General features: G+C 43.6%; 1 protein-coding gene and 1 long non-coding RNA gene across 3 annotated transcripts in view; one reads left to right on the top strand and one right to left on the bottom strand.

Annotated features, from left to right (window-relative positions):
- Positions 1 to 23,954: 23,954 nt before the first annotated feature.
- LOC131698884 (C-type lectin domain family 4 member G-like) lies at positions 23,955 to 50,983 on the top strand. Its single transcript, XM_058993548.1, has 7 exons — positions 23,955 to 24,069; positions 24,370 to 24,486; positions 30,103 to 30,354; positions 39,559 to 39,711; positions 42,445 to 42,597; positions 47,437 to 47,549; positions 48,276 to 50,983. Exons 1-6 carry the CDS (start codon positions 23,967 to 23,969, stop codon positions 47,487 to 47,489), a joined length of 831 nt encoding a protein of 276 aa, XP_058849531.1. The 5' UTR covers positions 23,955 to 23,966; the 3' UTR covers positions 47,490 to 47,549; positions 48,276 to 50,983.
- Positions 50,984 to 70,072: 19,089 nt separating this feature from the next.
- LOC131698793 (uncharacterized) overlaps positions 70,073 to 72,089 on the bottom strand; it is a 4,250-nt gene continuing 2,233 nt past the window's right edge. The window contains exons 3-4 of one of the 2 annotated variants that reach the window (XR_009307818.1): positions 71,063 to 71,113; positions 70,073 to 70,333 (exon numbers count right to left, since the gene is read on the bottom strand). This is a non-coding gene — a long non-coding RNA (uncharacterized LOC131698793). Of the gene's footprint in view, positions 70,345 to 71,062; positions 71,114 to 72,089 lie in introns of both variants that reach the window. The other variant, XR_009307819.1, reaches the window with a different exon arrangement.

A 72,089-nucleotide genomic window follows, 5' to 3' on the forward strand; every position in this document is an offset into this window, starting at 1 on the left:
TCCGCAGCCAGGTAGTTGAACACCATGGATGCGATGTCTGGGAGGGATGCTGGGTGGTGTTGCTGTTCCCAGGCCTCCCAGCGCTCCCCATCTCTTGCCCACAGGAGGTTGATCACTGCAGGGAGGGCTTCCTCATAATCCCTCCCCGGCTCCACCAGCCAGTCCCAGACTCCCTCAGAGGAGAGTGCATTCGTCCTCTTTGGAGGATGCAGGTCCTCCCTCACTGGACGCTCTGGCTCCTCTTTCTCCTGCCATGGAGGGGGTTGGTCGGGTGCTATGTGACCCACCTCCCCAACAGCGAAGCACCACTCCTCACCTTTCAAGCAGGTGGGGCAGACGTCCAGCATGGTTGAGCTACAGTGGGACCTGCGACCGGCCCCACGCTGCTGTAGCTGCTGCTTCCTCCGTCCGCTTCTTCCCATATTTTTTTTTTTTTTTTCCCAAAAAACACACAAAAACACTTTGGAGAAAAAAAAAACGAACAAAAAAACGAGCTTTTCTTTCCTGGTCCGGCTATTGGAGGCGTTTGTTTTGTCCCACGCAGGACACCATATGTGACAGTCTGGCTCGCAGTGGTGTGGTGGATGACGTCACGGACCAGGAAGTAACTGACTCCAAACAGTGGATGGGCGGGTGAAACTGAGTGCAAAAGCACTCAGCGTATTTAATAACAAACAAACTAAATATTTAAACAAAATACAAACAAAAGGGCACGAGGGCCAAACGAATAAATAAACAAACAAGTAAGTGCCGTGCTGGATTATCCAGCACGTATTAGCAATTGTTTTTTAAATATTATTCCTTCTCTCCGCTCCCCGTACTCTCTACTCCAACACCCCAACATCAAGTGCAGAGAGCTGCAGGTTTATATACTCTGGCCGAGGGATTAACTAGTTGGTAATTATCTTATTATCCCCCGGCCAGAGTCTGCACGCGTTTGGTAAGGATGCATGACTGTCAGCTATTTAAATAATCAGTAGCTGATCAGCCATGCATCCTCACGGGGTTTTTAAATAATAATATAAGATGCGGCGCTTTTACCCGCGCCGCAAACAAAAATACAAATAATAATAAATAGGGGCGGGACACTCCGCCACAATAAGTAATACAAATAATGATAATTAAAAAAACAACAAAGAAATAAAAAAAGTTTAAATAAAAGGATGCCAAATCTCTTTAAACTAGAAAGCATGTAAAATAGTAAAAAAAGGCTGTAAAACAGACCTACACTATTCAAACACCACGCTCTCAGCTCGCAAGCCCCTCCCACAATCCCACAATCCTGACAGAGAGAGATTATATTCACCTATCTACTGTATCTGTGTCTCTCTCCATGGATCCAGACGGGTCAGGTTTGACTGGTTTGAAGAGCACAGCATCGACTGGGGGTGGGGTACTCAATGGGGTATCAGTCTTGGCTGTCAGTCCAGTCACCTCTGCCCCACCCCTAGTTCTGCATTCATGGAACATGGGGAATATGCAAGGAAGCAAGCAAGGGCTCTGAGTAATGAAGTTAAACAGGGGGACTGTAACAGGGCCAGATCTGTGCTGGCTGTCTGACGCATACATGATCCTGCAGGAGGAGCTTGGGAGCCCCGTGGGACCTGCCTGTCAATCATGGCAGTGACACAGAGAGGTTGGGTGAGGGTGTGTTGTCTTTCCCTCTCTCCGAGTGGTTGAGAGGCGGGCCTTGGGGGCTCGCTCCACTTATAAGAACTACGCTCTGTTATTCATGCTAGCTGGCGATTGCAGGGTAAACCCAGTGACGCTGGGTTCGGAAGCGAGGTAAATAAACCAAGGCAAGAACGCCAGCAGCTACAGCAAGATAACTGGACGCCAGCATGGCTGAGGAAGACAGAGCGTAGGTTGGAGACCCGAGCTGATCGGTTTAGCGGTGGTGGGGGACGCTGCATGAGCAGTGTCTTTTGTTTGTAGTTTTTATTACTGTGTTTTATTTTCCCTTTTTCTTTCACCTTTTGTTTTCATTATTATTTCTCAGCACCTGCGCGTGCTGCCTGATACAAGTGCAACCGCTTTACCATCGTTGGTATTGGGGATAGAAGAACCAGTGCCACCTGGTGGTTAATAATGGAAAGAAAAAAATAATAAAACTGGGCACCAGAGAGGTGTTTCAATTAAAACCTTCTGTCTCCCATGTCAGTGAATTCCCACACCCTCCCACAGGGACAAATAAAGCCCCCCCCCCCACCATTTACTCATCTGTCCCAATACTATTTGGAGTGGAGATGTAGTATCCTTGTGATAAAATCATGCTAATGCTAATGCTGAGAATCTAGCCCTGTGTTGTAGGTGCAGCCCCCTTCTTCAGATCTCCAGGCATTTCTGCTTAACATGTACTGCTTCTTTCTCTCATTGTGCAAGCGGGGTTGTAAACCCTGTCCTGAGAAGTGGATGCAGTTCAATGGAAAGTGCTACTACTTCTCACCTGATAAAATGAACTGGAACTCCAGCCGGACTAGCTGTGTGTCAATGGGAGCAGACCTGGTGATTATAGAGAGTGAGCCAGAGCAGGTATAGTATTGCAAACATTCAGGTTTAAAAATAATTTTGCAGAAAACAAACTGTCAGGAAAAATTGCTTGTCATGTATTTCTTAATTTCCTTTCCTTTAAATACAGTAAGGGTCTCTCTTTCTTTAAAAAGACACCCCTCTTTGCCTCATGATGTTACAGCTCCATTGTAACTAATAGTAAATTGTTGATAAAGGGAGTTTGTTTTCTGTGTAGAGATTCTTATTGGATAAAGCTAAAGTCCAGACTGCATGGAATTCCCACTGGATCGGCCTGACGGATGCTGCTACTGAAAGAGCCTGGATCTGGGTGGACGGCACTCCTCTCAATGACAAGGCAAAGTAAGAGCTTCAATCTCATTCTGAAAATCACTGCTGAGGATTAAAAGGATACAGCAGCAAACAACCTAGTCATTTTCTACTGACATTGTGTGATACTGACTGGCATTGCTCCTCATCTCTTTCACTAAGTGCTGATTAAGTGTTGCAGTGAAACAGTGAGCATGTCCAGTTTAGTGCTGTGATACTGACTGGCATTGCTCCTCATCTCTTTCAGATATTGGCACGGTAATGAGCCTGATGACTGGAAGAGAGGTGGGGACTCGTCCGGGGAGGATTGTGCACGTCTTGCATACTTGACAAGCCCGGCAAATTTTCTCAAAGCCTGGTTTGATGCACCGTGCACACGACAGCAACATAGAAGGATTTGTGAAACCACGGCATTGATAAATATATAAAACCAGTGTGGGTCTGTTTCACTTTCTCTCTCTATTTAGATAGCAAGCAAGCTACAAAATGAATCCCACAAGTTACTTACATTTCACTTTATTAAACTATAGTATCTAAGTGTTTTTATGAAATATATAAAAAGTACAGTAAAAAAATCAAACCAGATCTTTTATAAAGAGTTTGTGATTCAAATGCCATTGTGATTATTGTTTTTATATTTCCCCTGACGTTTGCAATCATTTATAAAAACAGATCTAGAAAACAATGATAATAACTCAGTATTGGAGGAACAGAACAATTACAAACATCCCTTAGAAAAGCTTCCCATAGTAAAAGCACAGCAAAGTGTAATGAAGCACAGTGAAAGCATGGGAAAGCATAGGCAAGCATTGTAAAGCACAGAGAGGTATGCTAAAGCATATTAAACATGGCAAGCCAGGGTAAGCTCTGGTAAATGCATAATATAACCATGGGAAAAGTGCAATAATACCATATAATAGTAAGGTATGAATAGTAAGGTATGAACAGTGTATGACTCACCCTGCACACCACACGGTCCAGCCTTTATTATTATTTATTTCTTAGCAGACACCCTTATCCAGGGAAACTTACAATTGTTACAAAATATCACATTATACAGATAGTAATATATATTTTTTTTTACATACAATTATCCATTTATACAGTTTGTTTTTTTTACTGAACCAATCTAGGTAAAGTACCTTGCTCAAGGGTACAGCAGCAGTGTCATCCCACCAGGGATTGAACCCACAACCCTCTGGTCCAGAGCCCTCACCACTACTCCACACTGCTACCCTTTACCAGGCAAGCCACTCAGGGACCCTTAAAGTGAATATTGATAGGTATGAAAGTTTACAAATGCTTTGCTTGCCACTGTTTTGAACACACTTCAACTTTTTTTTTGGATGTATTGTTAAGTTTATTTTTGTATGTTTGAATATTAAAATAATCATATCTCTCCCGAGCATTCAACCATACCAGTATTCTTACTGCAAGCTTTAATTATCTTTAAAAAAAACTGTTGCCTTTTTCTCTGACGTAATTTCCTGCTGTACCAATAAATCGTCCCCTGACGAACCTGCGTTTATCTACAAATCATTCATAATATAATAAATGCCATGACTCGAAGGCGATTCACACCCCCTGACTCGGTGGCAGTAGCACATGGAGTGAGGATTGTATCTGCTTGCCTACACACTTCTTTGTCAGCCAGCGCTCGTCTATTGTTTTGAGCCGCGGCTACTCCAGCGCAGGACCTCTTGAGAAGCTGGGCGGCTGTGCAGACTTTTAAACCAGTGGATGCGTGACCTGGGGACGTCTGAGTTCACGCAGACGATGAATTTGGACAGGTTTTCCGCAGACTTAGCAAAGTGTGCGTATCGTGAACGCAGCCTGTGTTTATCTCAGAGAAGAGCGCGTTCTGTGCAGAGTAGAATCATGTGACGAGCCCTGCAAGAACAAAACCAGTTTGACAAGAAATACAAGCACTGATAAATCACAATGAAGAATATATATATATATATATATATATATATATATATATATATATATATATATATATATATATATATATATATATATTGGAGAGTATTACCCCTTATTAATTAATTGCTACATCATGTTTAATCTGAATCTGATATTCAAGAGGGACTGCACACTGACTGGACTGGGAATGATCTAGTGGTGACTGGCTCCCTCTTGTGGCTGGTAGTGGCATGGCTGTAGTAACTGAGGCACCAGTTCCTGCTGTAGAGTTCATCATCTCTAACCTGTGTTTCAGGGGGTCTGTGCTACAATGGAGCAATTTGACTGAAGGTGATTGAAGTTGTATATTGTTTATTAATCATGGTGGATTTTATTTCTTTTTTTTAATTCTAAGATATTTTTAAGGTTGATTTTTTTCCAATGCTTGTTTATTAGTAGTTCCTTGATAATTTGCTATTTCCTGTATTAAAGTAGATTCTGTGATTCCTGTGTGTGTATATAATGTAGTTTAAGGATATTCAGATATGGGACTCCCCATTTAAATGCATTTTATATTTGTATTGATATAGAAATAAATAACTTAATTCCTGTTGAACATTCTCATAGTTTTGAAAACTTTCATTTTATCAAGTTATAAGCAAAAAAGGCAATTAAGAATTGAAAACCAGAAAATGAATTCTACCCAGCATGATGTCAAATGATCTAACTAGTGACTGATAAAGCAATTGATTTGACACAGTATTCATAAGGGCTCACCAGTAAGTGTTAGGTTGCAGCTGTTAAAAAGGGTCTCCTTCTCTTCATTTGTAATCTCTTGTATGAGGGAGCTGGATAGGGAACAACAAATGAGAAATTTAAAGAGGCGTCCTTTTTACATGAAACAAACACAATAACTGTACATCAAGGGATTCATTTTATTTTTACTAGGAACTTGTGCTTTATCGGCTCTGCAAACATGCAGCCATAACTTTAATTAATGTAACCTGGAAATATTACAAATCTAGCAGTATATAGTTGTGATTTGTATTATTATTATACACAGCGATTGCACAATGTGGTCCATTTCAATTGCTTTTCCAATACACTGAACACAATCAAACACAGACTTAATGTTCAAGAATGGAGGAGAGGCCGCTGTCAGTCAAGCTATCGCGGACACCATGTTGGGTTAAGAACGTAATCATAGTGTTGTTGTGTAATATAATTGAATGGCTATCTGTGCACCAGCTGGCAGAAACAACCTGTAACCTGCATAGTTTGAATATAAATATATATACAGCATTACTATGATATGAAAAATACTGAGTTGTGGCCCACACCTGTGTTCTGGATGAAGGGAATCCCTCTTAAGGTTACCCTTTGTGAGCAGCATGAAATGCATCAAGAAAATAGCTATCAATCCAGTTCTATTGTTGCTGGTGAAATAATGACTCTGAATAAAGGAACTAGGAGCAGGGCTCTGGTAAACTGGATGTGACAAATGTAGGGGTGAGTCATCAATGACAGGGTCTAAACCCTGCCCTGCTTGTAGCCATATTATTAAGCATTGTCGAATGCTATTTCAATATGATGGTCCTGAAGGTGTGTCATTCTCGTATCTCAATATTGATCCAGATAATGTAAGACGAGTCGAATGTGTGGGGTGTGGAACTGATCATACTGTAAGACAGGCACATTGGGTAAGCTGGAATGCAAAGAAGGTATCCCTGCTAGACGTGTCCAGATATCTTGCAGGTATCAAGTAAAGGCTATCGTCCCTCATACCTGTGATGTGAAAAGATGGCTATCTCGTCCTGTCGTGGCCTTCACAGAACCACTCAGAGCTGAACCAGAGAGAGAAGCTGAATCCAGCTGGAAGCAGGGCTGACTTGCATGACATAAATGGGAGAATCTAAAATTATTGAAGTACCCTACTTATAAATGGATTATGCTATATTCTTTATGTTAGTTTACAATAATATGACATACCCTGTTATTAATCATCTGTATTATTGTTTAAAATATTCTTTGTAACCAGTAACAATATTATTAGTGGAAGTGGATGGAGTCTGTGTAGAGGGTTCATTACTGGAACATCATGCTAGCATGCTGAAAGTCTGGAGCCTCTCTCTTATCAAGAGGTAGGCTCTCTAAAATAAACATGGAGCCTCCTTGGCATTCCGATCCAGTGAAGCAAAGGAGAGCAAACTCAATCTGAAAATAGCAAAAAAGTCTAGGGACAGCTGGAATTGAATTAGAAGAAACAGTGGTGTGTGATTTTTACTGTAAAGAAAGAACAATAAGAAGAAACAAGGACCAGGGGTCACAAATGGAGAGGGCGATGCAACACCAGTCCAAACAGCTGCAGAGTGAGTGTGAACAGGATGGCTTCAGTGATGACGTCAGACCAGAAACACAGACTCAGGAAGTAGCGGATGAGAGCTGAAACGCTACGGCGTTCAGCTTCTTTTATTATATAATAAACAAAAACAAAAGGTTTAAACAAAACAAACAAAAGGGCACGTTGGCCAAACAAATAAACAAATAAGTCTCATGCTGGTGAAAACCAGCACGCTTAGCAGTTGTTTTACTTTTAAATCTCTCTCTCTCTCTCTCTCTCTCTCTCTCTCTCTCTCTCTCTCTCTCTCTTCTCTCGCGAGTGTGTGGAGTGAGTGGGCGGAGTTTCGGAAGGTGTGTGAGAGCGGTCGAGGTTTGATTCTCTTCTCTTTTCTATTCTTTACTGTTTTTTTTCTTCGGTTTTAAACAGTTTTACAAAGTTTACTTTTCATTTTAAAAGTGTAGTTAAGGGAGGTGTTTTATTTGGTGTCGGCTTTTGTGGCCGAAATGGCGGCTCCGGGGGGGGCTACTCCCCCGAACTACGCTTTTGAAAAATTAAGTAGGAGACATGGAGTTAAAATTTCCCCGGAGCAGTTCTGCCCCTTGGAGAGGTGTGTGTTGGCAGTCGGGGAGATAGCTGGATGCGAGAATATCAAATCGGCTTCACGCATGAATGGAGCTATTGTCATGTTTCTAAAAACAACGGAGTTAGTACAGAAAGTAGTTGAGAATGGGGTTGTGTTAAACGACACGTTCACGCCAGTGCTGCCGCTATCAGCCCCGTCTCGGAAGATCACCATTTCAAATGTGCCGCCGTTTGTCCGAAACGAGATTCTGGAGAGGGAACTGGCGAGATACGGGCAGGTAATGTCCGGGATTAAGAGGATTCCTCTGGGGTGCAAAGCTCCACAACTGAAGCACATCGTCTCTTTCCGAAGGCAAGTATACATGATTTTAAATAATATTAATGATGACTTAAACATCTCTTTAAAGTTTAAAATTGATAATCATGATTACGTGTTTTTTGTAACTTCGGAGTCGATGAAGTGCTTCAGGTGTGGGAGCGAGGGGCACATTGTTAGAAACTGTCCGGAGCAGGAGGAGGAGGAGGAGGAGGAGCGGGGTGCAGCCGGGGAGGGTGGTGAGACAGGGTCGGGGCCGCGGCCGAGACCGAGAGCGTGGACTCGGCCGCAGCCTCAGCCGAGGAGGGGAATAGCCCAGGTGGACACTGAGGTAGCGGGAGGCAGTGGCAGTAACAAATTGGGAAGGGCTGCTAGCGTCTCCAATGGGGAAACAGAACTGATCCGGGGAAAAGATGCCCAAGGACAGCGTTGAGGCAGAGGGAGGGGAGGAGGCTGGAAGCAGCACTGAAGGGGCTGCAGCGCGGGCTGCAGCCGAGGAAACAGAGACGGGTTTGATGGAAATTGGAGAAATCGGGGAGGAGATAGCACAGGCGGAAGCTGAAAAAGAAAAGGATGGAGATTTTAAAATCCCAGTAAAAAAGAGGACAAGGAAAAGAAGCGGAGGAGTAATAGCTAAAAAACGTAATACAGAGGCAGAGGAAGGAGGTATTGTAGGTGTTGGAACGGGGGTAAAGGAGAGAGAGGCTGAAGGGAAAGGTGTAGAGGAAAGGAGACCCGCAACTCGCTGGAGTGTTTTAGCTGCGAGCAGTGTCACCTCGGAGTCCTCGGAGTCGGAGAGCGAGCGGGAGGGCGGCCTCACTGACTCGTCTCTGGCAGCCGAGTCCTCGGCTAGTCAGAGCGGATCGGGGCCGGCCGGGGGGTATGAGCTGGAAAAGGTTAGGGAGTTTTTACAGAAAACAAAAGGAAAGAAAAATGTAGTGGTCGAGGAATATTTTCCAAACATAAGTCTGTTTAAGGCAACTATAAGGGTTTTTTTAAAAAAGAATACATCAAGCGAAGGTCTGAGCGATCAGGAAAAGTGGAGGTTAAAAAATGTTTTAGCAAAATTAAAATGTAATGAAGGGTAGATTATCTCTCGCTTTTATCTGTCTCTCCGCTGCTTCTTTCTGCTTGTTTTCTTTCTTTTTTTATCTAATGGGTGAAATTAAAATCGGGAGCTTAAATATTAACGGGTGTCGAGATGCTCTGAAGAGAGCCGCTGTTTTTGAGCTGATTAAACAGAAGAATATAAATGTGATGTTTTTACAGGAAACGCACAGTGATGATAGAAATTGTACTGAATGGATGAAAGAATGGAAGGGTGATATCGTTTTAAGTCACGGGTCCTCTCTGAGCGCCGGGGTTGCTGTTTTATTTGCTGAAAATGGAAAACCCATTTCTGTGAATGTTGAGGAGGTTATTAAAGGATGTCTCCTTGTAGTGCGTGCAGTAATGGAGAAGACCTCACTCGTTCTTATTAACATTTATGCACCAACCGACGGAAAAGAAAGAGTTTTATTTTTAAAGGTTTTAGAGGAAACCCTTCTTAAATGTGAGGCGGAGGAGTATCTTTTTCTGGGTGGAGATTTTAATTGTACAGAAAATGACAAAGAGGACAGGAATCACGTAGAACCCCACACACTATCAGCCAGAGAGATGCGCCGTATAACAGGAAAGTGCGAAGATCTGTGGAAAACTTTGAATATTAACAAAAGACAGTACACATGGGTAAAAGCGAGGGGAGATAAGCTCTCTCTGGCCAGATTAGACTGTTTTTACTGTTTTAAACACCATTTTAGCACTGTAAAGTCTTGTTTTATCACCCCTACTGGTTTGTCCGATCACTGTGTTTTAATAGTAACTGTTTTAATTCCGGCAGTTAGAACGTGCAGCGCCTACTGGCATTTTAACACCCTATTAACCAATGATGCACATTTTAAAACCTGTTTTAATTTTTTCTGGCAGCAGTGGAGAAGGCAAAAGGCCAGTTTTAGTTCCCTGACACAGTGGTGGGATGTGGGGAAGGTGCAGATTCGCCAGCTCTGTCAGCAGTACACTGTGAGTGTTACAAGGGGCATCAATGAGTCAATGAGATCTTTGGAGAAGGACATTCTGGAGCTTCAGCAGGCTCTAGAGTCCACATCAAATAGTAGGCTTGTTGAGGATCTCAAAGGAAAAAAAGCATTACTCATTGACCTGCTGGACACAAAAGCACAGGGAGCGCTAACAAGATCAAGGTTCCAGAGTGTATCGCAGGTGGACGCGCCAACCAAATATTTCTTCAGCCTGGAGAAAAAACAGGGCCAGAGCAAGCTGATCCACTGCCTACGTGCGGAGGATGGGAGGGAGCTGCAGGAGCCAGGAGAGATCCGCAGGAGAGCTGTGCAGTTTTACACAGAGCTGTTCTCCAGTCAAGTAGGAGGAGAAGACACAGCTAACACACACAATTTCCACCAAGGTCTGCCACAGGTCCCTGAAGAGGAGAGGAAGGGGCTGGAGAGAGCACTCTCTCTGCAGGAGCTCTCCGCTGCCCTCAGTGGATTGAGCAACGGGAAAGCCCCTGGCATAGACGGCCTGCCCACAGAGTTCTATAAAACGTTCTGGAGTGAACTTGGGGAGGACCTCCTGGCGGTTTACAATGAAAGCCTGGCCAAAGGAGAGCTGCCACTTAGCTGCAGGAGGGCTGTGGTAACGCTGCTGCCAAAAAAGGGGGACCTGTGTGAGATAAAGAACTGGAGACCTGTGTCACTGTTATGTGTGGACTACAATTTGCTGTCGAAGACCCTGGCCAGTCGGCTGAGGGATGTCCTGGGCTCAGTGATACACTCAGACCAGACCTACTGTGTGCCCGGCAGGTCAATCTTTGACAACATATTTTTGATTCGGGACATTTTGGAAGTCTCCAAGATATTTGGCTTAAACACTGGTCTGATTTCACTGGATCAGGAAAAGGCTTTTGACCGGGTTGAGCACCAGTATTTGTGGAGGACCATGCAGGCCTTCGGGTTCGGCCCTGTCTTCATAGCCATGACTCAGGTGCTCTATCGTGACATTCACAGTGTACTGAAGATAAACGGTGGGCTAAGTGCTCCTTTCAGAGTACAGAGGGGGGTTAGACAGGGCTGTGCTCTGTCAGGCATGTTGTACTCCCTGGCTATCGAACCCCTGCTCCAAGAACTGCGTCGAGGGATCAGTGGACTGTCTATACCGCACTGCCCCGGCCCCCCTGTCACAGTGTCAGCGTAGGCTGACGACCTCGTGGTGATGGTCAAGGGGGAGCAGGACATCAAGACACTGCACAGCACCCTTGTAGACTTTGAGACATTGTCCTCAGCCAAGGTGAACTGGGATAAAAGCTGTGCACATAGCTGTGTACATAGTCATACAAGGACAGGCATTTTTTGTCACAGTTGGGTTGATAAAAGATTTACCATATTCAGTGATTGTGCACTGACTTACCAGATATCCATGCCTGATCGTACAAAATCCAACCAGACCTTCCATATGAATCTGCTTAAACAATGGAGGCCTCACCCTGAGACTGAGAGCCTGCAACTCTTTGTGCTAGCCATTGAGGAGCAAGATTTTCTGTCAGAGGGTGAACCTGGAGCCAGTGGAACTGACACATCGCTCAGACATACAGCAACAACAAGCGTCTGGTCCCAGGATTATTCCAGGAGACACCTAGATACACAAGATTAGTGCAGCACAAAGTAATTACTCGGTTTCCTGTATACAAAAGCCGTGTGAAATAATTGAATAATATTAACGTTTTAAAATAATTAAAGAACTCGAAATTGCACTTACTGTATTTCAGGTGTAAGTTGTGTCTGCTGACCCGGGAGCAGGTCTTGCAGTGGCCTCCCTGATGTGAAAGCGGCGCACGCGTAACACAGGTCCTGATATCAAGGGTGTGGCAGCGCACACTTTCATGTGGGGCAGGGGGATCCCTGTTATGTATGGTTACTGTTTATGTGATGTTAAATAATGCATAAAGCAGGGCTCTACAGTGTATAATTTGGTCTCAAATGGGACTAAAAAATTGCTTGAGTGAACATACATTTTAATTTTTGAGTATGTGTGTGGTGTATTGTACTCCACAAGTTAAATACAAAATAGCATAAAGGGTGTTAATATGTTATTCCTTTATGGCTTACGTAATCAGAGTGAGACGTGTTGTGATTGGTTCACAGGCTGATTATATGAGAGGGTCCCGCGGTTGCAGCGCAGTCTTGACTTGGCTAAGTAAGGAGAAGGTTCTTTTATGATATTTCTGCAATCTCTGGACTCTGTTGAGGTTTTTCCTAAAAACTTACATTATCTTTAAAATTAAGACACAACAACGTGTGTGACTAGAAATTCCTAAAGGTTGACTAAAAAATAAATGTGAAAAAAAAAAACCTCACAGATCTAAACTCTGATGGCTCACTCATAATGTACTCTGAGAATGTAATTTATTGGTGCCCACTGTTAATCACACATTAAAAACTACAAATCCCATACCCTGCCAAATGCCTGGTATTTATCAAAGAGATCGCTATTAGTTTCCAGACAGTTTGAAAACCTGTCATTTGGTAAGGTGTCTTTTCTGTCTCAAACAAGATAAGGAAAATAACAAATTATTTTCATGCGGTTGGAGAGGTTTCAAAAGAAAACCATGATGAAGGTGAACAAAATTCAGATATGTCAGCTGCTACAGAAAATGAGCAATGAGGACTTGTCAGAAGATGAGTGAGCAGAAAACTTTGAAAAGAGCTCAGTTAGAGGCAACCTGTTCACAGTCGACGGACAGCAGAAAAAGAACATGCAAGTTCAACCAACAGTGGCTGAATGATTTTCCCTGGATTAAGTTTGACAATGTTAAAAAATGGATATTTTGCATATTTTGTTAGGATGCAGGGGAAGTGAAGGCAGGCAAGACTGCATTTTTAAGGGAGCCAGCAGTTCAAACATCAACCAATGCCTTAGTATTTAAAATAAACCCCATACTTGAAATAAATTAACAAAATAGATCTAACTGCGCATGATCTTTGTAAACTGAACTGTATATTTTTCACAAGTATACTTGTACTGCTTATTAAACATAAAAAAATATGACAAGAAAGAAAATTGGAAACAAAGTTGTCCATTAAAAGATTTAAACTGCACAAGTACTGTGTAAGAATGGAGAACAGGCTTGCAGAGGTTCAACTGCAAATACAAGTAATAGTGTAGATGTAATATACGAGTGTGCATTTACTTTAAAAAAAAAAACTTAATATGTTGCCCCATTATACATGTACTGCTGATTAAACATTATCTATCTATCTATCTATCTATATATATATATATATATATATATATATATATATATATATATATATATAGATTATATATATATATATATATTGTAGAAAGAGCGGCGTCGCCTTTAAGAAATGTAAAACTATACAAACCAGGAACCTTAGCTTTAATAGGGAAGGCGGGGTTTCTGGGTATAAAGGGAAGTGGAGCGGTACAGCAGGGGGTGATCATGGGGAGCACCGCCGGTGTGTACTGCTGAACAGGGCTCAGAGAATTGAAATTGCATTACGAGTTATTGAAAGGTAAAGCGAACGTTTGATTTCGTTTGAGTAAAGCTGGATATTGTTTTACTGTGGGCGTTTATCCTCTTTGTGAGGTAGTCCTTTGTTTTGTTAAAGTTTAATTGATTTTTATGAAATACCGGACAAGAGACGCTGTCTACCGGTGACGAATTTAAAACAATTCCGCAGTTTCCGTGACGGTTGGGGACCGTCACAACTGCCGTTTGTATATGGATGTATGTTTGTCTCGGGACTCAGAGGGAAGCGCGCATGAAGACGCAGCACAATTAGCGAACTGAAATAATAAGAACGGAGGCAACGGTCTGGAGTTTTGGACGTGGCTTTTATTGTACAGACAGGAACTACAGTTTCCACAGGTGGTGTAAACAAACAAGGATATTGTGTTTGAACTCTGGGACACCCCCGTGTTCCTGTGAAGCACTGGGACATTGGTTGCAGGGGTTCACCCCCACAACCAGGATACAATTCCATTTGCATTCTTGTGGATTATTACCAGTCTTGCAGCGATACTCCAGCTGTGGGTGTCCACGTTGTTCTTACCTATCACCTGTGTTCAAGGATACTCCAACAGGGGGAGGAGAATCTCTCTGTTCTTGTCTGTGTTTCAGCCAGTTCCAGCAGAGGGAGTCTGCGTTACCCTGACCTGTGTTACAGAGGCATTCCAGCAGAGGGTGTCTTTGTGTTCCTACCTGCGTTACGACAAGGCTCCAGCAGAGGGAGTCTGCGTTGACCTGACCTGTGTTACAGAGACATTCCGGCAGAGGGCGTTCCTTATTCTTACCTGTGTTGCAGCCAGACTCCAGCAGAGGGAGGCTGCATGATTCTTGCCTGTGTGGCCGAGAGACTCCAGCAGAGGGCACCGGTTCCATACTTACCTGTGTAGCAAGAATACTCCACAGGGAAAGGACTTGCAAAGGCCTCGGCCTGCTGGACTCGGTAGTTCTGAATCAGTTAGTGAGGGACGAAGAAGTGAGCCAGTTAGTGACCCGTACGGGGCTTTACTCAACACAGAGAAAGTGGTAACTTGTGTAAATATTGTAAATAAAGAATTACTTACCTGAACATTCCTTGTGTCTGTGCCAGTCGGTGGAAGCAAAAGGAGAGTCACACACGGGAGCACTCTCCTGGTTTGTTACACTTGGTGTCAGAGTGGGATTTTGACGACCGGAAAAATACTCCAGTCGGACCCACGAACAGCAACAAAATGGAAAGCACCGACGCACTGATGCGAGCACTACTGCATGCTACGGCAGTACAACAGGACAACAATACGAAGATGCAAGAACTACAACAGGCGGCTATCCAGGCCCAGCAGGAGACCAACCGGCTGCATGCACAACAGCTGGAGGTGACATGGCAGGAAATAGCCATGATAAAAGGGCGCTTGGACCAGTCCTCGACAACACCTTTTGTGTCTTCCATTCGACCCTCCCATGTCTTGCAGAAGATGACGCGGGAGGATGATGTGGAGGCCTTTTTGTTGGCGTTTGAACGTACGGGATGGCCAACTGAGAAATGGGCTGGAATTCTGGCCCCGTTTTTAGTAGGTGAAGCCCAGAAGGCATATCATGATCTGGGCCCACAGGAAGCTGAGAGTTACCCCCACTTAAAGGCTGAAATCCTGGCACGGGAAGGGGTGACCTCAGCTGTACGGGCACAGAAATATCATGCCTGGGGATATGCACCCGGGGTTCCACCCCGGTCGCAGATGTTGGACCTGATCCATTTAGCCACTAGATGGCTCAGACCGGAGGTAAATAATGCAGAGAAAGTTATAGAGGTTCTCGTGATGGATCGGTATCTACGGTCTTTACCGGCCCCACTAAGGAAGTGGGTCGGACAAGGAGACCCCAGTACCATAAATGCATTCTTCGACCTTGTGGAGCGGCAGTTAGCCGCGGAGGAGCTCTCTCGTCAGCCCCAGATCCTGGCAACAAGGAGCCCGAAACCACCAGCATGGGCATTAAGATCGGGTAAGCGACCGGCGATGCCGGAAAGGGGTGAAGAGCGGCCAGAGGTCGTGAAGGGACTGGGGACAATTGGGGGGTTGAGGCCCGAGGCGCCAGGGTATGGCTATCTCAAGTGTTTTAAGTGTAATCAGTTGGGCCACATTGCCAAGTATTGTAAAAATGAGGAAAAGATGGAGTGCAATGTGGTCAAGCATAGTGCAGCTGAAAGCCACTTTTGTGGAAATATTATTGTTCCACGTCACCCGGTGGGGACGTACCCTTATCTAGTGTGGGTCACAATTAATGGGAAAAAGGCGGAGGCTCTCGCCGATTCAGGTAGCGCAATTACTTTAGTCACGCTTGATTTGTTATCAGACCACGTGCTAGATTATGACTTTAAAACAGGGATTACTTGTATTCATGGGGATATTAAACACTACCCAACTGCTGTAGTCTCCATTGGAATAGGGACCCAGGTTGTAGACTTAAGGGTTGGAGTAGTTCCCCACCTTCCCCACCAAGTAATCCTTGGCAGAAACATACCAGGGTTTGACACCCTGGTGAAATTCAATAAGCCGAAGGTAACTATTGAGGACGGAAGTATGCCTCCTGAGAGCCCCCATGACATTTTCCCATTTACGGACCCAGATTTATTTGTTGAGAATTATTGTGTGAAAGAAGGAAAGTCCTGCTGACAACGGCGACAAGAACGAGATTTAAAAACACAAAGCCTGATGGGGTTATCGACAAAACGTAATAGCAAGGGGGTATACACTCAGTGCAGCGAGACAGACATTTTAGCAGAGACAGGGGAAGTGGTAATGGGAAATTCCAGGGAGGGGCCCTGGGAAGAGTGTCTTCAACTTCCCAGTGAAGACTTTGCTAGAGAACAGGAGCAGGACCCCACACTGGTGAATCTTCGGGAGAGGGTGGTATCCGTAAACGGTACTAGGGTAGAAAACGTTGTGATAAACCCACTTGAGCACTTTATCATAAAAAATGATCTACTGTATCGCTGCACACAACTTAATCAAGAGCCCATATAGCAGTTGCTGGTTCCACCTGCTTTTCAACCTCAGGTGTTGTATTTGGCACATTCACACTTGTTTGGGGGACATCTGGGGTCTGAAAAGACATTGCAACGGATATTAAGGAGGTTCTATTGGTTGGGTATTAGAAAGGCAGTGGACCGATATTGTAGGTCATGTCCGGAGTGTCAGCTGGCCAGCCCTAATCCAGGTTTACGAGCACCTTTGCAACCTCTACCTATTATCGAGGTGCCGTTTGAAAGGATAGCAATGGATTTAGTGGGGCCTTTAAATAAGTCAGCTCGAGGGCATGAATACATCTTGGTCATTTTAGACTATGCAACCAGGTATCCTGAAGCCATTCCTTTACGGAATACGGCGTCTAAAACAATTACAAAGGAATTAATACACTTGTTCTCTCGAGTAGGTATCCCGAAAGAAGTTTTGACGGACCAAGGCACCCCTTTTGTGAGTCAGTTGATGAAGGATTTCTGTACTACCTTGAAGGTTACCCCCATTAGAACGTCTGTGTACCATCCTCAAATGGATGGGCTTGTGGAGAGGTTTAATAAGACCCTGAAATCAATGCTAAAGAAAGTAGCTTCCAAGGACGGGAGGGACTGGGACCTCCTGTTACCTTATTTAATGTTTGCGGTTAGAGAGGTACCACAGTCCTCGACTGGGTTTTCACCCTTTGAATTATTGTATGGGAGACAGCCAAGGGGAATCTTGGATATAGCAAAGGAAACATGGGAAGCCCAAAGGTCCACAGGACGTAATGTGGTCGATTATATTTTACAGGTTCGTGAACGAATTGCAAAAATAACCCCCATAGTAAAAGCTCATATGGAGGAAGCGCAGGCACGAAAAGCGGGACAGTATAATAGAAGGGCGGTGCACTGTAAGTTTAGCCCAGGGGATAGGGTTATGGTGTTGGTGCCAACCCCAGAAAGTAAATTGTTTACTAAATGGCAGGGCCCATATGAGATAATAGCTCCAGTAGGAGAAGTTAATTATAAAGTAAGACAACCGGATAAGCGAAAGAAAGAACAAGTGTACCATATTAATCTCCTCAAACCATGGGTAGAACGGGAGGAGCTGGTAGCATTAGTGGCTTTGGGGAAAGATAGCGGGAATAGACTGGAAGGTAGGTCAGTTTACATAGGACCCTTACTTACACCCCAACAAATCCAGGAAGTGCAGCAATGCGTAGAGGCTAATCAGGATGTGTTCTCCCCAGTACCAGGACGGACGACAGTTCTCCAACATGAGGTCCACACACCTCCTGGGGTGTGTGTCCGGGTTAGGTCCTATAGGATCCCGGAGGCCCAACGGGACGAAGTCGTCCGAGAGGTCGAAGCAATGAGACGGATGGACGTGATCGAGGAGTCCTCGAGTCCGTGGAACAGCCCAATTGTGATGGTCGCCAAACCCAACGGAACTTGGCGTTTCTGTAATGATTTTCGTCAGCTCAACCAGGTATCGAAATTTGATTCTTATCCTATGCCTAGGGTGGATGAGCTAATTGAAAGACTGGGTACGGCGAAATACTTAACCACTTTAGACCTCACAAAGGGGTATTGGCAAATTCCCCTGAGCCCTAAGTCGAGGGAAAAGACAGCTTTTGCCACACCCCTGGGCTTGTTCCAATACAAAGTAATGCCGTTTGGATTGCATGGCGCACCCGCCACCTTCCAACGGCTTATGGATATTATATTAAGACCTCATGCGCAGTATGCCTCGGCTTACATTGATGACATAGTGATATTCACAGAGTCATGGGAGACACATCTAGAGAAAGTCAATGCGGTGTTACAATCCCTAAGAGAAGTGTCGCTGACTACAAACCCAGAGAAATGTTTTGTGGGTTTGCAGGAAGCTCAATACTTAGGGTTTGTAGTAGGGGGCGGTAAAGTCAAGCCCCAGATGAGTAAAGTAGAGGCCATCACTAAGTGGCCTATACCAAAGGATAAGAAACAAGTTAGAGCCTTCTTAGGTTTAGCCGGCTACTATCGGCGATTTGTGCTGGAATTCTCTTCTATTGCTTCACCCCTTACTGATTTAATAAAAAAATCAGCCCCGATTCGTGTTAAGTGGAACCCCGAGACAGATAAAGCCTTTAGGGCTATTAAGGAAATACTGTGTAACAGTCCAGTGTTAAAAGTACCCGATTTTTCCCAGCCCTTTGTGTTACAAACGGATGCATCCGAGGTAGGCTTAGGGGCAGTGTTGTCACAGGTCGTTGGTGGAGAGGAACATCCCATAGGATATCTTAGCCGAAAGCTGCTGCCGCGAGAAAGAAAGTATGCCGTGGTGGAGAAGGAATGCTTGGCAGTGAAGTGGGCAGTGGAAGCTTTAAAATATTATCTATTAGGCAGGGAGTTTACCCTAGTTACAGATCACGCACCCCTAAAGTTTATGAAAGAAAACAAAGAGAAGAATGCTCGGGTAACTCGCTGGTTTTTAGCTTTACAGCCGTATAAGTTCAAAATTGAACACAGACGGGGGTCACAGAACGCGAATGCAGACGGGCTATCAAGAGTACATGGGGTTAGTTAGCTCGCTCAACCTTATAGGTTAGAGCTGGGGAAGAGGATATGTAGAAAGAGCGGCGTCGCCTTTAAGAAATGGCGACGCCATTTGAAAAACTATACAACCCAGAAACCTTAGCTTTAATAGGGAAGGCGGGGTTTCTGGGTATAAAGGGAAGTGGAGCGGTACAGCAGGGGGTGATCGTGGGGAGCACCGCCGGTGTGTACTGCTGAACAGGGCTCAGAGAATTGAAATTGCATTACGAGTTATTGGAAGGTAAAGCGAACGTTTGATTTCATTTGAGTAAAGCTGGATATTGTTTTACTGTGGGCGTTTATCCTCTTTGTGAGGTAGTCTTTTGTTTTGTTAAAGTTTAATTGATTTTTATGAAATACCGGACAAGAGACGCTGTCTACCGGTGACGAATTTAAAACAATTCTGCAGTTTCCGTGACGGTTGGGGACCGTCACAACTGCCGTTTGTATATGGATGTATGTTTGTCTCGGGACTCAGAGGGAAGCGCGCATGAAGACGCAGCACAATTAGCGAACTGAAATAATAAGAACGGAGGCAACGGTCTGGAGTTTTGGACGTGGCTTTTATTGTACAGACAGGAACTACAGTTTCCACAGGTGGTGTAAACAAACAAGGATATTGTATTTGAACTCTGGGACACCCCCGTGTTCCTGTGAAGCACTGGGACATTGGTTGCAGGGGTTCACCCCCACAACCAGGATACAATTCCATTTGCATTCTTGTGGATTATTACCAGTCTTGCAGCGATACTCCAGCTGTGGGTGTCCACGTTGTTCTTACCTATCACCTGTGTTCAAGGATACTCCAACAGGGGGAGGAGAATCTCTCTGTTCTTGTCTGTGTTTCAGCCAGTTCCAGCAGAGGGAGTCTGCGTTACCCTGACCTGTGTTACAGAGGCATTCCAGCAGAGGGTGTCTTTGTGTTCCTACCTGCGTTACGACAAGGCTCCAGCAGAGGGAGTCTGCGTTGTCCTGACCTGTGTTACAGAGACATTCCGGCAGAGGGCGTTCCTTCTTCTTACCTGTGTTGCAGCCAGACTCCAGCAGAGGGAGGCTGCATGATTCTTGCCTGTGTGGCCGAGAGACTCCAGCAGAGGGCACCAGTTCCATACTTACCTGTGTAGCAGGAATACTCCACAGGGAAAGGACTTGCAAAGGCCTCGGCCTGCTGGACTCGGTAGTTCTGAATCAGTTAGTGAGGGACGAAGAAGTGAGCCAGTTAGTGACCCGTACAGGGCTTTACTCAACACAGAGAAAGTGGTAACTTGTGTAAATATTGTAAATAAAGAATTACTTACCTGAACATTCCTTGTGTCTGTGCCAGTCGGTGGAAGCAAAAGGAGAGTCACACACGGGAGCACTCTCCTGGTTTGTTACAATATATATATATATATATATATATATATATATATATATATATATATATATATATATATATATATATATATATATACACACAGTACTGTGCAAAAGTTTTAGGCAGGTGTGAAAAAATGCTGTAAAGTAAGAATGCTTTCAAAAATAGACATGTTAATAGATTATATTTATCAATTAACTAAATGCAAAGTGAGTGAACAGAAGAAAAATCTAAATCAAATCCATATTTAGTGTGACCACCCTTTGCCTTCAAAACAGCATAAATTCTTCTAGGTACACTTGCACAAAGCCAGGGATTTTGTAGGCATATAGTCAGGTGTATGATTAAACAATTATACCAAACAGGTGCTAATGATCATCAATTCAATATGTAGGTTGAAACACAATCATTAACTGAAACAGAAACAGCTGTGTAGGAGGAATAAAACTGGGTGAGGAACAGCCAAACTCAGCTAACAAGGTGAGGTTGCTGAAGACAGTTTACTGTCAAAAGTCATACACCATGGCAAGACTGAGCACAGCAACAAGACACAAGGTAGTTATACTGCATCAGCAAGGTCTCTCCCAGGCAGAAATTTCAAGGCAGACAGGGGTTTCCAGATGTGCTGTCCAAGCTCTTTTGAAGAAGCACAAAGAAACGGGCAACGTTGAGGACCGGAGACGCAGTGGTTGGCCAAGGAAACTTACTGCAGCAGATAAAAGACACATCATGCTTACTTCCCTTCGCAATCGGAAGATGTCCAGCAGTGCCATCAGCTCAGAATTGGCAGAAAACAGTGGGATCCTGGTACACCCATCTACTGTCCGGAGAAGTCTGATCAGAAGTGGCCTTCATGGAAGACTTGCGGCCAAAAAGCCATACCTCCGACGTGGAAACAAGGCCAAGCGACTCAACTATGCACGAAAACACAGGAACTGGGGTGCAGAAAAATGGCAGCAGGTGCTCTGGACTGATGAGTCAAAATTTGAAATATTTGGCTGTAGCAGAAGGCAGTTTGTTCGGCGAAGGGCTGGAGAGCGGTACATGAATGAGTGTCTGCAGGCAACAGTGAAGCATGGTGGAGGTTCCTTGCAAGTTTTGGGCTGCATTTCTGCAAATGGAGTTGGGAATTTGGTCAGAATTAATGGTCTCCTCAATGCTGAGAAGTACAGGCAGATACTTATCCATCATGCAATACCATCAGGGAGGTATCTGATTGGCCCCAAATTTATTCTGCAGCATGACAACGGCCCCAAACATACAGCGAAAGTCATTAAGAACTATCTTCAGCGTAAAGAAGAACAAGGAGTCCTGGAAGTGATGGTATGGCCCCCACAGAGCCCTGATCTCAACATCATCGAGTCTGTCTGGGATTACATGAAGAGAGAGAAGCAACTGAGGCTGCCTAAATCCACAGAAGAACTGTGGTTAGTTCTCCAAGATGTTTGGGCCAACCTACTTGTCGAGTTCCTTCAAAAACTGTGTGCAAGTGTACCTAGAAGAATTGATGCTGTTTTGAAGACAAAGGGTGGTCACACCAAATATTGATTTGATGTAGATTTTTCTTCTGTTCACTCACTTTGCATTTTGTTAATTGATAAATATAAACTATTAACATGTCTATTTTTGAAAGCATTCTTACTTTACAGCATTTTTTCACACCTGCCTAAAACTTTTGCACAGTACTGTATATAACAAGAAAATGAAAGATTATTTAAAATATTGTATTCTTGTAAACAGTAACTGAAAAGAAAGCGCATTTAAATTATGGAAAAAAGTTGTCTATTGTATTTATTTTGTTGATGTTAAACTGTATGAAACTGTATTAAACTGCACAAGTGTTACGTAAGAAAGGGAAATAAAAGATTTGTAGTTCCTCTGTGGCAGCATTGTGTTTCACCTGCCAATTGTTATCTTTATTTCCTGTTGTATATAGTTATTTATAAAAGTTCTGTTCCCAACTTCCTTGTTTGTATTGTCGTTCTGTTGTCCTGCGTCCTCCCTGCTACATTCACCACTCGACACCCCAACACCATTCAATCTGAATTGAAGGCTGCAGTGCCAGTGTTCAGAAAGTGAAAAGACTGGAGCCCAGGACTCCTCCAGAGGAAGGTGAAAGGCATGAATGAGAGGCTGCTGAACTAGCCCGCTGTCTGTCCATTTGAAAGAGTCAGAGCAGCTTCCCTGCAGAGCTGTGGTGATACACTGTGCTCTGTGCCAGTCAGAAGGGTTTGTGAAACTATCTCAGTGATCCCCGCTGGTTAAATATTATCTACACCTGGTTACCCTCGTGCTGCAGACAGGCTAAAATATAAACAGATCATACTCTCGGTATCATACTCTGAACTTTACATTTAATACAGAGCTAACCAATGCCTTCCAAGCCACTTTGTTTTAGCTTTATTTAAAAATTACCAATTTTTGTTTTTCCTTGAATGCTTGTGAGACCGGAGTGATCTGGTATAAACTCTCTCTCATTGTAACTGCCATCAACATTGCTATGTTTTATATAATAATAAAGTGTGGATCTCTTTAAAGGACTCCTGCTTGTTTTATTGCAGTCCTTCCTCAATGTGTGAGTGTGTGGGTTGTTTCTCAATTATACCGGGTTCAAGCACTGTACAAGCAGCAAGACCACAATGTTATATCAATGGGACACCTTGTGATGTTTGTTTATCCAAACTGTGCTGTGTCCTGTTAGAATCGCAGGATAAGAGGATTTGGATCCCCTATTGAAAGTGAATGGCAGAGAGATTCCACTTGCAATACCTTTTAAACCCCTATCTGAGTCCTCTGTAGCTCACTCCTCATACAGCACAATAGCTACAGAGATGGTGTGAACAGGCTGGCTGGTGGTGACGTCAGACCTGGAAGAAGCTGCACACACAGACAGTACTGCAGGGTATGACTGCACGGCTTGCGTGTGTTTAATAAATAAAAAGGTTGAACAAAACACTCCACAGAAACAAATAGGCATGGCGGCCAAAACAAACACACACTAAACAAACACTGACCAAACCCTAAATAAAATAAGCTTGACACCAGCACGAGTAGCAATTGTTATTTTCGTTTCAGTTTCTCTTTTTCTCCCTGAACACACCAACCATGTTCAGCCAAAGCTGCGGGTTTGTATACATGTGACCATCTCCAAATTAGTAATAATTAATCAATCTGGAGAGTCACATTCTGCATGAGTTTAGCATGAATGGGGATGTTTAACCCCATCCATGCTGCAAAACAATTAACAATAAAAAACATGTTTTTTACATACAAAACAGTACATTTAAATAATAATAATACAACAAATACAAACCAACACAAAACATGAAATAAGCACAGGGGCGGGGAGTACCCAGTCACAGATGGGCAGCAGTAACACTGCATCACACAGACTGTGAAACCCCAGTTCCTCTAACCCCTGCCCAGCCCTGCAGAGTCTGTACTGTTACTATAACAGTCAGAACTTCCTCTCTAGCTCACTTCTCTACAGCACTAGTAATGGAGATGGACAGCATTTACACTGGGCTGCAGAAACCCTCGGAGGATGTCTACTCCACAGTAAACCAACCCCAGGGCAAGAGAGCAGGTGCACAACAAGGGGGTAAGTACCAGGGGTCACATTTAAACGTGTCCCACTTCACTTTACTATTGCTAAAAGTTTAGCCATTCACTGAAAGGTTTTTTTTTCAAGTAATAGAAGCTAAAGAAATACATATTGCTTCACATGTGCCTGACCCGACACACCACAAAGTACTGAACAGCAAGCAAGAACCGCTCTGAATCATTGCAAAAATCACAACCACACGAGGGGCAGTAAAACACCAAAATTAGAACACGTGGAAATTCTTCCTCTACCTGTTGATTGAGTGTGTGTATCCTGAGCTGTGTTCTCTCTCCTCAGACCCCACCCTGCCTGTGAGTGCTGCTGGCAAAGCCTCTTCATACAGACAGCCTGCACTGGTTCTCCTCATCCTGTGCTGTCTCTTACTGGCTGCCATCATCTCCCTCGCTGTCTACCGTGAGTATTCAAACACTGCTGTGTTGTCTGTGTTGAACCCGGGTTTGGATGTGAGTGCTGTTGTAATATTTTGCCCTTTTAATTACCTCATCACATGGGAGTGGTACTGTGTAATTGCCTCTTCACATTGCAGTGGTACTGTGTAATTGCCTCTTCACATTGCAGTGGTACTGTGTAATTGCCTCTTCACATTGCAGTGGTACTGTGTAATTGCCTCTTCACACTGCAGTGGTACTGTGTAATTGCCTCATCACATTGAAGTGGTACTGTGTAATTGCCTCATCACATTGGAGTGGTACTGTGTAATTGCCTCTTCACATTGCAGTGGTACTGTGTAATTGCCTCTTCACATTGCAGTGGTACTGTGTAATTGCCTCTTCACATTGCAGTGGTACTGTGTAATTGCCTCACCACATTGCAGTGGTACTGTGTAATTGCCTCACCACATTGCAGTGGTACTGTGTAATTGCCTCACCACCTGCTCATGATAATCAGGCTACACAGAGGTATATCCCAATCGGTAATGGATAACATTTCTATTTCAGGGAACCAGGGTTATGATATATAAACTAACGTGCAGTACCATCCTAATAAGAACTGATAAAAAAAAAAAACAAGCAGCATTTTTAATTCTGTGCATGCTACGTTATATATATATATATATATTATAGTCAAACCTGTATTTAGAGACCACTCAAGGGACAGTCTAATAGTGATCTCTTAACACAGTTGGTCTCTTAAAAGAGGGCCCATAACTTATTTTCTATTTGTCTCTGGCATGCTTTCCTGTATTTATGTGTGTCTTACATACACTGTAAAAGTCAGAAGATGTAATATGAACAAAATGAGGTATGTCATTGTGGCAAAGTGCCCCCCTGTGTATGTTATATGTTACGTGTTGTGTGTAAATGTTGGTGTATAAGCATTGGTACACGGGATAAAAGCGGGTCTGTGTTTCACGTGTGTGTAAATTGTGTATTTGTATTTAGGCACGGGGATGGCACATCACATCACGTGCAAGTAAAAAGTAATAATATGTGAGCACGGGGAATTGCACTTTAATTAATTCACGTGCAGTTGTACCGAGATTCCAATTGAATGATTGACTAGCAATCGAGTCTTGGTACAACTGCATAAAAGCTGCATGTTTTCACTCACTGGGGGTTGGTGTTCGGTGAGTGGAGAACGGGAGAGAGAGGAGAAAAGAAAGGAAAGGAAAGTAAAGTAATTGGTGTTTTCACTCACCGTGTTTGTCCGTTTGTCTGTTCACTGTATAGTCTGTTTTGTTTGTCTCTTTATTTTGGCGTATAGTGCCGTGTCCCGTGTTTTTGTGTTCAAACCTTTTATTTTCTGTTCTGTTCTGTTAATTATTAAATGCTGAGCGCGATCACGCGCTCAGCTTAACCAAAACTCCAAGTCTCTGTGTGTTAATTCCTGGTTCTGGTCTGACACCACCCACTCCGGCCGTCTTTGTGACAGTCATTTAATAACATTCATTTAGAACATGCATTTACAAAACAGATTATTTTGTGAAAGTAATGAATGATTGCCTGTCTGAGGTCACACAAAATATTTTAAATCCTTTGCAAATTTCAATGTCTGCCTTTCAGGCAGGTGTTGATTCATTGCGTCCTCAAACCAACGCCAGCATAAGCATAAGATCGTTGAGGCTGTGTGGTCCAGTGGTTAAAGAAAAGGGCTTGTAACCAAGAGGTCCCCAGTTCAAATCTCACCTCAGCCACTGCCTCATTGTGTGACCCTGAGCAAATCACTTAACCTCCTTGTGATCCGTCTTTCCGGTGAGACGTAATTGTAAGTGACTGCAGCTGATGGATAGTTAACACACTCTGTCTGTAAGTCACCTTGGATAAAGGCGTCTGCTAAATAAACTAATAATAATCGTTTTCGATTACCGCGCACATTGTTTTCATACTCTTATAAGTATGGCTTGAATTTTTCTGTGTTTATTTTCCTTTTAACGGGTTGCCTTTAAGTCTTAAGCCGCTACATCCTAATTATGAGAACATTCTGTTAAATTAGCGGGAAAGAACAACACAACACAAAACGGACACATTGGAAGCTACCTAGTTCCCAGGCAACTGCGAGAACGAAATGCAAGTTACAGTAGCATCTGGAAGTGATTAATGTCATTGCTTGCTCTTGTGTTCGAATATCATGATTGAAACAGAATCAGCAAGTCAATCAGGACGTCGAGGTAAAAAGAAGCGACTTTGTTTAGTAATTAACCGTTTAATTAACATATTGAATCGGCTCAAAACACGGTCACGTGAACAAAAATAAAACCCTGAATTTGTCAGCAGTTTTTCTGGCACTTACTGTCTTTACAAGTACCTTTTACGCCCCTCTTGTCCCGCCGGCGGAACACGGAACTGCACGTAAATATTATATTTCATAACTCATTTTTAATATTATTACAAAAGCAAAAGAGAAAAAAGCTGACTCGATATCAAAATCGTTGTTTTCCTACCGTCAAACAGCGAAGGAATTTTTCGAATCCGTCATTTCACCGCTGAGATATCCCATTCGCAATGTGTCTAGTACCCCCATGCATTCAAAACAAAAGCAATCGACTAGCTTGCGTTTTGCTGCTGTGGTCTTACAACCTTCATGACGATGAAATCTCCCTGATCACGTTGTAGGGGAGGTCACAAGCGTTCCATTCATGCCTTTACTGTGTTTGTAACCCAATACATCACAGAGTAATTGATGTGCAAACAAACACGCCCACCTCTTGAATGAGAGAAGGGAAAAAAAAAAAAAAAGAAAAAAAAAAGAAAAACCTTTCAAAGGCAAATGCTTGTGGCAATGGCTAGCCTGTGAGGTGCCAGAAGATAACATCCCTTTTAGAACTTAGTATATCAATTGACATAAAGATTTACACAATGTTTATTTTTGGAGAGGTTTGGGGACCCTTGGGCTTAGCTTTGTAAAAACTCCTGTAGAATTTGATCCCTTTGTTCAAACAGTTCCAAATTTTTACCCAGTATATTAGACATGTTGGTGAAGCACTGGAAAAAAAATCTGGCTCTTTTCATATGCTACAAGTTGAAAAAATGACTATAGAACATAAAAAAATGAAAAGCGTTTGTTGTTTTTTTATGTATTTTTTCTGGATATCTCCTTCCAGTGTGGTACTGAGTAAGACTTTTATCACACCTGAGGTTTTAGTCTTGATGCCCAAGGGGTTACCTTGAATTCAAGCCCTGAACCATGCCTGTGCTGTCTATACTTTGGAAGATATTGTGATTTATTTAAGGGCACAGCCTCCCAGGCGGAAATTGTCTGTGAGGGGCTGGGGTTTTGAGAGGTTAATAACTTTAATTCTGTCATCTAGCGAGGACCTTTCGTTTCTCCACGTTCTCTCTTCCTTTACAAGAGAGCGCTGTTTTACTGATTACGGATAAAAGACCCTAAAATGGCTACCGTATTCCTTCGAATTTAGGATGTACCATTTAAAACCATCATTTTCTTAAACACTAGCCCTGTGTAAGGGTGCTTAATACAGGTTTGAGTCAGTTGCTGGGTAAGAGAATTGTGGTCGCGTAATACAGTTAAATAAAAGAACAGATATCACTGGGAGGAGTTTAAAGTGGTCACTTAGAGCAGGTGGTTGCTAAATAAAGGTGGTAGTATGAGCAGGTTTGTCTGTATAGAAGTACCCAAAAGTTATTTTTGGAACTTGAGTAACGGGTTAGCCAGTTAAAGAGTTCTTATTGGATTTACAAATATTCAGTATAAAGTTAATCTGGGTATCAATATTGTATTAGCAGTCATTCAACTAAACATCAAAAGTTATACAGGAGTGGAGAAATTTCTAAGTGCAACTAAATAGAAATAAAACCACACAAACACGCATAATAAATATGAAACTCAATGCAACTATGGTACACAAATCAAAATGAAATCAAACATAACAATCCAACACAGGGTCAAATCAAAATAACAACCTGCACACGAATCTCTATTGGAATACTCAAATCAAAAGTAAAATACAAATCAAACTCCAAACGTGCAATCTAACACGCTCGTTTCTCCTCAATCCTTTACAGGTAGCTAGTTTAGAGTATAGATCAGTGTTATATGTAATAACGTTGATTCTAAAATATATATTAAGCAAACCCAGTAGTTTAGAAATAACATTTATCTAGAAAACGTATTTAAGAGTTTAATATCTGTTATAAAGTCTGTTTAACAATACCCACAATAAATACACAGCGTCTGGTATATCACAGTTTAAAATACAAAGGGCAGTCGCACATAGTATACAAGGGGTGGTGTTTTATAGACTGTCTACTGTACAGACTAAAACCATTTAAAACCAAAGCATACAGTACAATTCAGTGCAACCCTGCAGCAGCTAGTAAGCGCTCCGCAGAGCGAGCAGTACTATAAAAAACAAACAAACTGACATTAATACTCGTCTCGCAAGACAGGGCTACCGGTATCGGTAACCAAACAGCACTGGGGTGCGGTGCTGCGGCTCACAAGGCGATACTCCGCTGGATGCCGGCTTAGTTAGAGTAGCATTGTTTCAGCACGAACCAGAAAGGGATTGTGATAGCCCCTAGCCCCTAGCCCCTAGCCCCTAGCCCCTAGCCCCTAGCCCCTAGCCCCTAGCCCCTAGCCCCTAGCCCCTAGCCCCTAGCCCCTAGCCCCTAGCCCCTAGCCCCTAGCCCCTAGCCCCTAGCCCCTAGCCCCTAGCCCCTAGCCCCTAGCCCCTAGCCCCTAGCCCCTAGCCCCTAGCCCCTAGCCCCTAGCCCCTAGCCCCTCTTTACTTTCTCCAGTTTTAAATGCATCGGGTCAAAGTTGATAGGCCGAGCTTCAGTAGGCTTCCTGCAGTTGAGCCAATAGCAGAGCAGTATTAGCGGTTGCCGAGGCAACAGGTACGCAGGTTAATAAAGCACAGGCACACAACACGGAAGCAGATTGCAAGGCTGGACCAGAGAAGGAGCAGCTTTGTAGAAATCTATGACGTCAGCACATTTAAAACGGCGATTCTACTGTAAAAAGCAAAATACATAGCCCCACCTAAACACACGCTACATCTTATATCTAAAAAAGCAAAGTATGCATGAACATGGAAACAACGTATTATTACTTTTTAAATATCAATTCATTATATTCAGTGCAGCAGAGTTATCAAAGAGGAAGTGAGAATTTGAGCACAGTTATTGATTTACATGACAGCAGCATTACCGCTTCTCAGACAGGTTTGTTTGGTACTTCTCGTTTACATAGATAACGTATCTACTTCATTGATAATCTATTGTGTCCAGATAATGATTTATAATACAGTTAGTTTTCCAGTTTATACAGCCTAGTACTTGTACCGCAGTTCAAAGGTCAAGTTCAAAGCTGGGTCATTTGACTCGGCACCTGACAATGGATTCTCACATCACCTGCCTGAAAAACAATGTTCTATCTATTGCACCATTGGATCTGAAATACAATGAAGAACACATATTGAAGGAGAGAAGGACAAGGTCCTTCAGTTTAGCAGCACACTTTTATGCTGTTTATATCTAATCAGATTTGAACTCCCTGCTTGAGAAATCGATTGCCATGTAAAAACATTTTTGCAATTTTTTATTTCAGATTTAAAATCTCCTAAAGAAGACCAAGAAAAATATATCGTCCAACTGAGGAATGTTTCTTTATTTTATGGTCAATTGGAGTCGAAGCACTACATCTTGACCAGTCAATACAGCAGACTCAATGAAACCCATTCAGAACTGCAGAGCAACTGCAGCAGACTCAATACATCACTATCTAAATGCAAACAAGAGAACGAGAAGCTGTCCCTGAAATCCTCAATCTTGGATAAATATTGTCCTCTCCCTTTGAATGGTGAGTTATTTTTATGTTTTTTTACATTTGTATTGAAACTTGGTTAAGACTTTCTTCAGCGATTGAGGGATTCATAATATGGGATATATGGAGTCTATCAGTCTGTATGTCCCATTAGATTTTTGCATTTCTCTAGAGCTGTGATCACAAACCCAAATGTGACCACAATTTTACTTTTGTTAACTTTAATATATAGTATGACTAGATTTCCTTTTAGTTTCAGTATCTAGTGTTTTAAACAGTATATTCCAACTATTGGTTTAATTGTGTTAAACAATCACAGTCACCTCCCTCTAGCTGTAGCTCTGCTTCCCTCTACAGCAACACCTCCCTCTAGCTGTAGCTCTGCTTCCCTCTACAGCAACACCTCCCTCTAGCTGTAGCTCTGCTTCCCTCTGCAGCAACACCTCCCTCTAGCTGTAGCTCTGCTTCCCTCTGCAGCAACACCTCCCTCTAGCTGTAGCTCTGCTTCCCTCTGCAGCAACACCTCCCTCTAGCTGTAGCTCTGCTTCTCTCTGCAGCAACACCTCCCTCTAGCTGTAGCTCTGCTTCCCTCTGCAGCAACACCTCCCTCTAGCTGTAGCTCTGCTTCCCTCTGCAGCAACACCTCCCTCTAGCTGTAGCTCTGCTTCCCTCTGCAGCAACACCTCCCTCTAGCTGTAGCTCTGCTTCTCTCTGCAGCAACACCTCCCTCTAGCTGTAGCTCTGCTTCTCTCTGCAGCAACACCTCCCTCTAGCTGTAGCTCTGCTTCCCTCTGCAGCAACACCTCCCTCTAGCTGTAGCTCTGCTTCCCTCTGCAGCAACACCTCCCTCTAGCTGTAGCTCTGCTTCCCTCTGCAGCAACACCTCCCTCTAGCTGTAGCTCTGCTTTCCTCTGCAGCAACACCTCCCTCTAGCTGTAGCTCTGCTTCTCTCTGCAGCAACACCTCCCTCTAGCTGTAGCTCTGCTTCCCTCTGCAGCAACACCTCCCTCTAGCTGTGGCTCTGCTTCCCTCTGCAGCAACACCTCCCTCTAGCTGTGGCTCTGCTTCCCTCTGCAGCAACACCTCCCTCTAGCTGTAGCTCTGCTTCCCTCTGCAGCAACACCTCCCTCTAGCTGTAGCTCTGCTTCCCTCTGCAGCAACACCTCCCTCTAGCTGTAGCTCTGCTTCTCTCTGCAGCAACACCTCCCTCTAGTTGTAGCTCTGCTTCCCTCTGCAGCAACACCTCCCTCTAGCTGTAGCTCTGCTTCTCTCTGCAGCAACACCTCCCTCTAGCTGTAGCTCTGCTTCCCTCTACAGTGCAGGAAGCAGCAGTTTATCTGTAGTGTTGCATTTGAAATAATTGCATTACCTGATTTAACATTAGAAAAGAGGGGGGTGGGGAAATAATGTTAATAAAGCTACTAAGAGGTAAGAAAATGTAATATATTGATTAAGTCCAGTGCTGCTGTATTTCACAATTATTATACAATGAAACCTAACTAACATAGCACATTCTAATCTCTAGTACCTGTCTGTGTACAGTACTTTGGGGTAGGACTGTGCCTTATTTAACAATTTTGAAACTGGCGTACCCTGACCCTGGTGTTTCCTGTGTCTATCAACTAAACAGAAATTGAGAAAAAACAGTATAAATGGCTATGCTGTTTTGTGTAGTGAGCTGTAATGGAGCTTGAAGAGATCATTCATAATCCACTACTGCAGGAGATCAGCATGTCTGCCTACAGAGTGCCCCTCCACCTAGTGGCTAAACCTGCAATTACAGTGCAATTAGAGGTCTGCTTGGGCCTAAATTTAAAACCCGATCCGAGCCCGAACTAGAATATACAAACTACACCTGACCCGAGCCCGAACTAGAATATACAAACAACACCTGACCCGACCTGAGCCCGATCTAGAATATACAAACTACACCTGACCCGACCCGAGCCCGAACTAGAATATACAAACTACACCTGATCCGACCCGAGCCTGAACTAGAATATACAAACTACAACTGGCCCGACCCGAGCCCGAACTAGAATATACAAACTACACCCAACCCGACCCGAGCCCGAACTAGAATATACAAACTACACCCGACCTGAACCCGAACTAGAATATACAAACTACACCCAACCCGCCAGATTTCCATTACACGAGAGTAGATGTTAAAACTTCATGCTGATTTGAACTCGGCTCTCGCCAAGATAAGCACCAACTAAGACGTAGCTTTACAGTAAACTAATGTGATCTATATGTGTCTCCATCCATTTACGTTTCCTTCCATATGATGATGTAGATATCCTTCTGTCTGGTGTTAATGGCTGAAGTGTAATGCTGGCTCCAGGGATCAGCTTATTTTGCCTCCCTGGCGCATCAACATACACAACGGCTGTGATGCTGGCTCCGGGGATCAACCACAGTGCGGCCTCCCCAGCGCATCAGCATGACAACCGTCTGGATTGAGCTAAGTAGGGTACATCTCTGGGGTCTTCAAGTGGGCACCTTCCATCCTCAGTGTTTCGTCGACCAGCCCACGACACCTCAAGAGGGCTCGACGGTGATTCTGGCGTCCCAGCATCACCCCCCTCCGTCCCCCACTCAACTCAGCCCAGCTTACTTACCTGTACATCAGCGTTTCTTTCTTTCTATTGTGCTTGAGATCCCCAGCCAGATTCTTTCCGTCTCAACCACAGCCAGTTGCTGCTCCTCTCTGCTGCTTCAGATAAGTTCTTCACTGTGCGACGCAACTCTTGGCCACTGAATCCGACGTCTCTGAGAAACCGGGTTGTAGAGTGTGCCACAAATCCTCGACAACCCACCTCAACTGGGTAAACCCTGACTCTCCATCCTTGCTGTTCCACTTCAGTGGCTAGTTGAGCATACCTCAGTTTCTTCCTCTCATACACCTCATCTACAACATCCTCCCATGGCACTGTTAACTCTACCAGGTGAACAAGGCATGCTGATCCAGACCACAAGACAATATCTGGTCGAAGGTTAGTGGTGGCAATCTCGGATGGAAAAATAAGCCGTTTACCAACATCTGCCAGCATTTAGCAGTCTCTAGCAGCTTCCAGTTGTCCTGGGCGAGGATTGGTTTTAACACCATTCTTGGTGGTTGCACTCCTGGGCGGAGGAATGTTGTCTTTTGTGTGTAATTTTTTGATGGAACAGGTGGCAACTTATTGGTCATGTTATGCTTGTCTTCCAATACTAAGGCCAAACATCGCAGCACCTGGTCATGGTGCCAAGTAAACCATCCTTGGCTAAGAGCCACCTTACATCCTGTCAAAATGTGCCTTAATGTTGCAGGTGATGAACACAAAGGACATGAGGGATCCTCTCCTACCCAGAGGTTTAGGTTCTGTGGTGATGGGAGAACATCATATGTTGACCTGATGAGGAAACTGATCCTGCTCTGTTCCATTGACCATAGGTCTTGCCAGCCAATCTTGCGTTGTTCCACACTCTCCCATCTCATACATTCTCCCTGCTTGGCCTGGGAAATGGCCTTTATACACCTCATCCTCTCCTCCTGCTTTTGCACCTCGTTGACTACCAGCTTCCTCCTTTGAGCTGGGGCTGCCTTGTGCCATGTAGGAGGAGCTGAACTGAGACCAAGACCCCCTCTTCCATGCTAAACTTGCCCCATGATATCACCAATTCGAAGGGCAGCCTTTGCATCTTCCACAGCTTTCTTTGCCACCCACTTTCTTCCAGTTTTCAACACAGGTGCTGCCTCCCTTATGCATTTGTCACGTGATTCTACTAATGTCATTTCCAGTCTGACCTTGGCGCACTTAAACTCCTCGGTTAGAGCGTAGACTGGTAGCTGCAGTATTCCCAACCATTTCCTGATGTATGAACTGATTAAAGCTTCCAGCTTCTCTACTGTTGTCAAAGAAACCTCGTACACAGTCAGTGGCCACAGCAACCTCGGCAGTAGACCAAACTGAAAGCACCAGTGTTTTAGTTTGCCTGGTAGAGCGCAGCTGTCTATGCTTTTCAACCCTTCCACTGCTTGTTGTCTAACTTCTCCCACACGAACTGTGTCCTTTAGATCCCCGTCGTACCATCTCCCAAGACTCTTCACTGGCTTCTCAGACACTGTTGGTATTGCCTCACCATAATGAAGAATGTTTTATCGACTACTTTGCCTTTAATTATAGAGATGCTCCTTGATTTAGAGGGCTTGAATTGCATTCGTGCCCATTCAATGTTATTGGTTAATTTGCCCAATAACCGATTAGTGCAGGCTACTGTTGTAGTCATGGTTCTCATGTCATCCAGGTATGCTCGAATTGGTGTGTGACAAGGAATGACCGAGGTTGAGACTCAGAGACAGTTTGAAGTTCAAAATAAAGCTTTTTAATAAACAAAAATACAAAATAAATAGGCACAAGGGCCAAACAAAAAGGTTTCAAAAACCCTGCTCTGCCACACACCTCCCTCCACGTACAAAGTACGGAGGCCGCAATCAGCCAAACTCCCCCCCCCCCCTTTGAACCCAAGACCTCCCCCCAAGAGTCCCCTTATGTCCCTTGGGTGGGCTATTTCAGCGGGCGGTGGTGGGCGGGGTTGATGCCAGATCCCCCAAGCTTCCTTCAATAGCGGGGGCCCCGGACCTTCAAAGTACATGAATGCTGGTAGGGAACCTGGACCCTCCAGCAGGTGCAGCGATGGTGGCACCTCTAGTGGCGGAGGCAGGAACGGCGGCCCGTCTCCCTCTGGTGGCGGAGGCGGGAACGGCGGCACGTCTCCCTCTGGTGGCGGAGGCGGGAATGGCGGCCTGTCTCCCTCTGCTGGCGGAAGCGGGAACGGCGGCCCATCTCCCTCTGGTGGTGGAGGCGGGAACGGCGGCCCGTCTCCCTCTGGTGGCGGAGGCGGGAACGGCGGCCCATCTCCCTCTGGTGGCGGAGGCGGGAATGGCGGCCCGTCTCCCTCTGCTGGCGGAAGCGGGAACGGCGGCCCATCTCCCTCTGGTGGCGGAGGCGGGAATGGCGGCCCGTCTCCCTCTGCTGGCGGAAGCGGGAACGGCGGCCCATCTCCCTCTGGTGGCGGAGGCGGGAACGGCGGCCCGTCTCCCTCTGGTGGCGGAGGCGGGAACGGCGGCCCGTCTCCCTCTGGTGGCGGAGGCGGGAACAACAGCTTGTCTGTCTCTGCTGGCGGAGGCGGAAACAACAGCTCATCTCCCTCTGCTGGCGGAGGCGGAAACAACAGCTCATCTCCCTCTGCTGACGGAGGCGGGAACAGCAACTCTGGTCCTTCCGGCGGTGCTGGACCCTCTGGACCCCCTGGCGATGCGGGACCCCCTGGCCCCTCTGGCGACGCTGGACCCTCTGGACCCCCTGGCGGCGCAGACAGGCAGGCAACCCCAGGCGATGCGGACAGGCGGGCAACCCCAGGCGATGCGGACAGGCAGAAAACCCCAGGCGATGCGGACAGGCAGGCAACCCCAGGCGATGGAGGGAGAGACAGCTCCGGCTGTTCCCCCTCTGCTGGCGGTGGAGGGAGAGACAGTTCCGGCTGTTCCCCCTCTGCTGGCGGTGGAGGTGGGAACAGCCTGTATTCTTCCCCTGCGGGTCCCTTCAGCCCTGGGCCTATGGGCTTCCCCTTCTCGGGCCGTGGACGCACCGACTCCTCCCGCTCGGGGCGTGGACGCACCGACTCCTCCCACTCGGGCTCCTCCCCCTCGGGCTGTGGACGTTCGGGCTCCTCCCTCTCGGGCTGTGGACGTTCGGGCTCCTCCCTCTCGGGCTGTGGACGTTCGGGCTTCCCCTCTCTGGGCGACGGCAGCGGCTCCCCCTCTCTGGGCGACGGCAGCGGCCCCCATTCTGGCTCTCGGGACGGCGGCTCCTCCCCTTCTGGCTCTCGGGACGGCGGCTCCTCCCCATCTGGCTCTCGGGACGGCGGCTCCTCCCCTTCTGGCTCTCGGGACAGCGGCTCCTCCCCTTCTGGCTCTCGGGACGGCGGCTCCTCCCCTTCTGGCTCTCGGGACAGTGGCTCCTCCCCTTCTGGCTCTCGGGACAGTGGCTCCTCCCCTTCTGGCTCTCGGTACGACAGCTCACCCCTCTCTGGCTCTCGGGACGACAGCTCACCCCTCTCTGGCTCTCGGGAAGACAGCTCTACCTTCTTTGTTTGAATGACTGGGGCCTCTCCCATATCTACCGCCAGGTAGTTAACGACCATCAGGGCAAGCTCTGCGAAGGACGCCGGGTGATGCTGTTCCTCCCACTTTTACCACCTCCCCCCATCTCGACGCCACAGCGTATTGATAACTATGGGGAGGTCGTGGAAGAGGTCCGCCTCAGGGTGCATCAACCAGTCCCATATTTCCTGGGATGGTGGTGAAGGCGGTGATGTTGGAAGTGGTGGGGTGGCTGCCGAGGATGGGGTTTGCAGCTGCTCCTGGTCCGGATTGTGGGGGCATCCTGCCCAGTTGTGACCATCCGCCTCACAGCGCCCACACCAGTCAGCTGGTGGCCCATCTGGACAGGACCTCCACCGATGAGCACCAGGGAAAAAGGCTGGCTGGGTCCTCCAGCTTGGGTGGCTGTTGTTGCAGCAGCTTACATTTCTTCGGCTGCTGCATCTCCTGCCTTTGCCGCTGTCTGCTCTTCCTCCCCATTTTTTTTCAAAAAAAAACCTCACAAAATTCAAAAAACAAAACAAAAAAAAATACTGCCCTGAGCCTCCAGGTGGCGTTATCCCACTTCTTATACCAACTGTGACAAGGAATGACCGAGGTTGAGACTCAGAGACAGTTTGAAGTTCAAAATAAAGCTTTTTAATAAACAAAAATCCAAAATAAATAGGCACAAGGGCCAAACAAAAAGGTTTCAAAAACACAAAACAATCAACACAAAACAAAACTTACAAAATAAAGCTTCCAGGCTGGGCATTGCCTTGACTGGTTTCAATAACACAGCACAAACAAAAACACTCTTCTTCTCCTTCCAGAACTCTCTCTCCAACTGGGAGGCTGAGGCCTCCTTTTATGCCAGGTGGCTAAGTCCATAATTGAATAATTAATTGACTGATTGCTCCCACCTGAAGCAATCAATCTGGGCAGGGAGGAGAATTTAACTCCTTCCAAATCCAGGAATGTCACATGGAGCTCCTTCCTCTCCTTTTTAGCTGATTGAATTTGTTGCCAGATCACATTGATGTGTTCTAAGCATCCTGGGAAACCTGGAATGCCCGCTTTTTGTATTGAAGTGTCAATGAAGCAGTTCTTTAATAGGTAAGTTGACAATCTCTGAGCAATAATGCTGAAGAAAATCTTGCCTTCTACGTTTAATAGGGAAATAGGACGAAACTGACTGATGCTTGTAGAATCTTTTTCTTTAGGTATAAAGACTCCACCTGCTCGGTGCCATGCTCTTGGTACAACCTGTTATTCCCATGCCACTTTCATCAACTTCCACAGAATTCGTAGAACTCCTGAAGCACTCTTGTACACTCTGTACGGAACTCCATTAGGCCCTGGAGATGATGAAGCCCTTGCTTTTTTCACAGCTCGCTCTACTTCTTTCCACTTAGGTGCGCAGTCCTCCATTTGGTATTCTGGTGGATTGATAGGTGGGATGTCTGATGGAATTGACATAGGCTCCTGCCTTTTTGAATCTGTATGTGTTTCCTCCAAATATCTCACCAGCTCAACCTTAGATGCTTTTAGTGTGCCATTCTTCTCACTGGTGAATAACTTCTTTACAAATTTGAATGGGTCTTTATAAAAGTTAGTTCTCGCACGCTCCTTCTTTTTTGGAGCGTTTCCATAGGCGCTCAGCTCTGCGCAATGTTGCAAGCTTATCTTTTATGACCCTTTGTTAGAGATTGAGTCCCTCCTTCTGACTTTGTTCTGCTCTTCTCCATTGCTTCCTCAGCTGTCTCCTTTCTCTAACTAAGCATTCAATCTCCTGCTGCCGTCTAGACTTTCCAGGAATAGTTTGTACTTTTTCCTTCCTTTTTTCAACTCCAAACCTCTCACTTCCATATGCGTAGATGATGTCCCCAAATTTATCCAGCTTCTTTTCAACTGTTCCACTTAATCTTTCCAATGCAACGCAGAGATCTGTGTTTACTGTGTCCCATGCCGTTTTCTCACAAGCTCTTGGCCATTTAACTCCAGGCTTGTGCCCGTTCTTTTCTGTCTTATGCTGGTTTGTCTGACCGGGTTCACAAGGATCATTAGGTTCATCACTAACTGTGTCCATGCAAGTCCTCCTCACGTCTATGACAGGGGTGCTGATATCCTGCGAACTGTGGTTTGCATCCTGTCACTGGATTTCATTCGACTGACTTGACTGACTTCGTAAGAAGTAATGATCAATGCGAGGCCCTTGTCCCTTCTCCCTCAAGCATTTAATTCTCCCTTGATGAATCTTCAAACCCCTGACCGTTGTCGTCTTGCTCCAGCCGCAGACACAAACCTGGAGTTCCATGTCTTTACAAACTGCAGAATATACAAACTACACCCGACCCGACCCGAGCCCGAACTAGAATATACAAACTACACCCGACCCGACGTGAGCCCGAACCAGAATATACAAATTACACCTGATCCGATCCGAGCCCGAACTAGAATATACAAACTACACCTGACCCAACCTGAGCCCGAACTAGAATATACAAACTACACACTGTCCCTTGAGACCTTTCCTCTCTCCAGTGCAGTGCTACTCAACTCTGACCCTCGACATCCATTCCAGTCCAGGTCTTTATTCCAAGCAGGTCCTCAGTTAGTGAACTACCTCTTCACAGGTTCAATCTGAGCAGATTCAACTGTTTTAGAACCTGCTTGGAGTAAAAACCAGGACTGGACTGGATCTCGTGAGCCAGAATTGAGTGCCACTGCTCTAGTGTAGCACAGGAATGTGTGAAACAAGCATTTGCATTTAGAGCACCGTGTGATTGGAGAGGTCTGCCAGAAAGCATAACTAATGAGCTCAGCAAAACAGACTTGAGATCATTAGAAACCTGTGCTGGTAATGTGTGTTGTAATTGTACATGATGATTCTGCAATAAGAAGGATTTGACACTTTTTAAAATGCAATTAGAAGTGCATTTGCAATGTGTAACATGAAGCTGTAACTGGATTATGTGTGAGGCTGCCAGCCCCCCTGAACCCCTACCCCCTGGGACCCCCTTGTGAATAAGATGCATCTCACAGGTTACATCCTGGAGAGCTAAAGGGATGAATACATTAATGCATGCATGTTCTTTCTCATTCTACAGACAACAACTGTAAGCTGTGTCCAGAGAAGTGGATGCAGTTCAATGGAAAGTGCTACTACTTCTCAACTGATAATATGAACTGGAACTCCAGCCGTGATAACTGCACATCAATGGGGGGGGCACCTGGTGATTATAGAGAGCAAGGCAGAGCAGGTACAGAATAGCAATCAACTTCACAAAGATCCTAATGGAGCTGCACAGTCTGACATCACAGTGTGTAGGAACAATTCAGTAATTGATAATTCAGAGTTTATCTGGGTTGATTAGTTCTCTTATTAATAATATTTAATTGACGTGTTACAAAGAACGAGGATTTACTATGAACACACATTCACGCGCTAGACACAAGGAATGTTTAATAAATAGTAGTATTTTGTTAAGTACACAAATATTAAACGGAAATCAGAAAAGTCAGACTGTAAATCTCTTAGTCTCTAAGAACAAAACACAAGTCAAAAGCTTTCACTGCATTCATGCGGCTAGCAGGGCAATTGAAATATGACACCGCCTATCTCCTCACACACAGGGCAGCAACCTCATCAGCCCAAGCAAGCTGTGACATAGCTAGTAACTTGCTCACAAACAAAAACACTCTTCTTCTCCTTCCAGAACTCTCTCTCCAACTGGGAGGCTGAGGCCTCCTTTTATGCCAGGTGGCTAAGTCCATAATTGAATAATTAATTGACTGATTGCTCCCACCTGAAGCAATCAATCTGGGCAGGGAGGAGAATTTAACTCCTTCCAAATCCAGGAATGTCACATGGAGCTCCTTCCTCTCCTTTTTAGCTGATTGAATTTGTTGCCAGATCACATTGATGTGTTCTAAGCATCCTGGGAAACCTGGAATGCCCGCTTTTTGTATTGAAGTGTCAATGAAGCAGTTCTTTAATAGGTAAGTTGACAATCTCTGAGCAATAATGCTGAAGAAAATCTTGCCTTCTACGTTTAATAGGGAAATAGGACGAAACTGACTGATGCTTGTAGAATCTTTTTCTTTAGGTATAAAGACTCCACCTGCTCGGTGCCATGCTCTTGGTACAACCTGTTATTCCCATGCCACTTTCATCAACTTCCACAGAATTCGTAGAACTCCTGAAGCACTCTTGTACACTCTGTACGGAACTCCATTAGGCCCTGGAGATGATGAAGCCCTTGCTTTTTTCACAGCTCGCTCTACTTCTTTCCACTTAGGTGCGCAGTCCTCCATTTGGTATTCTGGTGGATTGATAGGTGGGATGTCTGATGGAATTGACATAGGCTCCTGCCTTTTTGAATCTGTATGTGTTTCCTCCAAATATCTCACCAGCTCAACCTTAGATGCTTTTAGTGTGCCATTCTTCTCACTGGTGAATAACTTCTTTACAAATTTGAATGGGTCTTTATAAAAGTTAGTTCTCGCACGCTCCTTCTTTTTTGGAGCGTTTCCATAGGCGCTCAGCTCTGCGCAATGTTGCAAGCTTATCTTTTATGACCCTTTGTTAGAGATTGAGTCCCTCCTTCTGACTTTGTTCTGCTCTTCTCCATTGCTTCCTCAGCTGTCTCCTTTCTCTAACTAAGCATTCAATCTCCTGCTGCCGTCTAGACTTTCCAGGAATAGTTTGTACTTTTTCCTTCCTTTTTTCAACTCCAAACCTCTCACTTCCATATGCGTAGATGATGTCCCCAAATTTATCCAGCTTCTTTTCAACTGTTCCACTTAATCTTTCCAATGCAACGCAGAGATCTGTGTTTACTGTGTCCCATGCCGTTTTCTCACAAGCTCTTGGCCATTTAACTCCAGGCTTGTGCCCGTTCTTTTCTGTCTTATGCTGGTTTGTCTGACCGGGTTCACAAGGATCATTAGGTTCATCACTAACTGTGTCCATGCAAGTCCTCCTCACGTCTATGACAGGGGTGCTGATATCCTGCGAACTGTGGTTTGCATCCTGTCACTGGATTTCATTCGACTGACTTGACTGACTTCGTAAGAAGTAATGATCAATGCGAGGCCCTTGTCCCTTCTCCCTCAAGCATTTAATTCTCCCTTGATGAATCTTCAAACCCCTGACCGTTGTCGTCTTGCTCCAGCCGCAGACACAAACCTGGAGTTCCATGTCTTTACAAACTGCAGAATATACAAACTACACCCGACCCGACCCGAGCCCGAACTAGAATATACAAACTACACCCGACCCGACGTGAGCCCGAACCAGAATATACAAATTACACCTGATCCGATCCGAGCCCGAACTAGAATATACAAACTACACCTGACCCAACCTGAGCCCGAACTAGAATATACAAACTACACACTGTCCCTTGAGACCTTTCCTCTCTCCAGTGCAGTGCTACTCAACTCTGACCCTCGACATCCATTCCAGTCCAGGTCTTTATTCCAAGCAGGTCCTCAGTTAGTGAACTACCTCTTCACAGGTTCAATCTGAGCAGATTCAACTGTTTTAGAACCTGCTTGGAGTAAAAACCAGGACTGGACTGGATCTCGTGAGCCAGAATTGAGTGCCACTGCTCTAGTGTAGCACAGGAATGTGTGAAACAAGCATTTGCATTTAGAGCACCGTGTGATTGGAGAGGTCTGCCAGAAAGCATAACTAATGAGCTCAGCAAAACAGACTTGAGATCATTAGAAACCTGTGCTGGTAATGTGTGTTGTAATTGTACATGATGATTCTGCAATAAGAAGGATTTGACACTTTTTAAAATGCAATTAGAAGTGCATTTGCAATGTGTAACATGAAGCTGTAACTGGATTATGTGTGAGGCTGCCAGCCCCCCTGAACCCCTACCCCCTGGGACCCCCTTGTGAATAAGATGCATCTCACAGGTTACATCCTGGAGAGCTAAAGGGATGAATACATTAATGCATGCATGTTCTTTCTCATTCTACAGACAACAACTGTAAGCTGTGTCCAGAGAAGTGGATGCAGTTCAATGGAAAGTGCTACTACTTCTCAACTGATAATATGAACTGGAACTCCAGCCGTGATAACTGCACATCAATGGGGGGGGCACCTGGTGATTATAGAGAGCAAGGCAGAGCAGGTACAGAATAGCAATCAACTTCACAAAGATCCTAATGGAGCTGCACAGTCTGACATCACAGTGTGTAGGAACAATTCAGTAATTGATAATTCAGAGTTTATCTGGGTTGATTAGTTCTCTTATTAATAATATTTAATTGACGTGTTACAAAGAACGAGGATTTACTATGAACACACATTCACGCGCTAGACACAAGGAATGTTTAATAAATAGTAGTATTTTGTTAAGTACACAAATATTAAACGGAAATCAGAAAAGTCAGACTGTAAATCTCTTAGTCTCTAAGAACAAAACACAAGTCAAAAGCTTTCACTGCATTCATGCGGCTAGCAGGGCAATTGAAATATGACACCGCCTATCTCCTCACACACAGGGCAGCAACCTCATCAGCCCAAGCAAGCTGTGACATAGCTAGTAACTTGCTCACACACATACACGCCCACACACACACACACATAATGGAGTATAGATTAAAGATATGGCAAGTTTACTTTTAAAGAAATTCTTAATACAACAATATGAGGTAGATTACTTATAGTTACTTCATCAAGTTTCACTAAAAGTTATTATTATTATTATTATTATTATTATTATTATTATTTATTTTTTAGCAGACGCCCTTATCCAGGGCGACTTACAATTGTAAGCAAATACATTTCAAGTGTTACAATACAAGTAATACAATAAGAGCAAGAAATACAATAACTTTTGTTCAAGCAAAGTATAAGTGTGACAAACCACACTTCAATAATACAGCAGATAATAGTGATAGTTACATCAGGGTATGATTAAATAGTGATAGTTACATCAGGATATGATTAAGTACAAAGTACTACAGGTTAAACACTTGGCAGATTACAGTATTCTGAAGTACAGGATTAAATGCAGTAAAATAGGGGCAGATAAGAGCAAAATAAAGCACATTTACATGAAGGGTGATAGTGTCCCAGGATACAAACAGAGGAGTTCTACAGGTGCTCTTTGAAGAGGTGAGTCTTAAGGAGGCGCCGGAATGTGGTCAGGGACTGGGCAGTCCTGACATCTGTAGGAAGGTCATTCCACCACTGCGGAGCAAGGGTGGAGAAGGAGCGGGCTCTGGAGGCAGGGGAGTGTAGCGGAGGTAGAGCTAGTCTTCTAGTGCAGGCGGAGCGGAGAGGTCGAGTGGGGGTGTAGGGAGAGATGAGGGTCTGGAGGTAGCTGGGTGCAGTCTGGTCAAGGCATCTGTAGGCTAGTACAAGAGTCTTGAACTGGATGCGAGCGGTGATCGGGAGCCAGTGGAGCGAGCGGAGTAGTGGAGTAGCGTGGGCGAAGCGAGGCAGAGAGAACACCAGGCGGGCAGCAGAGTTCTGGATGAGCTGGAGCGGACGGGTGGCGGACGCAGGGAGGCCAGCCAGGAGGGAGTTGCAGTAGTCTAGGCGGGAGAGTACCAGGGCCTGGACCAGGAGCTGGGTAGCATAGTTGGTGAGGAAGGGTCGGATTCTTCGGATGTTGCTCAGGAAGAATCGGCAAGTGCGTGCCAGAGTGGAGATGTGCTGGGAATAAGAGAGGCAGGGGTCCAGGGTGACTCCAAGGTTCTTAGCTGAGGAAGAGGGTGAGAGTGTGGTAGATTCCAGAGGAACAGAGATAGAGAGATCAGAGGAGGGGGAGGAGGAGGGAAAGAAAAGGAGGTCAGATTTAGAGAGGTTGAATTTGAGGTGATGCGAGTGCATCCAGGAGGAAATAGCAGACAGACAGGTAGAGATACGGGAGGAGATGGTGGAGTCAGAGGTGGGGAAGGAGAGGAAAATCTGAGCATCATCAGCATAGAAATGGTATGAGAAACCATAGGGGGCCCAGGGAGCGGGTGTAGAGAGAGAACAGGAGAGGACCCTAGACTGACCCTTGGGGGACTCCAGTTAAGAGAGGGTGGGGTGTGGAGGTTGCTCCACGCCAGGTTACCTTGTAAGTGCGGTTGGAGAGGTAGGAGGAGAACCAGGCCAGAGCAGTGCCAGAGATCCCCAGGTCAGCAAGAGATGATAGTAGAATAGAGTGATCAACAGTGTCAAAGGCAGCAGAGAGGTCGAGGAGAATTAGGACAGAGGAGAGAGAGGCAGCTCGGGCACACTTAAGTGAGTTGGTGACAGACAGGAGGGCGGTTTCAGTGGAGTGGGCAGAGCGGAAGCCAGATTGGAGAGGGTCAAGCAGAGAGTGGTTGGACAGGAAAGCAGAGAGCTGGCGGTGTACAGTCCGCTCGAGGGTTATTTCACATGCAAAGTGTGCTTACTAAATTAATGACAGTTAATAACAGTTGGTTTGTCTGATAACAGATTTGTCTTTTGTCTGCTTCCTTTCGCCCAATGACTTGTTGTTGCAGTTGGGACTTGTTTACTTCTATATTTTATGTCTTCCTTGCACCAAACCGCTTGTGTTTGCAGTTTTATGGTTTCTTCACTGTCCTTGTCCAGGTGCCCCCCTCCTAACCCTGGTCATCTTCAGTTCAGTATTCCTGCCAGGAACCAAGGGGCCCTTTTCTTAAGACACAGCAGTTTGCTCTTTTTCTTAAGACACAGCAGTTTGCTGTTTTTCTTAAGACACAGCAGTTTCATTAATTAGTCCAGTTATATCATTAATACACATTCATGTATTGATATCATATTCAGGGAATCTGTCCCACAAGTGTCACAGGGATTGTTGCCAACTGGTCCAGCACAAATTACTGAAATTAATCTACCGTATTTATTTATATATGTGTAGCGCCACCTTATGGATATACCCGACCACGCCACCCCCTTTTAATATATAGGAGAGGGGGATTCCCAAAGTACAGTCTAATACGAATAATCCCCACACACAAGAACCGTTCAAATAAGAGAGGTCGGTACAGTTTAAAATCAAGATTTATTATAAAATGGGAAAAGCCCCAAATTTCATAGAGCACAGATAAAAAACAAAACAAAAGAACAATCTGTTATAATAGGTAATAAATCAACAAATCAATAATACTAAATAAAAGTACAAACAAATAATATGCAATTATAAAGGTTCCAGCAGATAGTATGTAATTGTGGAGATCGGTGAAGGCAGCCCACCACCAAAAGACAGGAGGGCGATAGAGCCACCAAGTGAACAATCACAACAGATAAAAACAAAATCAGTGAAACAAACGCAAATGAAAAACAAAAAATAAACTGAAAACTACAAAATCATCAAAAGTGCAAAATTAAATCAAGAATAACACACAGTGCTCAACCAAATACCAAACAAATCACAAATAAAACACCTTGCAGTGACTCTATCGCTATCCTGAATCAAGAATAACACAACACACACACAGTGCTCAACCAAACAAATCAAAACTAAAACACCCTGCAGTGACTCTATCACTATCCTGAATCAAGAATAACACAACACACACACAGTGCTCAACCAAACAAATCAAAACTAAAACACCCTGCAGTGACTCTATCACTATCCTGAATCAAGAATAACACAACACACACACAGTGCTCAACCAAACAAATCAAAACTAAAACACCCTGCAGTGACTCTATCACTATCCTGAATCAAGAATAACACAACACACACACAGTGCTCAACCAAACACCAAACAAATCAAAACTAAAACACCCTGCAGTGACTCTATCACTATCCTGAATCAAGAATAACACAACACACACACAGTGCTCAACCAAATAAATCAAAACTAAAACACCCTGCAGTGACTCTATCACTATCCTGAATCAAGAATAACACAACACACACACAGTGCTCAACCAAACACCAAACAAATCAAAACTAAAACACCCTGCAGTGACTCTATCCCTATCCCAGCAACAGGAAGTGCACCGCCTCCACAAAAATCCACAGACTATAAAGTATGCTATACACAAATGGTGAATCAGCTGTGTGCAATATTATCTCAAATAACTATCAATTGGTTTGCAAGCGTTGCTAAAATTATATTAAAAAAAAATAACCCGTATTAACACTATCTAAGAAAAACAGTGGGGAGCGTTCTTTATCCTATGGAAAAAAGAACAAAAGTTAGCATCTCCCCAAAGGCACGCTACTACCATTGTACAATAGAAATGCTTATAAAATCACAATACCTCAAGCGGGCTGTAACCTACACGGTACATAATCCCACCCTACACAAACCTTTAAACAATCAATCACATTACCTCAGGCAAGTCTGGATTCAAACATCTTTATCAAATACCGGAACTAAAATTAAAGACGTGATTAAAGATATTTCAAAATAACAACGAATCGCACAGGGTGACAGAGAGAGACACAGACACAGAGACAGAGACAGAGAGATAGTGAGACAGAGAGAAAGACACAGACACAGACACACAGACACACAGACACACAGACAGACAGACAGACAGACAGACAGACAGACAGACAGACACACACACACACACACACACACACACACACACACAGAGGAAAGTGTGTGCTACTCTGAAATGACAAACGCTATGGCACTTTTAAAGGTAAGCTAATCATTTCTACATCTCCCAATCCACAGCACCTGTTGATGGCGCTGATCAGCTACGCTAATTAAGCATCTAAATCAGGGTATTTTAGCAAATCAAGCCCTAATGTTCACTGAATATAATAAAATCAGCAGCACCCGCTACATATGGATAGGTGGAAGATCAACAAATTCCTTTGCTACTGTATGTATGTATATATATATAGAGGGAAAGAGATTTCAAAAACAGCAAACAGTTCTCTATCCAAGGAGAATCAGGATCTAACAGGGTACTCATCAATCACTAGAAATACTCCATGAAGAATATATACAGACAGGGTTAACACTGCTGGAGAGTCAAAGGTGTGTTTTGTGTTTAGGATTTCTTATCGAACCAGGCCGGCAGTATCAAATACTGGATTGGACTGAATGATCAGGCTATAGAAGGACAGTGGCGCTGGATGGACAACACAACTCTAAATCCTAATGAAGCGTGAGTCATTCTCTTTCTGAAATCATTCAGGAAGGTCTACTGTAAACAGGAAATGACCTACCTTGCAGATAGTATAGCCTAAAGTTTACATAAACTGTAAATAAACTAATTGCAGTCAGTATGCTATCTCTGAGGCTTAAAGTAGTGAAAATGTCTTGCTCACAAACATGTCATGTTTTACAGTATTTTAATGATCTACTCTGTATTAATCCTGCTGGGGCTTTCCCCTCAAAGCGATTTATAGGCTTGTTTATTAATACAGTGAAATGAGGTCCATATATGTTTTAGATCCGCCACTGTTTAGCTCATTAAAATAGCCCCCTTCAGTTATTACACCCAAGGATGTGCTTCATATCATCTCATTATCTCATGCCAGACTCAGCCTTTTAATGCACAAACTGCAATGCAAAGACCATACGCGACTTCAACTTTAAAAAGTGAAATGGTCAGTCCTCCTATAGCGTGCCTGTCTCGTGAGGATTGTTCAGTGCAAACTGCTGGGGTCACATTCTGAGCTCATTAGTTGTCCCTTATTGGGCTTGTAAAGCACTTAATCCTAGGAAAAGTGATGAAGAAAACGATACCTGGAACTGGAGTCCAATTCATGTGTGTTTCATGCAAAAGGATTTTAAACTTTACATTTTCATGCAATTAGTAACCGATATAACGATATTGCATTTTTTAAAGCAAGCTTTAATCACACTTTGTGTTCATTTAATATTTCAGATACTGGGGCAAAAGGGATGATGGTGTAGAACCCGAAAATTATACTGGAGAAGATCCACTGGGGGAAGACTGTGTTCATTTTGCTAAGTATAAAAATTTCACACCCAGCTGGTACGATGCTTCCTGTACTAAGAGTTCAAATCAAAGGATTTGTGAAACAGTGGCAGCGATTATAAAACCATGATATCTGTAATCCCTCCCTCCCTCAAAACAACTGTAACATCTAATGCTTTCAATCATTTTAATATTCTTATAATAATAATTGACTTGAACTGTTTCTTGCTGAGAACTGAACTTTTTGATGGATGTAATGTTTGAACGCTTTCAAGAGAGGTAGCACCTGTTCTTGTAAAATAAAGGAGTTACTGACTGCTTGCCCAGTCCAGATAATCCTGAACATATTCAAGGTAATGTTGATCTAATAGGCATCTTGGTTATCCTTTAGTTATTTTTTTTTTATTTTCACGCAGTGTTTTTATATGTATTAAATTAGAATTGACTTTATGATTTTTATTTCTATAAACATCTGCTTGATTTATTATTGGTTTAAGTTTGATCTGATTTGATTGCACTCGCTGATGTCTGTGTTTCCTTTTTTTCGGTTGTTTCGGTTCTGCGTTTCCCCCTCCCCGAGTGCATTGATTGGCCAGCAAGAATGACTTCTGTCTCCAGCCCTAGTTGTCATAGCGAACCAAAGCCAAGTGATGTCATTGGCTGGTTTACAACCTGCTCCTCCAGTGGTCTGTCCTTTCTAATTTCACCACGGCGTTTAAATAATAATAATAATAATAATAATAATAATAATAATAAACTTTATTTTGTATAACGCCCTTAAAAGCAATCATCACAGAGCGCTTCACAATTAATAGTACAGCAATAAATAAACAGATTATACATAAAAAAAAGCACAAGGAAATAAAACAATCATAACAATCATAAAAACGCCTTTCTAAAAAAGGAAGTCTTTAAATTAGCTTTAAAACACTCAAAGAAGCCGAGTCCCTGATCTCTAGTGGAATAGAGTTCCATGATTTGGGGCATAGCAACAGAAGGCGCAGGCGAGCAGAAGGGATACACAACAGTGTGAGATCAGCAGAGCGGAGGTTGCGAGTGGGAGGGTAAAAAGATCAAAGATCTGACAGATAAGTCAGAGCTAGCCCATGAAGAGACTCATATGTCAGCATTAAAATTTTAAAATAAATTCTAAACCTGATAGGCAGCCAGTGCAAGGCCTCCAAGACAGGAGTGATGTGAGCTCTTGTCCTGCGATTGCTGTAAAGTGGAGTGGAAAGGGGCCCCTTTGACCCGAGGTAAACTACCAGACCGGACCAGACCAGACCAGACCAGACCAGACCAGACCAGACCAGACCAGACCAGACCAGACCAGACCAGACCAGACCAGACATTTTAATAGCGTGACACTTTGGTGTTCTTAAGGAGAAGCACAGTTACTACCGACCGGAATAAGAGACCTGTTGGAAGGTGTTCAGAGGGTGTTTGGTGCGGTGAGTTTTTCGAGTGACACGTTTTGGACGTTATGTAAATTATATTTCATATTTGCTATTCGCTTTTAGCTATGTAAAGAAAATCTCTGCTTGTACTGGGTCGAGAGTTTACCTCTGTTACAGTTTTAGTGCATTGTAATTTGTGATTGGTGTGTATGCTGCTGCTTATTGTTTTACTGTATTGTATGTATTTGTATTAAGATATTTGGGTTTGTCTCTGATTTTTTTAAAGGGGAAACTGGGTTGCATAACTTGCTGTATTGTATTAAATTATTATTATTATTTTTTTATCCTCCCCAGATGTGCAGATACTGTAGTTGTGGGTAATTAGTATTGATTTTGCTTGTCTGTAGTGGTTATAGATTTGTTTAATTGCACAGAAGGTATTTGGAGTTTTCACTGCTGTTTGAAATTGTTTGTATATTTATGTTATTTCTATTTAATTATATGTTTCTTTTGCTTTATGACTGCGCTTTTGGGATTTGATATGACTGTAAATTGACTGCAATTTAAGATTTAAGGCAAGATCTAGCAATAGCCTGGTGAGAACCGTTTGTGTTAATGTGCTCTTGTATCTATTTTATCCTTGTGTGTGTAATAAACTTGCTGAACGTGATACCTGCCTTGTTTCTCTTCATCTCTCATTACCTTCCACTGCCTCTCTCCTGAATCAAAGAACATTGTTTTAATTGAAATTCATTTTTATTGGTGGTGTTGTGCGCCCCTCCTCGATTAGCAAGCAGGGCCTTACAGCTCAGCCCTCTTACCACTCTTTTTGGCGGGTGAATCTCAATTTTGTTTTAAATAACTATTTCTGGGGGTGCAATTCCCTCAGTGGTGTAATCAGCTATAACAATATCTATGCTATTTCTGTAGTACTAGCCTTATGATTTAAGGGGTGTTACATTCATATTAGAGAAATGTGAATCCAGAGAGATAATTGAAAGGAGCGCAACCTGCTGCTGCTGCTTCTCAGACAATTCATCACTTTAGTGAGATAGTGCCTGAGAAGAACGCAAGTAAGACAGAAAGTAAGGGAGATGAAAAGGTGGGTTAGCGAGCAGGACTGAGACACAGACTTGGAGGATAAAACACAGAGCCAGCTGATCTTCCCCGAAGCGACCTACTGTTGAAGGACAGACGCCTGTCGCCTGTGTTCCCTCTAGAATCTGGGTAATATCCATGTTCAGTGTTATACTTGCTGCTTATATAATTGAATGCATTTCTATAGAGACTCATAATAAAGTGTTGTGATTGAGACACACCTTTGTTGTTGTGCTTTCCTCCTTCTCCTACACCTTCAGCACCTATTCTGACATCATTAAAAGGTACAGGCACCCTTGCCGCCCCACAGTTTTGCACAACTGAATGCAAAAGGCTGATTTTTCAAAACTAGTCTAACATTAAACAGTTTTCAAAGCAAGTCCAAGTCCTGTTTAAGTTAGACTGGGCAACCTTCAAGCCCTGGTCATTATAAGGTGTGAGTCCTCATTATTAACTAAAGATAATTACTTTCAAAACCACAATGTAATTAATGGTATTGCTGATCAAACAAACCAGCAGCAGTGTCCAGGGACATCCTGATTTAATGAACAGTGTGGCTCTGAGTGAAAGGACAAAGGCCGATTCTCTCACACTTAGATCCGGAGTAATGTCTTGGCTTCGCCCTTGCACTCACGTATGGATATTAAATCATTCATATATTTAATGCTATTGTAGATTCTCAATCTCAAAAAGACGAATCTGCTGCTATATGTAATAAATTAGGACCCCCTTTCTATTTTGTAACAAGGGCTGTGTATTGGAAAAAGACATCCCATCTAGTTCAACACTGCTTGCTGTTGCCTACATGTTGTTAATGTTGCAGTATGTGCGTTTACTGCAGTTGTAGTATAAATCTATAAGTTTATGCATGTTTTATATGTGGTAAAAAAAAAAAAAAACAATCACATAAAAATAATAAGCCTGTGATACTGTGTTTATTTAAAAAAAAAAAAAAAAAAAAAAAAAAAATCTGAAAACCTGCTGACCACTAACCTTGCAAAATATAATTGAACAAACTTTGATGACTCCCCAGCTTTGAGAAATCAGCCTGTTTGCAGAGAGGGAGGCGTGTGGGCACAAGTCTGTGAAACTGCAACACAGTGGATAACGCAAGGCTTTTAGTTTTCAATCCATTTTTGTCTTCCCTTTTTTGCTATTTTATGTATTCTGTTATGCATGTGGATTATGGGCTTGGTTTTTAGTAAATGTCCACTCTATTTCAAGAGTATAAATCTGCTTTGTAAATGTCTCTCTTTCCCCCGTGAATGTGTTTTTGCAGAGCTTTATTTACAGATAGTTAATCAAGAATGAGTTTCCAAGCTTTAAAATCAGTCCCAATGTTTGTATATATTTGAGTGTTAAGGACATTTAAATACATCTTAAATATGAAAAAGATCCGGCAAAGTAAACCATTGCATCAATGAGATCTGAAATAAATCACCCCTCCATGCCACTGTACAGAAGAGTGTTTCTCTCCTGTGTTTAGAAGGGAGTTTGTCTCAAATGACCCTGGCCAGTCTCCTGGTGCCTCTTAACCCTGTATCTGCTGCTGTCCCCCTGGGACACCTTTGGAAATGAGCTCCTGAAACTCAAGCAGCCTCAGGGTTTGGGTTCCCGGTTCGTTGTTGTTGTTTCCTGGTGAGACCGCTACTAGGCCAGGGGCTGGGAGATTATTATAGGCTGGACTGTCAATATTTTAATTGTGTATTTAATAAAGTATATACCTTTTTACCAAGTACTGCATTGTGTGTGGTTGTGTATGGTGGGTCGGTGCTGGGTTACACTGGGATCCTTGGAGCAGTGGTCAAGTGGACATCCCGACGTTGTGGTCATGGAGCCACTGTTCTGAAGGTAGAAGAATCTGGGGCAGCTGACAGATACGATTTTGTCACAGAGGTCATGAATTTGAAATGAATGTAAAACGCATTTGGTTTGGCATTTCCCTTAAAAAATGCAGTACATCATGTAGTGGAAATACAAATATGCGAGTATCTGTTTGGTTGTGTATGCACACAGCATTTATGTGTAGCTATGTAGGTCAGCGAATGAGATTTGTATTTTGTCGCTGAGCGAGCATGTAAATGAACACAGATCGTATGTTTCTGTAAATCTCGGTTGTGATCTTCACATACATACATACAGCCTCAGTCTCTTCTAGTTTCAAAACTAAATACTGTGATTGTGGAAAAATAAAATCAAAGCATCCCGGGTAGATTACTCTAAGGGGTTATTTTTTCTTGTGCGACACCCACAATCAAACCTGACCTAGAGAATCACAGAACACAGCTGTGTAGCGAGTATGAAGGCAGAATCTCAAAGCGTTTTTATTACCTGGGAACCAAAAAGTCACCTGACACCAATGTGGCAGCCATCTTAGGTCACAGGTCAAAGTGGCTGCACAGTTTCCACAACACTGGAAATATGAAGTTGCAGCTGCAATGGTGTATGATATATTAGCTGTAGTAGTGCAGCGACGACGGGTTCACTAACTCATACTATAATTAGGGCTTCTGATTTTCGGTTTTAACCGATAAAACACCCCGATACAAAAAAAGGAAAACACCAGAAAAACTGCAAATGGTTAATCAATTCACGTTAACTTTACCCTTTTCCCATTAAAAAATAAAACCTATTACAAAAATAATAATAAATGCATTTCTCAGTGCTGCTGGGCAATGTCCCGCCTTCCTGACTTGTATCTATCATTGATTCGTTCTGAATACTGCCCCAACTACTGAGTGACAGCACATTCCTACATTTCTATTGGAGACTCAGCGCAAGAGATTTAAAATGAGATTACAATCAGGATGGATGCTTGTTAGCGGGATTTAAAGCTGTATTATAGTTAAGATACGGAGGATTTAAAACAGAATTGTGGCGAAATGTACAAAAATGCCGACACACAAAAACCCCAGAAGAATGTGCCCGTGACCAGAGGGATTTTGTTGTGGAAGACAGCAAAATAAAAGAAGGTACCACTTAAGTGTGCAGGGGCAGCAGTGTGGAGTAGTGGTTAGGGGTCTGGACGCTTGACCAGAGGGTCGTGGGTTCAATCCCAGGTAGGGGACACTGCTGCTGTACCCTTGAGCAAGGTACTTTACCTACAGTGCCTTGCGAAAGTATTCGGCCCCCTTGAACTTTGCGACCTTTTGCCACATTTCAGGCTTCAAACATAAAGATATGAAACTGTAATTTTTTGTGAAGAATCAACAACAAGTGGGACACAATCATGAAGTGGAACGAAATTTATTGGATATTTCAAACTTTTTTAACAAATAAAAAACTGAAAAATTGGGCGTGCAAAATTATTCAGCCCCCTTAAGTTAATACTTTGTAGCGCCACCTTTTGCTGCGATTACAGCTGTAAGTCGCTTGGGGTATGTCTCTATCAGTTTTGCACATCGAGAGACTGAAATTTTTGCCCATTCCTCCTTGCAAAACAGCTCGATCTCAGTGAGGTTGAATGGAGAGCATTTGTGAACAGCAGTTTTCAGTTCTTTCCACAGATTCTCGATTGGATTCAGGTCTGGACTTTGACTTGGCCATTCTAACACCTGGATATGTTTATTTGTGAACCATTCCATTGTAGATTTTGCTTTATGTTTTGGATCATTGTCTTGTTGGAAGACAAATCTCCGTCCCAGTCTCAGGTCTTTTGCAGACTCCATCAGGTTTTCTTCCAGAATGGTCCTGTATTTGGCTCCATCCATCTTCCCATCAATTTTAACCATCTTCCCTGTCCCTGCTGAAGAAAAGCAGGCCCAAACCATGATGCTGCCACCACCATGTTTGACAGTGGGGTGGTGTGTTCAGGGTGATGAGCTGTGTTGCTTTTACGCCAAACATAACGTTTTGCATTGTTGCCAAAAAGTTCGATTTTGGTTTCATCTGACCAGAGCACCTTCTTCCACATGTTTGGTGTGTCTCCCAGGTGGCTTGTGGCAAACTGTAAACGACACTTTTTATGGATATCTTTAAGAAATGGCTTTCTTCTTGCCACTCTTCCATAAAGGCCAGATTTGTGCAGTATACGACTGATTGTTGTCCTATGGACAGAGTCTCCCACCTCAGCTGTAGATCTCTGCAGTTCATCCAGAGTGATCATGGGCCTCTTGGCTGCATCTCTGATCAGTCTTCTCCTTGTATGAGCTGAAAGTTTAGAGGGACGGCCAGGTCTTGGTAGATTTGCAGTGGTATGATACTCCTTCCATTTCAATATTATCGCTTGCACAGTGCTCCTTGGGATGTTTAAAGCTTGGGAAATCTTTTTGTATCCAAATCCAGCTTTAAACTTCTCCACAACAGTATCTCGGACCTGCCTAGTTTGTTCCTTGTTCTTCATGATGCTCTCTGCGCTTTAAACGGACCTCTGAGACTATCACAGTGCAGGTGCATTTATACGGAGACTTGATTACACACAGGTGGATTCTATTTATCATCATTAGTCATTTAGGTCAACATTGGATCATTCAGAGATCCTCACTGAACTTCTGGAGAGAGTTTGCTGCACTGAAAGTAAAGGGGCTGAATAATTTTGCACGCCCAATTTTTCAGTTTTTTATTTGTTAAAAAAGTTTGAAATATCCAATAAATTTCGTTCCACTTCATGATTGTGTCCCACTTGTTGTTGATTCTTCACAAAAAATTACAGTTTCATATCTTTATGTTTGAAGCCTGAAATGTGGCAAAAGGTCGCAAAGTTCAAGGGGGCCGAATACTTTCGCAAGGCACTGTAGATTGCTCCAGTAAAAACCAAACTGTATAAATGGGTAATTGTATGTAAAATAGTGTAAAAAATAATGCAATTGTATGTAAAAATAATGTGATATCTTGTAACAATTGTAAGTCGCCCTGGATAAGGACGTCTGCTAAGAAATAAATAATAATAAAAAGTACTGTCGAGTCAATACTATACAAATTTGACAGAAATAACAAAAAAACAAAACGCTCAAGCATTTTGGAAAGTAACTGAAAACACTAATTTCATACAATATAACAAAAAACGAAAGCTCCCCCCCCCCAAAAAAAACCAAAATGATTTACATAAAACTCAAAAATAGCTGAAAATAAGCACCAAAAAATATGATTAATAAAACCCGAAAAACAGAAGCCCTACATATAATACAGGCTGCTCTTATAGGGATGCTTCAAAAGATACTAAATCACAGAGGGGTACAGATGATAGAAATGAAACTCAGACCCAGGAAAAAAAACACATTTCAGATGTTTTAAAAGAAGTAGTAGTATCGGTGCTGAATTTGACAATTTTGCTGTTTTTTTGTAGCTTCCTCTTTACAGAAATGACTTCTGACACGGGTTGTTGATTTTGGGGAACTGTGTTCATTACCGTATAATTAAGAATACAGGAAGACTACATCGCCACTGAGATTCAAATAGCTGCTCTAGATCTTGTAGGTTCTTCCTGTGTTCACTTCATGCTGGTCTCCCTCCATTCTGCTACAATCTTACAACAATCTAACAAGATGTCTGGTGAAGTTCTCTACTCCAGTGTCAAGTTCACTCGGAAACCAGGCGACCAAGCAGCTGCTAAACTGTGTGCAGGTGAGCATTGTCTCTGTAAACTTGGTGCTTTATTACATGAAGAACGGGCTCCCTTTAAAATTGTTGCATACATTTTTCTGTGCTTTGCTGACACACTTGACTGGGTCTCAGACTCCGCTGTGTAACTCTCTTTGCCAGTTTGCAGTGGTAAAGAGCTGCTTTGCTGTAACCAGACTCGGGTTTCTAGTGTTAAATTTAGAAATACCAATAGAGCTGATACCTTTTATTGGACTAACTAAACAATAATTGATCACAAGCTTTCAAGACATCAGCGTTGTCTTCTTCAGGTGTAAGTAGGATAGAGAGATTGATGTTTTTCCTACTATCACATCTTCTCTTTGTCCATCATCTCTAGACTAATAAGGCTACCATTTCATGTATCAATGAAATACCTAATGAAACTTCATTTCTTCAATGTTTTTCTGCTCAACAAAGTTAAACAGTTTGCTGGAATGAAGGTACAAGTTTTCTGTTTCTGGTTTCTGCATTGAACTGCACTGGGAGACATGGTCCCAGTTTAATTGATTTAATAAAAGATATGAGAAAAGAATATGTATACTATAAAGAGCATAACAATATTTGGTTAGGGGTGAAAATGATGGGTAGGGCTGGCTACAGAAAACAAACATAAACCAGACATCACCCTGCAATAGCTTATCTTTTCATCTACTTTTAAAATACTCTTGAGTCTTGAACTGTCTGCAATCCTGACGTGCTTGTAATTGAGCTGTACTGTATTTGTTTAACATGCCACTTCTGTGCTGTGAGATACTGTACACTACGCCACTGTACTCTCTCACACTCCCTCAAGCTGGTACAGTGTAGTCTGCACTCAGAGAGAAGTGTGACAGTTTACTGTAAACGATGCACAAGGGCATTAGGGTGAAGAAAACCACACGCTGCACAGTAAAGGATGCAACAGCCTGAGTCCACAGTGCTGCACAGAGAGAGAGAGAGAGAAAGAGAGAGAGAGAGCGAGCAAGCTCTGCAGGAAGTGCACTGGACTGTGCAGAGCTGTCATACACAGCATAGGAATCACACAACTATTCTGGCTCTTCAGTTTTATTCATTACAAATTATAGGCTTGAAATATTTTCTTCCCCCTCATGTAACTTTCTTCTCATTCTTCTGTAGATCAGCTAGTTTTATAGACTTCTTTATTTTCACTTTCTCTAAGAGAATGGATTTGCAGTCCTTTAAAGGCTGGGCAGTAATAATTTAAAGCCAGTAAGAGGTAAGGGAGTGGATTTGATGAAGCCTTGTTTAGTGCTGCTTTAAGTTGAACTTGATTTTAAAGCATTGTTAATAAGAGCCTACTATCTGATGCTCTGCTAGTAAAATGGTCAGATCAGATGTTCACTTCTCCTGTGTTTTGTTTGTCTTCACTCCCAGGAAGGGAAGACGATATCACCTATGCTACAGTGAAGTTTGCAGAAGCTCCAAGCTCCCAGCAGCAGCAGCAGACAGACCCCAGCCGCACAGCGGGTGAGCCCATGAATAGCACTGCTGTCAGTGTCATCATGTTACATTACATTCTCCCTTACCTTTTCATGATGTCTGGAATCATTCAGAGTGCTTCTTATTGTCAATACTCAGCCATGGTTTATTCCCTTTAGTCTGGGTGTTAAGGTGCTTTGACCTGAATTCAGGGCCAGCTCTTCAGTTCTAGCTGCCAGGTTTCCTTTACCCACACAGACTGGATCAGCAGAGTGTCTGTATTGTAGAGAGTGCAATCTAGTGAACACATACTGTGAATCAAGTTTCCTTTTAAAACAACATCAGAACAGCCTTGCTGTATTTATCCACACACCCTGTTGAAACACCTATTAACTAGCTCCTGAGCTGCAGCTTTGTATACAAGTTTGACATTGCTTTTGCAGAAGCTCTGAGCTCCCAGCATCTAACAGCACAGTGGGTGGGTGTGATAGGGTACACCCCGCCCCTGTGTTTGTTTATATTATCGTTATTATTTAAGTGTAGCTTGTATTATGAATGTAGGTGTGTGGCTGCAGGGCAGGTGGAAGCTCTGCCAGGGCATTGCTGCGTGTTGTGTGGGGAATATAGGGTGGCAGGGAGGGAGTTAAAATCCTCCCTGCAAACACACGTGGGAATGTAGCTGGACCCCTCAATGGAATTAATGTTTAAATAGTTAATTAAATCTCCAGTCATGGTTGTATATAAAATAGGTGTTCACGGGTGGTAATAGAAAAATAGTGATGGTGAGAATTCATGTTGATGAAGGCGAGGGTTTTGTGTGTGGTGAATATATATGTAGCACCTAGCCTATTGATTACACTACACCACCCCCTAATTCTCCCAGGAGTAAGGGGAACTCTGAATTAACAGGTCTACTGTGATCACACCCCCGCATAAGTCCCTTCCAGATGAATGAAAGAATAAAAAGAAATGGCAACACACATGTAGTGTAAAACCCTGCCCCACATAGGCAGGGCAAGCACATTTATTAAAAGAAACAAATTAAGAGAAATAAAATATTTGCTTGATAATACAAGCGTCTTCTTTTCTAACTAACAACAGTTTCTATGCTACCAGGTAAGTCTCATAAAAGGCGAGAATAAAATGGACAAGCCACGACAACAGCCCCTCTCAAATGGCACTGCGCCTAGGAAGAAAAAGGTGCTCAAGAAAAGAGCAAATACCAAATAAGTGCTTAAAATAAATAACCAAACAAAATGAATTACAATCAAAAAAATATAACAAAGTGCCAACAAATCTTAAGTGTGCGCAAATCGTAACTCAGCAGAAACACCAGGAGGCAGTGTGACCTAGAGAGGAAGGGCTGAATACCGGCACCACGCCTTAGTTCAGATTTCTACCCTTAGTACTTCATACTCTATGAAACGTTTGTTTCTTTATCACAATAGATTAGACTTTGATTTGTTGGTAAACAGACACATTTAAAACACTAGTAAAATGTAGTCGTCTTTTCGTTTCTTTTAGTAAACACACCAGATCAAGCTAAATTAATTTAAACAAGCAAAAAGTAACAAGAGCAAAAAGCAAGAAAAAAAACAAGTTATCTGTAATAGAAACAAAAGTGGCTCCTATAGAAAAAGAAACAAAAAGTATGCGTGACCACTAAACATATTTGACAGGTAACTTAATTACTAAGTTTAATACATTAAAACAAGTAAACTGCCTAAAGTAGAAAAAACTAAAAAATACATTCCCTCGGGTGAACCAAAATAGGCATACGATCTTCTTCCCACTTGTTCACCTTACTAAATACCCATAAAACAAATAAAAGCATTTTAGACGAGGGGAAACCAGCACACAAAGAAACAAAAAAGCGATAGCGACAGCACCTTCACCTTCACCTTCACCACCTCCTTCACCTTCACCTTCACCACCTCCTTCATCTTCACCTTCACCACCTTCACCTTCACCTCTTTCACCACCTCCTTCACCTTCACCTTCACCACCTCCTTCATCTTCACCTTCACCACCTTCACCTCCACCTTCACCTCCTTCACCACCTCCTTCACCTTCACCTTCACCACCTCCTTCACCTTCACCTTCACCACCTTCACCACCTCCTTCACCTTCACCTTCACCTCCTCCTTCACCTTCACCTTCACCACCTCCTTCACCTTCACCTTCACCTTCACCTCCTCCTTCACCACCTTCACCACCTCCTTCACCTTTACCTTCACCACCTTCACCTTCACCTCTTTCACCACCTCCTTCACCTTCACCTTCACCACCTCCTTCACCTTCACCTTCACCACCTTCACCTCCTTCACCACCTCCTTCACCTTCACCACCTCCTTCACCTTCACCACCTCCTTCACCACCTCCTTCACCTTCACCACCTCCTTCACCACCTCCTTCATCTTCACCTTCACCACCTTCACCTTCACCTCCTTCACCACCTCCTTCACCTTCACCACCTCCTTCACCTTCACCACCTTCACCTTCACCACCTCCTTCACCACCTCCTTCACCTTCTTCTACTTCTTCTTCTTCTTCTTAGCAGCAGCAGCAGTCTTATTTCGCTGATTGAAACCACCAGGTGTTATATTGGGTGTGGCAGATTGCCAGGAATGTTGCGGCAGTTAAATTATTGGTAGAAATTAAGTGACCTCACCTGCAATATATATATATATATATATATATATATATATATATATATATATATATATATATATATATATATATATATATTGTGATAAATGTACAGGAGTAAGTAGTAATGCAACATAGAAGTGTGAGGTTCTATAGTTGCATTGTTACAGGGCAATTTATCACAAAGATTTGGTGATACGTCTTTAAATTACCCCACAGAGTAGCTGTCGTAGGGCTCCACTTCTGGGATGGCTAAAGGGGTTAATTAATAGCAGCTGGAAGGGGGAAGGGGAGCATTATTTAAGACGGTGAATAGCGAGGAGAGAAAAAAAATGAACAGCAACAGGGCAGTCGGTGCAGGAGAGAGCGTTATGCTTTGTGTGTAGAAACAAGTGTTTAAAAATTAAGCAACGTGACCAGGAGCGTGGGACTCGTTTGCAAACAAGCATCAGACCAGGAATACACGGAATACTGTGGATGATACCAGCGAAACAAACTATGGACACGGCAAGACAACTACGGTGCAGCAAGGTAGTTGAAATAAACTTTTAATATTCTCAACGGGAGTGTGGTTGGGATTTTAGAAGGAGACCTGTGTCGTATATCTTTACGCTGGGAGCTGTGAGTGAAGACAGCAGCCAAAGACGGTTTTATTCCTGCGGTAACACAAGCGTGGAGTGTGTTGATATTTTTCTAAAAAGCGTGTTCACTGAACTTGGAGTGCAGGGTTCAGTAAATAACCCGCATGTGAAATAACGCTGGCACCAGAGACTGTACTGTTTCATAGCAAGTAGCGCGTTGTGCAGATCGTGCTTGTTTAAGGACTGAGTATTATTCAAAAGGAACCCCAGGACACGCGGAGATGGAAAATCCCTGCAACAAATAACTGTGTTGGAACCACGAGTAATGGACTGTTTGAAAGAGAGTCAACACAGTTAAGTTCGAGTCTTTTATTTTTTAGTTGTTGGCTGGAACAAGTTCGTGGTATATTGAGTTGGCTGTGGAGAAAATAAGCCTTGTTGTTTTCTTTATTTTTACTGCATAACACGCTGGGATTACTTCATCCTTCTTGCCCGGGACTTACCTGCAGGGGGCACTCTCGATCATCAGTGGACCCTGGAAACTCTGAGCAGGGATAATACAATTGCAAAAGTCAGAAAGGGAAACCAACCTGGGAGCTCTCCTGGTGGCGAGTGGTGGAATTGCAAGCCAGGAGACGTACAAGTGACTGGACTCTTATCACCCCAGAGTGTGTGTGGTGGTCTTTTTGTATTTGAGTTGGGTGAGGGCTAGCCTTGCCCAACTGTTAAGACTAGGGACCTGAAGCAGTTAAGACTAGGGCCCGGTGAGTGGGCTAGGTTTTTATTTTCTGGCAACCCCCTGGAAAGTTGTGTTTTTTTCTCTGTAAATAAACCCTCACTTAGACTTCATTTCCTGCCTCTTGTCTGGTCCTTCATTAGGCTACCACCCCGAAACAGAGCTCCAAGCTCACAATATATATATATATATATATATATATATATATATATATATATAGTAAGATAGTGTAGTCTGGGGCGAAAACAGGTCTACACCTCCCAGAAGGACATGGGCTGAAAAACCCTAATTTAATTGTTAATTTTTGTTAATTATCCCCTGCACCTGGCTATCATTGTAAATTAGAGCCAGGTGCAGGGTATTTAAGGAGAGCAGTCAGTCTACTCAGGGCTGCTGCTAGGTGAAGAGCCCGACTGTGAGTTGTTAAAAGGGAAAAAGGTACTGTGTGTACGATTCTCGCTGTGTTTTTGTAAGGACGGGGAAACAGCTTAGCTGTCCCATGTTAGACCGGGTGTTCCTGTAATTTAGTTAGCACTCCAGAGTGGAGTTAGGTTTTTGTTTGTGTTCAGTTATTATTTCTGTAAATAATAAAATTGCATGAAAGTGCTTTGAAACCATCAATTCTTGTGCCTGGGTCTGCATTAAAAAAGGGGCTACGAACCAAAAGTGGTGCAAGTCTTTCACATATGGTGGCAGCGAGTGTGGGCGCCGCTAAAAGACCCAGAAATGGACTCAAATTTAAAAGAGTTGATCGAGCAGATCAACAGAAACACCGCTGCTCAGAAGGAGCAGAACAGGAGATGGAGACAGGAGAGGGGGCTACCAGATCTGGAGCCGACTGAGCTGGAACTGCTGCTCCAAAAGTGGGAGCAGGCAAAAGAGGCACCGCTGGCTGCAGCACCACAGGGAGAAGCCCCACTGTCTCAGGAGCCAGAGGGGGTGGAGCTGCCGCCCCGAGAGCCAGAGGGGGTGGAGCTGCCGTCCCGAGAGCCAGAGGGGGTGGAGCTGTCACCAGAACCACCGGCTGCAGTCAAGGGGGAGGAGGTGAGCAACACACCTCCATCACAGCCTCAGCAACAGCCCGGGGTAGTTACTCTGGTGCTGTCAAGTGCGGTCCCATGTTATTAAAATAGCAATGCTGCCCATGTCATCACACTTGTTTAGTGACAACTGTATGGGCACCTCACTCTCTGAACAAGTATCTTTGTCCTACAGAAACAAACATGGATTTCTGCTGTGAGACTGGCAAGGATTTCATAAAGTCTTTTCTATATCGCAGTGTATCTTGTGACCGAGTGTTTGAAGTTAGAACTCCAGAAAGTTTCTTTAGTATACTGTGTACTGTATCCTGAGCTGTGTTCTCTCTCCTCAGACCCCACCCCGCCTGTGAGTGCTGCTGGCAAAGCCTCTTCATACAGACAGCCTGCACTGGTCCTCCTCATCCTGTGCTGTCTTGTGTGGTATTCTCAAACTTAATCATCACCTCACAATGGGACCATTTCACAAACAACTGATCAAAAGTTTTGTTTTCTAAAAGTCCAAGTTGATTAATTAAATAAAGCTTGATATTCAGTTTTATTCTCCTTTTGTTGATTCAGTACATTTTAAAGTCCATGAAACTGTTCTAAACTGATGTTGGCTTCTTCAATGAAACTCAAGGAATGTGTCATGAATATGAAACTTGTATTCACATAAATGGACTTGTGAAAAGAGCATTCAGATACCAGTTTCCCATGACCAGTATGTGAAGCATGAGTCAGATTTACTGAACTGATTAATCAGCTTTAAACATGTACAGAACAAGCTGGTTGAGTGCATTCAACTGAACAAAACTGTAATTCTTGCTTGTCTATTTCTTTGTTTGATTTTTTTAGATTTCAGAACTAAAGAAGACCCTGAGAAATACACCAGCCTGTCCACAAATTATTCATCATTACTGAGTCAGCTCCAGGACTTGAGGAGTGACTACAGCAACCTCAACAAGAATCATTCTGAGCTGCAGAGTAACTATAGCAAGCTCTCTGGATCTCATGCTAATCTGCAGAGTAACTATAGCAGGCTCAATGAAACTCATTCTGAGCTGCAGAGTAACTATAGCAGAATCCAAAAAGAAAATTCAGCATTGAAAAAGAACAATACTGAGCTTTCTGTGAAGTCATCAATCTTGGATAAATACTGTCCTCTCAAAGAAGACTCTTCAAAGGGTGAGTTGTGAATTCTATACAATCCCATCATCATCAACAGACTGGATGAGAGAGAGAGAGAGAGAGAGAGAGAGAAAGAGAATTTAAAAAATCCTTTTATTGAAAACACTAAAAAAAAAAATTGTTTACAGAAACAGAAAAAAAACATTCTACACCATAAAACAGCAGCAACAATGACTAAAACACAGACAGCAGCAACAGTGATAGATCATTTGAAAAATTTAAAATGAAATTGCCATCTTCACCCACCACACACACTCCCTCCTCAATGCACCCACATCTTGAACCATACTGTAATAAAATAAATCAGCTTTTATTCTGGTTGCAACCAGGACTCTAAAAACACACAAAGTATCATCTATACCAGTGCAGGACATTCTGTTCTTGTGGGATTTCAAAATGGTTAGCTTCGCTTGACATTGAAGAAAGTTGACCAGGGCACACCGATAGCGGCATATGTAAGAATATTTAATACTAAAAATGAACAGCGCTTTAGTAAAAAGCACCCTGAGGTCCGTCAGCAGGCCGGAGTCGTGGGCAGTCTGTGAAACACTGTTTCCACGGTGGGGCTGAAGGGACACTGCTCCCCCACACCTGGGTCAACTCGACTCAGCTAGCGATTCGTGGACATGATGCCATGCAGGACGCACCACTGCAGGTACAGCACTGCTGGCCTCAACCAATGGTTTCCATTCCAAAAGAAATTCTGCTTCAGCAGCCCTGAGGGAGGGTTCAGACACAGCATGGATGCCACCAAGTTATTAATCACAAGGACCCTCCTCCTGAAGGGCAGGCAGTTCAGCAGCCATTACCAGCTCTGTAATCTCCCTGCCACCTTCACCAAAACACTCTCCCAGTTCTTCCCAGCCAGCCTTCCCAGCCAGCTCCCTGCCAGGAATGCCCCACTCTTGGCCCAGTTCACCTGCGCTGAGGAAGCTCTTTTAAAGCACCACATGCAGGACTCCAGCACCATCACGTTTCTATCAGTGGTCACAGAAACATTAAGCTCATCGGCGTACGCTGAGAGACAGACAGGCTGGGTGGAGGGGAGGGCAGGCATGGCCAAGCCAGCAAGACACTCCCTCAGCCGGTGAGGCAGCGGTTCAATGGATAGCGAGTAAAGCATCCCTGACAGAAAGCAGCCCTGTCTGATCCCTCTCTCCACTGGGAAAGGCTGGCTTAGACTGCTATTAATCTTAAAGCTAAAAATATCAGAGTATACAATTTTGATGTAAGACATAAAAACAGGACCAATACCAAACACCTCCAGGGTGCGGAATAAAAAGCCATGGTCCACCCTGTCGATAGCCTTCTCCTGGTCAAGTGACATCAGCCCAAAATCTAGCGCCCCTGCACACAGTACATCTGGTCTCTGTGCACCATGGCGCTCAAGCATTCTCCAAGACAGCTGGCCAGAGCTTTGAAAGGAATTTTATAATCGCAGCACAACAGCGACATAGGGCACCAGTTCTTCGGCTCAGAGAGGCCTCCTTTTTTGGGTAACAAAGTCAGTACTGCCCTGCGGCAGCTCAGGGGTAGCTCTCCCTCCACCACACACTCCTTCAGCACCTGTGCAGATCACTTCCCAGACATTTCCAAAAGTGTTTATAAAACTCAGCCGGAAGCCCGTCCAGCCCAGGTTTTGTATTGTTGGAGAACTGTGTGACGGCGGTCGTGAGCTCCCCAAATGAGACAGGCGTGTCCAGGCCGCAGCGCTCCCCCTCACTCCGGCTATGGAGACCCTTCAATAGCCACTCCGTCTACTCCTGGTCGCACTTCTCAGCCTGATACAGCTCGGAGTAAAAGTCCACTGCGACCCTACGAAGCTCCACAGGGCTGGAGACCTCTCTCCCCCGGGCAGCCTCAGTAACAGCATCTGCTTGTGTTCAGATACCTTCTTCTCCAAGCTGAAGATGGCTGTGGGGGTGTCCATGTCTCTTAGTTCAATGAATCTTGCTCTCACCAGTGACCCCTTAATCAGGAGCGGTTTCCTCTTTTTCAGGCTGCAATATATTCCCTCCATGCTCTGGCCACCCAGCGCTCTCTCAATCTCTAAAATCCCAATCTCTAACTGGCTGACCGCTGCATTCATTTGTCTAGTGACGTTCTGGTATATTACTGGCAGAAAATCTTAATTTGAGTTTTCCCCACATCCCACCACTGCCTCAAACTGGAGAAACGCCTCTTCTCTCTTCTCCAGTTGTCCCAGAACATTGTAAAAATATCTGTGAACTGAGTGTCTTGTAATAGTTTAATATTAAAGTGCCAGTAAGATTTAGTGTGCTGTGCGGTGGGTAAGCAGAAAACTGGTGATGAAGTGATGATCAGACAGGGACGTGGGGTGAATACTGCTGTTAATGATTCTATTGAGGCGGTGCTTTTGAGTGTATACACGGTCCAGCCGTGCTCCAGATATGTCACCATTACTTATTTTAATCCAAGCGTACTGTTTAGAGGTGTTGTGCAAGTTCCTCCAGACATCAGCTAGATTGAATTTTGTCAGCACGCCAGCCAGCTCTCTGACGGATTGGGGATTGGGTTCATCATGATTTCTGTGTAAATTAAAATCTAAAGTACAATTCAAATCCACACCCGCCAATATAAAATGTTCTGGATCACAGTTTCCTAAAATCTGAATAAGACTTTTAAAAAATAAAATCTGTTCTTTGCCCATATTAGGAGCATAAATACTACAAAGATCAATAAACCCCCAATTTAATTTCATTTAAACATTTAAAGCCTCCCTTGCATGACCTCCTCCACAGAAACAATCTCTGCTCCCAGCCCCGGTGAAAATAAAACTACCACCCCAGCACTCACGTTAGAACTGTGACTTAAAATCACCTTCCCCTTCCACTCTGACAGCCAGTGTGCTTCATTACTGCTGTCAGAGTGAGTCTGAAAAGTCAGAAAGCTGACACACAGACAGGCAGGTACTCTGGTGAATGAGCTGGTGCGCGCGTATTTATTTAAAAATAAAATTAAACAAAAACAACTCGGAGCAAAAATAAATATTTAAAACAAAACAAAACGATACCTAGGTCAGGCTGGGCAGTCGCCTTCACTGATCCTGTAGTACTCGAGTTTTATTTTTACTTTCGATTTTCTCCCGTCTCACTCTCGTTCCTCCTCTCAAACACCCACCCTGAACACAGAAACAGACAGGTTCATATACTCGAGGCCATCTCCGAATCAACACCCAAATTAATTAATTTGGAGGCAGACACATTTTGCACGAGAGTTTTAGTTTGCACGGCAGTCAATTTGTCAATAATCACTGACTGCTGACCACGCATTCTCATGAGCTGTCTGTCAGAGGCGAGCTGCTAACACCGCCTGTGCCAGACCACAGTCAAACCAATAATAAACAAAACACTCGTCTTTTAAATAAAGCTGTAGCGGGAGGGACTAGAATTGTACGCACCTGTAGGTAATTGAGTGATAATGACGGCTAGTCAATGAACAGTCTTGGACTAAATAAAAGCCACTCACTGCAGCTGTGTGGATAAGCTTTTCTTTTGGGTCGATGTGTTCTTTATTTGGATGTAGCCGTTACTGTAGTTACTGAACAGGACAGACGTGGAATGGTTTTATTTTAAATTGATATTTTGTTGGCTTTTGATTGTAAGTGGTTGATACTAATTTTCTTTTGTAGGTTTTTAGTGTCAATCACTGTTTCTTTACACCGTTTCTTTTCTATTGTGATCGTTTTGTTTATTTCTAGTTTACTATTGGTTTATATTTAAGGCCACTGTTTCCCCGTGTGAGAGCCCAGTTTTGGGTATTTACTACTGTTAGAACTTGTTCTGAAGGGTTTATGTTAATAACAGTAGAAGTTGGCCACGATAGGTGAGTGGTTTAGGGAAACAGTGCCTCTTTTTTCTAGTTTGTTTTTGTGTGTATGCTAGGTGTGTAGTACATTTTTTGGCAGTATAACGTCATTATCGGCTGCTATTTAAAATCCACGCAAATCAGTATTTTGCTATTCCCTTTGGCTCCCGGTGGTCCTTTGCAGTACTTTGCGTTCCCGGGATCACCATAGTGTGTGCGTGTGTGTGTGATTTGATTTTGTTATTTACTTGGAGTACGATAGTATTGATTGTGTTTTTTATTATGTTGATGCACTGAAATTGATTGGTTTATTATTTTTCACTGATTTTGTGTTCTTGTGTGGTTTTGTTTCTTTATTTAGGTTTACCGGGCGCTACTGCTGTCAAGGGCACCGGGACCATTTTGATTTGTACCATTGTATTACTCTGTGTGTTTTCTTGCTATTATTTACGACCTCTCTTTTCTAGTGGATATAAGCAGTACTACCAGTGCCTGGCTACAACAATCATTGTCTTCTGTCTTTTTAATTCTTTATTTGTTAATAAAATCAATTTTTGTGCTTTAATACCTGCCTCCTTGGTGTTCATTTAATTGAAGGAATTTGAGTGGGGAACTTATTATTTTGATTAGTAGTATATCGGAGCTTCTCTTGCTCCTGGTAAATTAAGAGGTGATGTAGTCAAACCTTACTGTTGCAATAGTAACTAAGCTGCCCCTGTGCCACAAACACAAAATCCCTTTTGCCAGCACATTCACCCGTGCTACATAAACACAACCCAATACATGATTTCCAGGCAGGGCTTTGCCCCGCCCCCTCTAACAATGCTCAGGGCTTCTCCTCTGCCCTGCCACACAGGACAATCAGGAAAAAAGAAACTAACGTCACTGAAGCACAAAGAGAGACGAGAAAGAATAGAAGAAACTCAGTTCAGATAGACAAGCATGCAGGTCATCCCCCAACATTACCATATTAACCGTTTGATTCGCACATTATGAAAAAGCAGAGATAACAATGAGCTGGTGGTGGTTTATACTGAATGAAGTCTGGCTTTGAGAACATAATTGCATTGTTTGTTCAGAAACGGAACAAACATTAAGAATCTCACAATCCAGACATTTCGAAACTGTATCCGAGGGCTCTGCTCTGAGCTACAATAGAGCGACCCACTGAAACAACTACTTCAGCAGATTAGTATTATCATTTTATATCCCTGCACTAATACTCATTCTAAAAATTCACCCTGGTAAATGTACAGTCATCTTACAGCATCCTGTGCTTTAGCAGGCTTGTGCTGGTTAGCCATTGCCTTTACAACACTTTACAAAACATCTCTGTGCTTTACCATGATTGTGCTGTGCTTTTAAACATGCTTTATATTGTGCTGTGCTTTTACCCTGGTGTACCACACACTTTTATAAGGGAGACAATGATCATTTTTATAGATCTTCAATATTGTGGCTCACTCCATTCTGACTACAGCTCCCATCATCCCTCACTGGTACTGCTGGGGCAGAGCATGATGGGAGCTGTAGGCACTGTATTAAATATGCAGCCTTCTGTTTTTCCCCATATTTAAGGTTGTTACCTCACAAGCCTGTATTGATAAAATGTGCATTATAGGTTTTCTTGTAAAATGTTATCCGTGTGAAAAACACCAAAGATGTAAACACATGAGAAGTTCCTGTTAGCTCTTTCCTTTGTTTCCATTTGTGTTTTTCTTCCCTGAGCTGAAGCAGAGCTCCCTGTATATACAGCGTTCCTATCATACCCTCCTGCTGCTGCAGGGAGCAGCAGGTGAATGGCTGGCTGTCTGTTTAGTTTACAAGCCAGAAAGCTTGCATTGTTACTGATAAAGCAGAGTGCACACACAAAAGGCCAAACTCTGGAAAAATGTGACAAATATTCAGCCAGATTGTGGAGTCAAATTGAACAAGATTATGAGATGCAGGTTTCAGTGCAATGTCTTACTAGTACAATATTCTTCAGCAGGTTGATTAAACTATTGCTTTGTATATTATATGAGTTAATTATTTTTTATTGTATTTTTATTTAACTCTGTAGACCCATCGGCACTGCATTTTGTAGGGGTTCAGCCTGGCTGTGCTGTGTGCTCTCCAATGGGTGCTGTTCCTGCAGTCAGCTTGGCTGTGCTGTGTGCTCTCCAATGGGTGCTGTCCCTGCAGTCAGCCTGGCTGTGTGTTCTCCAATGGGTGCTGTCCCTGCAGTCAGCCTGGCTGTGTGTTCTCCAATGGGTGCTGTTCCTGCAGTCATCCTGGCTGTGCTGTGTGCTCTCCAATGGGTGCTGTCCCTGCAGTCAGCCTGGCTGTGTGTTCTCCAATGGGTGCTGTCCCTGCAGTCAGCCTGGCTGTGCTGTGTGCTCTCCAATGGGTGCTGTCCCTGCAGTCAGCCTGGCTGTGTGTTCTCCAATGGGTGCTGTTCCTGCAGTCAGCCTGGCTGTGCTGTGTGCTCTCCAATGGGTGCTGTCCCTGCTGAAAATCTCAGCCACTGCTGGTGAGTAGCTCAGATTTGGGAATCGAAATAAATATTACTGGGCACCTAGCTGGTACATACAATCCCAGAGAGGGTTTATAGCAGATAGTCGTGGAGTACAGTGCTACATACAACAAACAGTTCAAACCAGAACTCCACAGTATTACATTTAAATGAACCAGTTTAACCAGCTCCTCAACCAGCACCTAATCTCCTGAACCAGCACGACCAGCTGCAAACCAGTAAGATACACCAGCTCTGACCACACCTGCTGTGGCTTACCTGGCCTGTGGTGCAAAGTGCTGCTCAGATAAACTGTCACCTCTCTCTGGCAGCACTGAACCTCTTTTAGAATAAGAGGACACTGCAGCATGAACCTCCATGGAGTACTGCAGCTGTTCCAGGTAGGAGGGGGCGAGTGGGTCGCTTACAGCTCTGAGTGAATAACCACAGCACTCTAACGCTCATGGAGCATTCTGTTTATTTAGTCTGGGGGGAGGTGGACCAAAGACCTGGATGTTTCCACCCCAGTAGTGTTACAGCACTAAAGAACTGAACATTAAACATACAGGCAAAGACTAATCACACACACACACACACACACACTCATAGTGTCAGAACAACATAGCATTAAATAAGACTACGTGCACAAACAGATACACTAGGGTACCAACAATACATTAAACACGAAGACAGACAGTATAAACATTGCAGTAGACACACACAGACAGACTGTCACACACTCACCTTGTGATTCAGTGCTTCCTGGGTCACCTGTTTCAGCTTCTATTTCACTTCCTGTGAAACACTGGATTAAATTAATGATGGTACCAGCCGAAACATACAACAGCTTGACTTAGTTTTACCAAAGAATTCAGAACTGGGCAGACACATGGCAAATTACATTTAAATAGAGAAAAGTACTGCATGCAGGCAATAAAAATGTGCATTATAAATATCATATGGGAGATACTGAAATTGAAAAAGGGATCTATGAAAAAGACCTAGGAGTTTATGTTGACTCAGAAATGTCTTCATCTTGACAATGTGGGGAAGCTATAAAAAAAGGCCAACAAGATGCTCAGATATATTGTGAGAAATGTTTAATTGAACTCAAGGGAAGTAATGTTAAAACTTTACAATGCATTAGTAAGACCTCATCTAGTATAGTGTGTTCAGTTCTGGTCCCCTCTTTACAAAAAGGATATTGCTGCTCTAGAAAGAGTGCAAGAAGCTGCTTGATGAGATTCTGGGATCAATAAGCTACGAACAACCAAACAAGCAGGATGGGCTGAATGGCCTTTGTAAAGTTCCTTATGTTTCTAATCCACCATTACATGGCATGAGAACTGTGACAGGCTGGCTGCAGGGAGGAACTCAGACCAGAGAAAGAAACACACAGACAGACGGTGGTGATGAGAAGCTGAGTGCAAATGGTAGCACTCAGCGTTTATTAACAAAGTAAAAGGTTTAAACAGAACACAAAACAGGACACGGCACTTCACGCCAAAATAAAGAGCCAAACAAAACGGACTATACAGTAAACAGACAGTGCACGGACAGACACACAAACAAATATGGTAAGTTTTAAATAAACAAGTATCGTGCTGGTCCTACCAGCACGTAATAGCAATTGTTATCTTTTTATTTAACTAGTTCTCCTCTCTCTCCCGTTCAATACTCACCAAACACCCAATCCCGATTGAGTGAAAACATGCTGCTTTTATGCAGTTGTACCGAGAGTCGATTGCTAGTCAATCATTCAATTGGAGTC

Source organism: Acipenser ruthenus, chromosome 20 (genome assembly GCF_902713425.1).
Source record: "Acipenser ruthenus chromosome 20, fAciRut3.2 maternal haplotype, whole genome shotgun sequence".
Taxonomy (NCBI): domain Eukaryota; kingdom Metazoa; phylum Chordata; class Actinopteri; order Acipenseriformes; family Acipenseridae; genus Acipenser; species Acipenser ruthenus.

Coding starts and splice junctions, on each gene's coding strand:
- LOC131698884 (XM_058993548.1), top strand. CDS start 23,967: ATGGAGATGGACAGCATTTACACTGGGCTGCAGAAACCCTCGGAGGAT. Junction 24,070..24,369: donor AGCAGGTGCACAACAAGGGG/GTAAGTACCAGG, acceptor CTCTCTCCTCAG/ACCCCACCCTGCCTGTGAGT. Junction 39,712..42,444: donor TAGAGAGCAAGGCAGAGCAG/GTACAGAATAGC, acceptor CTCATTCTACAG/ACAACAACTGTAAGCTGTGT.